The sequence below is a fragment of the Nasonia vitripennis genome, assembly GCF_009193385.2.
Source record: "Nasonia vitripennis strain AsymCx chromosome 1 unlocalized genomic scaffold, Nvit_psr_1.1 chr1_random0013, whole genome shotgun sequence".
Lineage (NCBI taxonomy): Eukaryota > Metazoa > Arthropoda > Insecta > Hymenoptera > Pteromalidae > Nasonia > Nasonia vitripennis.
The window spans coordinates 966337-1038425 of NW_022279601.1; the positions used below are offsets into that span (position 1 = coordinate 966337).

A 72089-nucleotide genomic window follows, 5' to 3' on the forward strand; every position below is an offset into this window, starting at 1 on the left:
TCAGGAACCGTTTTAATAAGGTTGAGAAACTCTTCAATGCAAGTTAACGTGCAGAACCTTTTGATAGATCCAAGTTCGCATTATGGTCTGACAGCTTCGACTCAGTTATAAACCTATTGTTATTCCTAAGATTCTACAAAAAAAGGAGTTACAGATTCACAAGAATCATATATCATTTATTCCACCTATTGATAGCCATATGAAAAGGTCTTAAAAAAGATGATATCGCTAGGAAACTTGCTAACCCTCCTATATATTCTGAATTAATGTAGAAATCTTTTGGCATTTCTTTTAGAGGAGACTTCTTTTGGTATTCATGAAACTGATGATAAGCCAGAGTTTAGACTGAGTTATAAATCTATTACTATTAGTCAGTGTCTTTAAAGAAAAAAAAGTAATAGATATATAAGCATAAAGTACGTTTTAATAAGTATTATTTTTCCTCTCCATATTAATAGTATTAAAATTTAAAATAGGCAAAAGTGGGAGAATAACCGTGGTTGTGAATAAACTTCTCTCAAACAACAATTATATAAAAATAACCGACAACGTTTCGTCCCTGGTGGGGACCTCCTCAAGCCTTTATTAACAGAAAAGAACCCTCTAACTTCTTTGCAAAAAAACGTATATAGTATTTTAGATGATTTGAATGATAATGAGTGCTTAGAATTTAAATACAATAAGTTCCAATTAACTCAAACTAATACTGTACTCGCTAGAGCTTATGGATTACCTAAGATTCATAAAAAAGATGTACCGTTAAGACCAATTATTTCAACTGTAAACAGTCCTACACACTTTTTAGCCAATGTAATTGATAAAAATCTTAGACGTTGTTTCAAAAATCCAGCTTCACATATTGACAATAGTTTCGCTTTAAAAGAAAATGTGACTGATATATATATCCCACATAGTTATATTTTGGTCTCGTTAGATGTGATTTCCCTATTTTCGAACATACCGCTGGATTTGGTTTTGTTGAGTTTGCATAGACCTTTTTAAAATATTCAAATACATTCTAAAATTCCGTTTGATGACATTATATCTATAGTTAAATTTCTTTTTAATAGTACGTATTTTTTATTCAACAATATAACATATAAACAAATCTTTGGTACACCCGTGGGCTCTCCTATCTCTCCGTTGTTTGCGGATATCGTCATGGAAGACCTAGAAACTACAGTCCTCGGCGAATTAAAAAATAAACATAATGTATCACGTCTGTTTTATTTTAGATATGTCGACGACACAATTTTATGTGTGAGAGAGGATGAATTAGACATAGTTTTAAACAAATTTAATAGTTACAATAAATACTTACAATTCACACATGAAATACAGAACAATAACAAGATTTCATTCCTAGATGTTATATTAACTATAGATAACAATAGTATCATTACCAATTGGTACCAAAAACCCACTAATACTAATAGAGTTCTAAATTATAATTCTAACCATACTATACAACTAAAACGCAATATTATTTACAACTTAGTAGATAGAGCTCTCCTTCTCTCAAACAAAAAATTCCATAATGAAAATTTGCTCATAGTAAAAAAAATACTCAGCGAGAATGATTACCCTGATAAATTTATTGATAGTTGCATCCGTTATCGCGTTAGATATCACACCCTCGGCAAGTCAAAAATTAAAAATAATAGGTCTACTGCAGTCAAAAATGTAATTTCTACTCCTTTTCGTGAATAATTATTTTTTACATGTAAATCTTCTTTTAAAAAATACGGCTTTATTTTTATTCCCCATATGTCAAACAAATTAAACAGTATTATCAAATTAGGTAAAGATAGACTGGATAAATGGTGCGAAACCAATGTTGTATATGAGATAGCATGTAATGATTGTAATGCCACTTATGTGGGTCAAACCAAGAGAAGTTTAAAAAGGAGAATTGACGAACATAAAAAAACTCCGTTAGACAAAATATTACCAATCCCGACTCATATAAATGATTTTTCTCATAGTTTTGATTTTGATAATGTTAAAATTTTAGACAAAGAATGCAATAATTTCAAAAGATTAATTTCCGAAAATTTATTTATTAATATCAATAAAAATAACATCAATAAACAAGATGACTTTAACACTATTAGTAGACAATACAATAAATTAAATAAATATTTTACAAAATCGGAACCGTTTACTGTTTGAATATTCTCTTTTGTATACTCTCTATGTTTGTGTATAGTTCCTATAGATATGCGTACATGCATGCGTGAATAAGTGAGCTCGGGTAACATCGGGCTTCTCCGCCGCGCAGACTCTGTACATACTTGTGTTTCTTATGCGACAGCCGGCTGATAACATGTATGACGAGTGAGACTTATTCGTCTTCTGTACAATATTTTTGTTTATTTATTTAATATGGCATGACTAGATTTTTATTGTTTTGTTAAGCAACTGACATCCAAGTGTATTTTATATTATATTATGACTGATGTACATTATTTTATTTTCTGTTAATAAAGGCTTGAGGAGGTCCCTACCAGGGACGAAACGTTGCCGGTTATTTTTATATAATTGTTGTTTGAGAGAAGTTTATTCACAACCAGGGTTATCCTCCCACCTTTGCCTATTTTAAATTTTAATACTAAAGTACGTTTTATTACAGTATCAGAAACCTTTTTAATAATGGTGACCCAGAGGTTTTACTAGGTTCTAAACCTATTACTATAAGTCAGTTTCTCTTAAAGAAGTGAAGTAATAGATTTATAAGCTTAAAGTACCTTTTATTACAGTATTAGGAATCGATTTATTAACGTTGAAAAACTGTCTTTAATGCTAGTTAACGTGCTAAGCCTTTTATTTCTTTTAACTTTACATTATGTACAAAAAGGTTCGGCTTAGTTCTAACTTTATTGTTATTGTTAAGATTCTACAAAAAAAGGAGTTATAGATAAACAAAAATCAAACATCTTCCATTCCACCTAAAGGGAGCTATATGAAAAGGTTTGAAGAAAGATTCTATCGCTGGGAAACCTGCTGAACCTTCTACATATTCTAAGTTAATGTAGTGATTTTTAAGCTCTAAGAGAAGACTTCTTTGTGGAGGAACCGAGCTACCAATAAGTAGAGGCCGCGATTAAAAAACTAAAAAACAACAAAGCCGCGGGAAATGACTCTATACCAGCTGAGTTACTCAAATATGGAGGCGTCGAGCTCACTTTCAAAATCTATAAACTAGTATGTGCCATCTGGAAAAATGAAACAATACCCGAAAATTGGAAGGAATCTATCATTATACCGATTTTTAAAAAGGGGGATAAGACAGACTGCAATAACTATAGGGGTATTTCACTTTTAGCAACGTGCTACAAAGTTCTGTCAAACGTAATACAAGCTAGACTCACTCCATTCGCGGAAGATATAGTAGGAGATTATCAGTGCGGATTTCGGCGCAACAGATCGACGAGCGATCAAATGTTTACCATAAGACAGTTGTTAGAGAAAAAGTGGGAATTTTGCGAAACCATACACCAACTATTTATAGATTTTAAAAAAGCGTACGACTCTATTAAGCGAAGCAAAATGTATCAAATTCTAGTACTTCTCGGTGTACCGAAAAAACTCGTGAGATTAATTCAAATATGTTTGAACGGAAGCACGGGAAAGGTCCGAGTAGGCGGTAATGTATCAGAACCCTTCATGATACGCGATGGTTTAAAACAAGGGGATGGGCTCTCTACGGTGCTGTTCAACTTAACGTTAGAGTATGCCGTTAGAAAAATGCAGGTTAGCCAGCTGGGCGCAACGCAGATACTAGGCTACGCAGATGATTTGGATATACTGGGGGATTGTAGGGAAACGGTAGCAAGAAACGCGGAAATCCTCATAAAAGCGGTGGAGTATACAGGGTTAGAAGTGAGTGAATCAAAAACAAAGTACATGATTGTGGATAAGCTAGGCATCTGCAGAGGGGAGGAAGATCTCAGAGTTGGGAATTTTACTTTTGAAAAGGTTAGCGAATTCAGGTATCTGGGTACGACCATAAATGATAGAAACGAGATTAATGTCGAAATAAATAAGAGACTCCATTCGGGTAATGCTTGCTTCTACGCCGTGAGTAATTTACTTAAGTCGAGGCTGTTGTCTAAAAACGTTAAAATAAGAATATACAGGACAATAATACTGCCGGTGGTTCTGTACGGGTGCGAAACGTGGGCTCTCACTAAGCAGGGGGACAACCGTTTTAGGGTATTTAGACTACACAATGATGAATTACACAATCTGTACGCGTCACCAAATATTAACAGAATAATAAAATCGCGCAGATTGGGATGGGCAGGGCACGTAGCGAGAATGGGAGACGACCGTACGGCAGCGCGTGTCATGAAGGGCAGGCCGATGGTAACGCGACCTCTAGGTAGACCTAGACGTAGATGGGAGGACAACGTAAAAGCGGATCTAGTAGAAATAGGACGGGTGGGTGTCGATCGGAGAGGTGCATCTTGGGTGGGGTTGACATAAGATAAGGCAGCGTGGAAGGCTTACGTAGATGAGGCGATGAACTTTCGAGTTCCAAATGCCATGTAAAAAAAAAAAAAAGAGAAGACTTCTTTTGGTATTTATGAAAATGGTGATAACCCGGAGTATCTGCTAGCTTCTAAACCTATTATTATTAGTCAGTTTCTCTTAAAGAAGAGAAGTAATAGATTTATAAGCATAAAGTACCTTTTATAAAAGTATTAGGATCCGTTTTAATAACGTTGAAAAACTGTCTTTAATGCTAGTTAACGTGCTAAGCCGTTTATTTATTTTACGAAACGTGCTAAGCCTTCTATATATTCTAAATAAATGTAATAATTTTTTGGCTCTAAAAGAAACCTTCATTTTGTATTAATGATACTAATGGTAACCCAGTGGTTTTGCTAGGTTTTAAACCTATTACTATAAGTCAGTTTCTCTTAAAGAAGAGAAGTAATAGATTTATGAGCATGAAGTACCTTTTATTAAAGTATCAGGAACCGTTTTAATCATCAATTATATTCAATTTTCTCTCTTTCTTCACCTGTTGTCAGAATTACGACACAGGGCAGTAAATGTTCATAGCTCAGTAATTCACAAAGCAGTTGCTGATACAATGGGGCCTGACAAGTTTTGCCGAAAGGTTTGAAAGTAAGTGCATACTTATACTAAATAAAACTTTATAAAAAACCGGGTAATATAGTGATACGAGCATTCATTGCTTTTCAATTTGTTAAATATTCAAGTAATTCTTCGTCGGCTGTATAATTACATAATAATATATATATATAATTCTAAGTGTAATTTTTTTTATAATACTAAGTAGACGTTATAACCCTCAAATATACAATCATCAGGTTTTACAGAATAATTATACACAGAAAATCAGTGTGATGATTGATAATTAATTTTCAAAGTTAGTTTAAAAGCAGTCTGCAGAGTTTTGAATCAAAAATGTCTATTGAAAGACTTCTGACAGAGCGGAAGAATCATAAGAATCATCTCGGAAAAATTAAAAACATTTTTAACAAAGATAAAACTGTATTTCTACTTTTTCAGCCATTAAAACCATTACACTTTGTTGATCACTACTATGCATATTGTGTACAAAATATTAGTGCGTGTATTTTGAGGGATGCCAGTACATTATCAGATATGCGTGCATGTTTAAATGTTATTAGAAATAATGAAAACTGTGTTACGACAAAATATATTTACATCATACGATTAATAATCGCAAGTTAAAAATTATTAATCGTTAAAAGTATGATAACATACAGAATTTTCTTTAAAATGACGGACACTAAAGCATAAAATATCAAACAGAACCGAGTTATAGCGGAAGAACTGCGCGCTTAGCACGTATGCGCGCGAAATAGGCTCTTTTTTGCACTAATTTTGCAATAACTTCGGTTCTAATTAATCTTTTTTGAAAATTCAAATTTGTGTTTACGCTCTGTACTGTAGGAAACACTTTTGTTTTTGTCGATAGTCACTTTTGTTAAAAGTCGATAGTTCAATTACTTACAGTATTATGGCCATTTATACAATTAAATTGTTTATAACTTATTCCCTGACCCCTTTCACTATGAAAGTTATCACTACCGCTATGTGCTAATACTTAGGCTACTATTCGTGACACCCGGCCACAAATCCAAGCCTACCGCTGCTGTCCACCAACATCATCAAGATCCTCACGTCCCAGATGATATCGGTTGCTCAATAGCAACAGCAGCAGGTCCTCAAAGACAAGATATGCAAGATAATAAGGCTCTCGAGAAGTCGTAGTAATTCTGAACTTTGATTAAACGCATTAAAGGGGTATAAAATCGGTTTGAAAAACACCTTTTACAAGGTAAATTGTTGGCAACTATAACTTTGGTCTCCACCTGATGCCCCCCGTCTCAACGAAATGTTTCATCGATAAACTATAAGACGACGCACAGTGGGAGAAAATGGACAAAATTCGAGCCACGCGTCATTTTTAATCGTAGAGCCATGATTTTTTTTAACTCTTTAAAAAAGCATCAAGTTTAAGCTACAGGTGCGGAAATTATTGTATCACCTTCCCCTAAACCCATGCGACCCCTAGAAGCCACCCCTACCAAACCACAAGCAGTCTAACTCATCATAAAAGCACATAAAATGGCGGCAAACACCGGAAAATCGTGAAAAATTTCCAGAATTTTTTACTTGAGAATGATAGACTTTAGAAAAAAATTTACTGAAGAAAAAGTTCTTGAAACGTTGAAATTCTATCAGAATTTTTAGAAGATTTCTCGAATTTATTATATTATAGTATAATTTAATATAATTAAATCTATTGATCATACGAGTGTTTGATGGTTAAATGTTTACTTTTTGAATTTATTAGACTATAGTATAATACATACAAATGTTTATTTTATCATATTGAAAAAAAAAATTTATGTTTATTTTTTGTTAATTAATACAGCTGCGACTAAAGAATCAATCAACTTTTATTTCATATTTTCTGTTTCTACATTAATAAACAGATGGACTTCAATTTTAATTGAGGATGTAAAATTACTTAACTTTTTTCTTATATTTCATATCAGCAGTAGTGATTTTTAAGATTTATTTAGAAATGAAATAATGGATACAGACATCATATTGATTTTCTTAATAAAATAAATACTTAGGTGAAAACAAAATGGTATTTACTTTGTCAATGATAATTTTCTGAAGGGATATAAAATTTATTAAATAACTACAACGTAGAATTATTTAAGAGCTAAAATAATGTTACTCAATATAGAACACTCATATTTATCTGAATTAATATGGAATCATCCTAATGAGCAAAATTGTATTCTCGACATAGTTGTAAATGATGTAAAAATAAAGTATGCACTTTCTGAAAGACATACACAGCATCTAAGAAACCAACTAACCAAATCATTTTTCCAAAATATAAACTAAAATGGCAAGATGTTTCTCGAAAGAAAGATGTTTTTAAATCGAAACACAAAGAATTTTTTGAAAATTCTTTTGTGATTCAATTACTTGACGAAGCTTCAACGTTAAATATAAATACTTCAACATCAAATATGAATACTTCAATATCAATCGTGAATAATGAAGCTTTAACATTATTTACTAGTAATACTTCACGTACTTTTGAAAAAAATTTCTAATGTTCGTAATATAGGTCGACCTCATATAAGTTATGACAAGGGATGTTCAAAAACAAAAAATAGACGAGCTCGTGAAATCTCTGTAAAGCATTCTAAAGAGGAGCTATCGTTGGCGCTAAAATTAAAAGAACAAACATCTTCAGCAGATAATACTACAGATACTATAGAAAATGTATTTAGTACCGAATATACAAATAAAGTATTAGCGATGTTTATGGACTTAGATTTAACAAAACGAACATATGAGAAATTAAGGAACCACACTTACAATAAGCATGGAAATAAATTACATCCATCTTATTCTGCAATCGTAGAAGCTAAGAAAGCTTGTTACCCTGAGCATATCACTTGTTCTAATAGTGGAGCGAAAGTTCATTTTATATCTTTGCTAGAACATACTATAAAACGGATTCTAATGACTTTAGATAAAGAAGTATTAATAAATGCAACGAAAAGTTTAATATTTGTGGGCAAGTGGGGAATGGATGGAGCTTCAGGACAACAGACGACAAGACAAAAATGGAACTTTGGTGATGTCGACTCCACCGATCTTGAATCAAGCGATGATAATTCTGTTTATCAAACTACAGCCACTGACGCATCTGTATTTATTTGTAATCTTGTACCTCTGCAGCTAAGGACTACAAAAAACGAAATTTTATGGGTTAACAAAAGACCTTCATCCGTGTTTTATTGTCGTCCAATAAATTTCAAATTTCTTAAAGAAAGCGATAACCGAGAAACATTACGAAAATATTTCAGCATTGCTACAGAAAATAAAAAATTATAACTTTGAATGTATGGAGATGGCATTTGACATAGCATTTGACATAAAATGTACCATGATAGATGGCAAAGTATGCAATGTTTTAACTAAACAAAAGGCTTCTTCTCGCTGCAACATTTGTGGAGTTAGTCCTAAAGATATTAATGATATGAATTTTGTCTTAAAACTTCAGGGCAATACAGAGTTTTACCAATGGGGATTTCCTATCTTACACACCTGGATTCGATCCATGGAATATATTTTACATATTTCTTACAATCTAGATTTTAAGAAAGGATCTGCAAGAGCTTCTAATAAAGATTTGAAAAAAGAGAGAAAATCGTTAGTTCAGCAGTCTTTAAAGAGCAAACTTGGTTTAACGGTAGATGTAGTCAAGCAAGGTTCTGGAACAACTAACACAGGAAATGTGGCACGTTCTTTTTTTGCCAAATCTAAAGCAGTATCTCAAATTATCGGTGTAGACGAAGAGTTATTAATTAGAATGCATGTAATTCTACAAATTATATCTTGCACAAAAGAAGTTAATTTAAACGCATTTAAAAAATATTGCTTGGAAACTGCTAAAAAATGCACAGAAATTTACCCGTGGTATAAGATGCCACTTTCTGTGCATAAAGTGCTAATACGTGGATGTAACATTATGAGGACATTTGATGGAACTATTGGGTATTTTTTAGAAGAAGCCCAGCAATCCAACAACAAAATATTTCGCCATGCTCGAGTTCGACATAGCAGAATGTATGAAAGAAGAAAGACGAATGAAGATATAATTCATTATTGCTTAGTTTTATCAGATCCAGTCATAAGCAGCTTGCGAGATGTTGAAGAAAAAAAAACTAAAGAATTAACTTCACAAGCTCAAACATTTCTAATGAAATAATAATTCAGCAATTCTAATCCTTAATAAATGTCTCAACTTTACTATGTAAAAATTATAAAACATTACAGATATAAAAACTAAAAAAAATTAAAAACAAAACAACAAAAAAACCTCTTTGAAGACTGCAACCTTGACGTAGTAAAGGGGCTTAAATCTGTTTCAACGCAGATGACTAATAGCAGTTCATTCAACAATTACAGCTAACAAATAATGTGACTAATTTACTTGTAATAATCTGTTGAATTACGTGGTTATACGATTCTGCGTATTTCCGGTCTGGCCTGTGGAGTGGGTTTTTATTATTTTTAGAAAAAATAAAGCGATTTAACTTTCTGTTCCCAGGATTATGTTAGTTAGCCTGCTTGTGGTTTGGTAGGGGTGGTTTCTAGAGGTTAGGGGTAAGTATTTAGGTGATTTGTTGGCTTCTGGTGTGTGGCTTAATTATTTTGAGAAAAAATAAAGCGATTTAACTCGCTGTTCCCAGGGTTAGTTTAGTTAGCCTGCTTGTGGTTTCGTAGGGGTGGCTTGTAGGGATCGCATGGGTTTAGGGGAAGGTGATACAATAATTTCCGCACCTGTAGCTTAAACTTGATGCTTTTTTAAAGAGTTAAAAAAAAATTATGGCTCTACGATTAATAATGACACGTGGCTCGAATTTTGTCCATTTTCTCCCACTGTGCGACGGGACGACAAGTGTGCATTAAAATAAAATTTTCATAACAGCGTGCGCGGAGCTCGACTTTAGAGTGATATGTTTTGTCATTTGCTAAAGTCATCGACTTAGGCACGCTCTCTCACAGCGTGCGCGGGAATATTTGAAGTGTGCGTGGGGAAACCTATCCTGTCGCTGTCATTTGTTTTACATATGTATGATTGCGAAATTGTGTATCATTAGTGCAAGACGTCTTGTTTATAACCTATTGGTACCTAACCGAAAAGTAAACACAGATTTGATTCAGAAGGTCGAGATGATGATAATGAACCACACGCTGAGGATGAATTTTATCGATTAACCGAAACACAGCAAGCTACATGTGGTTCACGGTTGAAAAAACGTAGACAAAACAGTGATGAAAAAAGCGAACAATCATTTACTATTGAAAGCATCGACAAAAATATTTCTTTTCATTTTAATAATTGTAATGTTACAATTAATGTACATAATCATCATAATTAACTACAATGTACGATGCACTATATTTGTGTTTTAGTTTAATATTTTTTGATAAAATATGTAATAATTTTCTATTAAAAATAATTCATTTTTAAATTTGCAAAAATATTTTAGTTTAGTATAATTATCACTCATATATAGCGACAATGTGTGATTTAACGAACTTTTTGTATAAATAAGCTTTCACAGGAGCGTGGCCTATTTCGCATTATGAAATAAATTTAATTTATATAATATACTAATTTAGTATAATGTCGAGCTCCGCGACACTTGTTATGAAAAATAGTATACGCAACTTGTGCGAGGGAAACACGACTTATGCACTCCTGGTAGTTCAGCGCGAACTACCACGGGTGCGTAAATCGTGTTCCCCTCGCACTAGTTGCGTAATGTACTATTTTGAAAATTGTAACCTTTTTTTAATAACCACTAGTCGGCTAATGTTATCACCTTCTAAACTAATGCTTGATGCTTGACATATATAAAATTGATTTCACTACATTCATTAGCGTATATTTATGCCCTAGTAGAAATGCTTACCAACGGTAAACTATTGGCCAACCATAATCAACTGTTGGGTTATTTTCTGCCAGGGTGGAGACCAAACTTATAGAGTTACTAACATTTTACCTTGTTAAAGGTGTTTTAAAAACCGATTACTTAGTCGAGAAAAATGTACAAGCACCAGCCAACTGGCCAACATTTTCAATGGTAGTGTTGGGACGAGCAAGTAAGAGTATCTTAATCATTTTGATCAAATTCTAATACTAATTTATCTAATTGTAATACTTTTATTTACAGCAACCTACGACAAAACTCTTATCAAGTTGAAAAGGTTGGAGAGGGAGGAGAGTTTTCTGACAGCAGATTCTGATGAAAGTTTTTCTGATTAGCACAAAATTCAATCTATAGTCAAAAAATGAGATTAAATGAACAAACTGAATCTTTGAAAAATAGTACTGTAAACCGCACAAGATCAAAAAGTCCGCTTAGCTCTTGGTACATACCATAGTTTTTGTGATGCAGTATGAATTTTCACGTTTTATATGGCTATAAAACTGGGGTAAATTGGCTGTTTTTTACACAGCCACCACACACGAATATTTAGAAATAATAGTATTATTGTTTATTAACATTTTCATTATTTGACACAAGTATTTATATTTATTAAAATGCTTGAAATTTTCAAACCTTTCGCAAACTCGATACAAGCGTGGCTATTGATGATGACCCGCTTGATCCATCCTGCTCAAGGCAGGGAAAGGGGGTCATGCGCATGAGATTATGCTCGGGGTTGGTATACGCCGCTGTACAGGAAGCTGTATCGTCGCGACACACACTGGCTTGTTTTGGCGTGTGCTTGTTCCCTGTGGGTGAGGTGGGCCTGCTTCTAGACAGGCAAAGCGGACGGGTGAGTCAGGCAGGCGGCAAAGGACTGCGGCTTCCTCGTTGCTTAGAAAGCGGACACTGCTCGGACTTTTCGAAGTTAACTCTCGGAGCGAGTCTGGACGAGAGAGGGCCGCCCAACCCAGTGAAGGCTACACCACCCAGTTATGCCGAAGGGCGCAGGGGGGGGGAGACTCGAAAGGATAAAGCAGAAGGTATTCCTTGTGAAACGGAGATCGCTCGGTGTAGAGCGAGGAGAGAGCGATCCATCGCTCTCCTCACAGGCGACGGTATTGAATCCGGAGAGACTGCAAGAGATGGTGATGGTGTGTCTGCTGCTCCGGAGAGAGACGTTGTGTTTATCGGTGGATCATCCTGGCGGTTGCTCACTGCAGAGAAGTCGTCGTAACGACGTTGGCTGGCCGATGTTCTTTAGCAGCTCGTCGTCCCTGTTGATTGCTCGGTGAGTAACTACAGCGCTCAGAAGCCCTGTTTAAAGGGACTGGGAAGTGCTTGTCGTAAAAGGGGGGGGGTGAGAAATCATCGCACGAGATAATTATGTCTCGAACAAAAATCAGCTTTATTGCGTCTCGAAAGCCTTGGCTCCGTTCTCCTACTCAGACACAAACTGATGCTGGCCTGAATCCGGCTCACCTATATATGCCCTCAAAAGCGTTGCTTAGCTTTGGGGAGATCGCGCTAGTAGCGTAGCAGCCTAGCGGCCGCGCGCGTTACTAGCTGTGTGGCGGGCGCGCTGCGGCGCGTGCTGTGTTGTCAGGTTGGTTGCGGGTTGCCAGGGACTTGTGCGAGAGAGCCAGCGGGTGGGTTACAACAAAATTACAATTTGCAGTTCACAGCAAAATTTCGTCAGCGGGAAAAAAAGTGAGCTGCGAGCAAAAATAGTATATTGTGTTCTAAGGGCGTAAAGTGGGCTTTTTAGGCTGAGTGTGGAGTTTGCAGTACGAGCCGCAGACGAGTATACTGCAACCACACAAGGCCAAAAAGCCTGCTCAGCCCTTGGTGCACACCATATTTTTTTGTAACACATGTACTGATGCCCGCGTTTATGTGTGTGTACATGATCATATCCAAACACCCACATACATATACGTATAGTTGATGTGAGTTACACGGAAAGAATTTTACAATAAAAATTACATAGAAATTAAGGATTAAAATTACCGTGCTAGTACAGTAACGTAGGGACATTTCGCCATCTAGAGCACTTTTACTGCATCGGCACAGTAAAATTTTCGGTACTTTTTTATTTTTCTCCATAGCCTCTATATTATATTTTTTTGTATACATGTTCGTGACGCATTCTTAACGTCGTATTATTGATATATAAAGGATTATTTGTATATGACGCACATGGCCGCGCATGAATTTCCTTTGCATCACGGTAATTTTCGACATCAAAAAATGTGCAGTGCCGGTTCAGTAAAATTTACGGGGAGCAAGATAAATAACATCTTGGGTCAAATAACAACTTTCGGAAAGACACGGTGGCCCACGATTACCGTGATATTCCAGTAATTTTTACTGAAGAATTTTTTCCGTGGTACTGACCATTTTCTTTAAAATATTTTAGCGGGCGTTTTTAATTTTTTGTTTGCCCGCATAGACAAAAAAATGCAAAACGCCTGCTGCTCGAGTATTACAAATTTTTCGGAAAATTATACACACACACATATTAAGACTGATATTGCCGCATAAAAATAAATACATATTTTTTTATGTATCTTTAGTACGTATTAAAAACATGTAATTTGCCTGGTAATACGTATTAAAAATATGTACTGATTTGGGACTGACTATTTTAAATATATTAAATATAAATATAAGTATTTGATGTGGCCATAATTGGAATTACCATAAGGATAATAACACCATTTATGGCCACATCATATTTATATTTAATATATTTAAAATAGTCAGTCCCAAATCAGTACATATTTTTAATAAGTATTACCAGGCAAATTACATGTTTTTAGTACGTACTAAAGATACATACAAAAAATATGTATTTATTTTTAACAGGCATTCTGGGTGTTTTGAAGGACGCTGATCACGATCTGATATCAGATTTGCAAAATAACACTATTGTTCGTGAAATCCTCAATTTTGCAATAATTATCATAAACAGCATTGTTTAAACAAATAATTTTGCAAATCTGTTATTAGATTCGTGTTCAGCGACCTCAAAGACGGTATATATTTGACCTTTTTCATGAATCATATTAAAAGAAGGTGAATTTTGCCATAATTTATTTAAAAACAATTGTTTAAACAAATCATTTTGTAAATATAGTAACAGATTCGTGATCAGCGACCTTAACACCCCTAGAATAACACAAGTGTTTGTTAAATCCTCGATTTTACAATAATTTGCATAAACAGCATTGTTAAATAAATAATTTTGCAAATCTGATATCAGATTCGTGTTCAGCGACTCTAAAAACCATAGGAATGATGTACTTTGTCGTTTATTTCTGCGTATTTTCTCATTAATAAAAATACGACAAGAAACAAATTTTCAGAGACATATAATACAAAAACGCATGCAGTGGTCGGCTATTTCATATCGGTCATTTTGAATTTCTATTGTCAAATTTTGGTTTAGCGATGGCAAAAATACAACAAGAAACAAATTTTCATAGCCATATAGTACAAAAACGCATGCCGTGGTCGGTCATTTTGGATCGGCTATTTTCAATTTTTGTCCTTAAATTGTTATTCGTATAGATTATAAATTTTAACAATTAATGCTTTTACTTATGCATTATCAATATTTATCCTGTTAAATCTGCAATTCACGTTTAATATTAGTTTCGATTAAAATGGAATCAAGGTTGATATCAAGGTTGAAATCAAAGTTCAATCAAGGTAGTATCTATATTATTTTTCGTTTACCTGATATTATCAAGTCATAATATATTATTCGCTGGTATTATACGACAAAAAAAATACGTAACATACGAGACATCACAAAACCTAGAAAAATATGGATTACTAAGGCCATAATAGAATCGTGCAATAAAAAAGAGTTATTGTATAAGACTTGGCAATTGGAACCAGGTAATAATAGGCTGAAGAAAGAGTATAAGGACTATACAAAAATTCTAAATAAAGTTATCAATGAGGCAAAATTTAAATATGATAGTGAACAAGTAGGAAAAAATCTAAGAAATCCTAGACGTTTATGGGAAATAGTGAAAACTAAACTAGGGAAAACAAATAAGAAAGACGACACTATAAAACAAATTTTAAATAAAGATATGCAGAATATCGATGAACCCATTGGCATAGCCAATGAGTTCAACTCTTATTTCTGCAATATTGGTAAAAAACTAAGTGATAAAATTAAACAACCAACTAGTGCTAAGGCACATCAACCAATAAAGTATCCAAAATCTATTTTCTTGACCCCAACTAATAACAGTGAGATAAGTAAAATCATAAAGAATATGGAATTGAAAAGCGGTGGAGTAGATAAGATAAATGTAAAAACAATAAAGCTGCTATCGGATTATATAATAAATCCATTAGTGCATATTATTAACTTATGTATTGAAAAGGGTATTTGGCCAGAAGCGTTAAAAAGTGCTGAGGTGATACCAATATATAAAGCGAAAAGTAAGAAACAAGTATCAAACTACAGACCTATCTCTTTAATCTCAAACTTAGCTAAGATATTGGAAAGAGTTATATATTGCAGAATTACTGAATTTATAAACAAAAGTAAGATCATAGCGGAAAATCAGTATGGTTTTGTAAAAAATAAAGGCACAAAGGAAGCATTATATCATATAACAAACATTATTTATAATAAATTAGATAAAAGTAAGCCAATAGCTATAAGTTTTTTGGATCTCTCAAAAGCATTTGATACTGTAAATCACAAAATTTTGTTGGATAAACTTTATAATTATGGTATTAGGGGAATAGCATATAAATTAATTAGGAGTTACTTAACTAATAGGTGCCAAAGAGTTAAACTGAAAGATGTCGTAAGCAGTTATGAGGCTGTTGATACAGGGGTGCCACAAGGAACTATATTAGGACCACTATTTTTTATTTTATACGTCAATGATCTCTTGATAAATATGACAAAAGAAACAATCATATCCTATGCTGATGACACAGCTGTAATATCAACTGATGATAACTGGAGTAATGTTGAAATCAAGATGAACGACTACTTAAGTAACATATCGGTCTGGCTTGCACAAAATAAATTATCCTTAAACATTGACAAAACGGTATATATGACTTTTGGTAATTATATTGATAGTGTCCCAAGAAACTTTACATGTCAAATAGAGGGACAGCCCAGCTTTAGTTTTATTACTCCGACAACTTAACTAATTAAGCAAAGATTTTTCGGAAAATTCCTCTTCCTTTTTCTCTTATTTAAGATAATGCTCTGTAGGTTTTTTATTCCTTTGTACTACCACACACACATTGTTACGTAGATTAGCACCATTGGCGGATTTGTCAGAGCTTACCACTTTTTTTTATTTAACGCTTATAACTAGCTATCACCCATAATGTATAAGTACGAGATGCCCCCCAGAGGGCCATGTAACTTAATTTATTACCGATAAGCACCAGGTTTTTGTTGATGCTTCATTTGCACCTGTAAATTTGTATTTTACTGTATAATCTAAGCAAATAAAAGTCTTTACAAAAAAAAATGTTCGATTCCCGTCGCCGCAAAAAAATGTCTATCTTTCATTTCTTTCTTTCACTATACAATATTAAATAAAATAGTAATAATAATAAAATAATAATATCCGATAAGCGTGTAAAATGGATAAACCAAGAAAAAAATTAAATTTTTTAAAATTTCATCTCAGTATAAAAATTACTATTCAATATAGTAATTTTTATAACAGTGCAAGTATGTCCCGCTATTACTTAAGATAATAGCATTTTTTACTCTAGTTATTTTAATTTTTATTATAGCATTTTTCTTAGTGTAATAAAAATACAACAAGAAACAAATTTTCCATGCAATATGGTACAAAAACGCATGCCGTGGTCGGCCATATTGGATCGGCTATTTTTAATTTTTGTTCTTAAATTGTTGTTCGTATAGATTATAAATTTTAACAATCGATGCCTTCACTTATGCATTATCAACATTTATTCTGTTGAATTCACGTTTGATATTCGTTTCGATTAAGGTGGAATGAAGGTTGAAATCAAGGTAGTATCAACCTTGATATTTTTGACAGGGTAGTTGCGATTTCTATCAGGGATGGTAATTAGTTAAAGTATCTACATTATAGCATGTTTACGAGGAAAATTGTTTATACATACCCGATATTAAAAAATAACCATGGCGTGTTGTTTTTTAATTACGAATTTGGCCGGTTCGCCTACTTATGCTGAGTGCTTCTACCAGGGATACGCGAAATAAATTGGCAGCTATTTTTAAATTCTTTCTTTATGAAGATACAACGAGACTTGATTCAGTGTTTAAAAAAACTCAACGATTTTAGTACTATAATTGTGATATGAATTATTTAAAAGTTTGCAATCGTCTAGAATTATAGGAATATGATTTACTTTATTGCTTGCTGATAGAAAAAGCATTTAGATATTAAACAAAATTTACATTTTCTTAGATTATTTTATTTTTTTATTTCAAAAATTCCACTCAATCCAGTTACTGATAATTAACCCACATATTTTCTTTCGCAACAATTATTGAAAAATTTTTCTATAATGTATATTACAGAAATAAAACAAAACATTTACGCCATATTTTAACATCTTTATCTTAAATTTATTTTATTGTACAAAAGTAGTGTCATCCTACTCTTCTATAATAAGAACCTTCTCCTATCTATATGTTAGCGGTAAACATTTACAGTGAATTCGTTACTTCTAGTATATTAGTTTTATTTTTTTATTATTACAGTTGGACGGAAGTAAGACAAGTCCTTAAAATTTTAACATTGATTCGCCTTTGTGTTTGTTTGAGACACCAAAATACTTTATCAAACGATTAGAGTATTTACATTATCCAGAACGAGAAAAATTGCAATATTATATCATAAATAATTGATACTCTATAAAAATATGTTTGTAAACATTTGTTTGTCTTTTTTTTTTAGAAGTTAGGTATCATAGATTATTCTTGTTACTTTGTACAATATTATTTTACACGTTCTTTATTCGTTCACGAAGAAAGCCATAATCCATCTGATGCTCAGTAATCGCGATTAGACGTTCCAGTTTAAACAGATTTGCGAATATAAAAATATTCTTTTGCATATGATCGGCCTAATATATTGTAAATTTAAACAAGGATGAGTAGTCATAAAAACTAGATTATGGCTTATTCTTATGGTATAAAATACATAAAGGCATCACGGCTATTATAACAAAAACTATAAATTCATTCGTTTTGCATGAATTTTTTGACAATTTTTTGTGACTAACTTCACTCTACGACAAGTATATATTCCATTCTATGCTCCGTATGTTTTACTTCTATAATTCACGCTTTCAGTTGAGCGGATAAATTCGACAAGTTAGCATTCGTTTCACATCTTGCTGAGCTTGACAATGTTTTATTATTCATTGTATTTTATCTTGGACAGCTGCTGAACATTCTAGATGTGTTTTTTTGCGGAAAATGACATCGTGATAAATACTTGCAGGTCATAAAATTAAAATCATCAATCCAAGGAATAAAATCCGATCACACGAAATAATAAAATCAGTGCTCAGTGATGCAAATTTTCGGACAATCGCTTGCAACAATAATGCACACGTCTTTGCATGCTCACCTCTTAGAATTCTCTTTCGCGCGTAGTTCATTGAGTAACTTGCCCGCCTTGCTTTTATGGGCTTACGTTCGAATTGCCGATCCTCTGCACAGCAGTAGAAGCAACGGAGAGTCTCACGATGTGTGTTACGCGCTGGCGCAATTTCCGGCATCTCTCTCTCTCTCTCTCTCTCTCTCTCTCTCTCTCTCTCTCTCTCTCTCTCTCTCTCTCTCTCTCTCTCTCTCTTGCACACACACACACACACAAACAGCATATTGCCCGTGACACGTTGTAACCGCGCGCTCCCGTTGTTGTTGTTTTATTTTAATCTCGTATTTTTCCAGGAATATACGCAGAATTAAAAAAAAAAAGATTTTTTGCCCGCTGAGAAATCTGTTTTGGCATATTATTCTATTAAAAGATCAAATGTCTTACGATAAATCATTGCACATTATCGGAGTTACAAATAGTCGATGAGAAATTGCTTACGCTGTCATTTTCTTCGAGACACTGTTTGTTGTGTGACAATTTCATACAATCAAATGTATACCAGTATCTTACTCTTTATAACAACAAAACATTTATACTTCTTAGTTAGAATACTCAAAATCGAAAAACACAGAAATATTGAATAGTCTCAATAAATACTACAAAACATAGATCGCTTGCAAATTCTTTTTTCATTTTAGTGTAAAAAAGTAGTACCAAACGTGGCAATCGCAATGTTAATCATTTCACTGGATTGTTTTGATGTTTGTAAAAAAAACTTGGTGGACGTTTGATCTTATGAGTTTGTTCATTATGTCATTTTTTTATTCGAAACGTTGATGTACAGTTGAGTTTGAGTCTTCCCTGAATACGCTAAGTTGCAAATTTTGTTCAAGCGTGTCCGTACATCGACTCAGCAGGTGGGTCATAAAAAGACTTTAAAAATCGTCGAACAAATATTTCTCCCGCCACTGAGTTAAAAATTGAACAATTGCTGACAGTAGCGTGTCGACACATTTCTGGGTATAATCAATCGTGACACGAATTTCGATCCATTGCTCCTTGGCGAAGCTTTAGACGCGTTTGCAGTTACGAAATTGTTTTTAAATTTATTTTAAAATCAATGGCACTCACCGAATGAGTTTAACCTTAACATTTCATATAAACGCATCATATCTGTTTTTTACACTTTTACAATGTTTTCTAGATTACATATTTCGAACAATAAGCTTCGAGGGTGTGTAACTCTGTATTTAGATTCAGATCTTTCGCATGTCCATGCAGAATTGTATTAAGATAAAAATTAATAAAATTTACATCGTACTACAAACTAGTTCACATCGTTTATCGTATACTTGGCAAACAAGAATTCGAATTTTCGTCAAATACAATACGCTAGCTTAAGAATTATTTAAGTATGATTTATTCCAGAGAGTTAAAAGATGATACACAAGCAATTTATGTCATCAATTTTTGCGCGTTTACAGAATGAGATTTTTTTTTTGTTTATGAAAATCTCGCATACACGCTCGCATGTATCGCGATTTTCGTAGCACTTCTCACCGCACATTGTACATCCGAAATTTAAAAACAAGATTGTGTCATTGGTCCAGTAGCGAATTGACTCTGTGGTATAAATCAATGCACAATAATCGATGATACACTGCTATATCGATCGAATAAAATAAGCTTGTCGAATTTTCAACAAAAAGCTCGCCAGCGCAACCTCTTTTCCTCTTCTCTTGCGACGCAATAGAGATACAAAATAAAAATAAAATAATAATGCGGTAATAGTAAATAATAATAATAATAATAATAATAATAATAATAATAATAATAATAATATAACGCAGCACCTACAACCTATCCATCCTTAAGTACATTAGAAAAATATTCAATAACTTGTCAAATAAACAATAAAAAATAGTTTCACGAGCTCGCGCTAATACATAGTAATTCATTCACTAGCGAAAGAAGCTATGCGTATGTATCGAAGAGAGAACAGTGGAATAGTAGCTCGAAACTAGTAATAAACAAACGGAGAGGAAAATTTGCAGCGAGTAGGGTTCGAATGTAAGATAAAATTTTCTTTCTTTTTCAAATGATCATACAGATAGGAGAAAAAAACAACGTAAAGACTCACGTGTGGATCATATAAAAATCGATCGGAGAGAGCAGCTTGATCGTAAGCGGCATTACCGACGGATAACGCGTAACACAATACACCGATAGATCGCTTGCGCGCGAGACGAGGGCGCGGATCTTGCGGCAGGTATACATAGCTATAATACATCCGCCTCTATATGTATGTGTACGATGTGCACGAAGGAATTCGCCTCGCATCATGCGATTCGCGTCGTCGTTGTCGAGAATGTAAAAGAGGGGACAATCATAATAAATATCACGTCACAAGACTATACATGTACATACGCACGCACACAGGCTTCTCGCAGGCCTCGACGGGAATCGGTAGCAGTCGCGGTGCGCAGGACGCGAGGGAGGGAGAGGAGCGGGAAAAGCTAAGACAGGTCCGGTTCGACCGGTCGCTCCTCTCTCTCTCTCTCTCTCTCTCTCTCTCTCTCTCTCTCTCTCTCTCTCTCTCACACACACACACACACACACACATACACTCTCGCCCGCACGCGGACGCGAGAGCTTCTCGATGGAAAACGGAGAAAAAATCGGCCGCGGATGTGTGCTGTAGTTTTCTCGGACGATCGTCGAGCCGACGCCGATCGGCCCTCGTCGGCCTAGAGGAAGAATTGCAGCCGGTTCTCCTGGCGGTGAAGAGGTAGAATCGGCTATTTGCCGCCCCCGATCGACTTGGCGGTGGGGTTCTGGAAGGTCGGCGAGAGCCCGCTGCCCTTGGTGGAGTTGGCCGGCAGAGGGTTGCTTAGGTGGAGCTTCTCCTGACGATTGGCAGCGCGCGCCAGGCACATCAGCGCGCCGACCAGCACGACGAGGCCGATCGCGCCCAGGGCTCCGCAAACGGCTGCCCTCGCGACCGGAGGCAGGTCCACTGCCATCTTCAGCAGACTCGTCACTTCCTCCGGCAGCTGGTCGATTCCCTGTGGAAGAGGAGAGGAAAATTTAGTTGAATCACAGTGTGCATGAGTCAGGAGCGTGACGCACGCGTACATACGCGATATCGGTAGCGCCTAGTGCTATTAATCGGCCACAGCGAGGCGTCGCGAGTAAGTAGATAAAGGCCGCGTTTAGCAAGACGCGGCTCGGCGTTATTTTTCTCAGCTCCCACAGTGCACGATCCGCGAGGCGAAGCAAAACTACCGTGTGCATCTGGTGTACGGATAAGGAAAGAGAAGAAATCGAGTGAGAAATCAAGCCGAAGTTTTAACAAGCGAGGCTTTGTGACGCAAGAGTATGCCGGCGGCGCTGCGTTAGAGGATCGGGAGCGATATGAGTACGAGTTTTAGCATCGGTTTGAAAAGAGTTACTTTTCACGCGAGTCGGTCCATCTCGGAAGAATGAGGCTCTTAAGCGCGATTCCGAGAACTCCGCGCAGACGCAGACGCACACAATATGCGATAAAGGTGCATTAAAACTTGGCATACGCGATGCATTCCCGAGATGCCGCTTTTTATCGCGTATCAAACTCGAGAGATTACGAAAAATGACTGGATAAAAATCCTCCTCTGGCGCGTGCGAGTTTAACAAACAACTTTTTTGCCGCTCGGTTTTTTCTTTAACACCGGCGTGTGTCTCTCTCTCTCTCTCTCTCTCTCTCTCTCTCCCTCTCATTTTCGCATCGCGAAAACATATAACATAATTTAAAACCACGAGCGGGCAAAAACTCGAAGCGGCGGCGCGCAAAAACGCGCGCGGATCGACGGAGAGCATTAATTTTTCTAAATTAGCGCTACGAAACTCGTCGCTCGTTTTTCTCCGCCGTCATCCGGTCTCGATTGATATTCCAAATCGATTAAAAACCGTCCGATAAGCCGTACCTTTCTTGAAGAGAGAAAATAAATAAAATTCAATGCGGGTAGTATAGGTACGCATTATTGCGCCGCGGTTGCTCAACGAGTTGGGGGAAAACTTTTTCCCCCTGCGCTCAAAGCCATGTGAGAAAATTCGGAAAGGCCCAGAAATAATTCGCTCTATAAAATCAACCGCTGTAAATCTTCGCGTGCGTCAGTACGTTACATTGTTTAACACCGAATAAATAAATTTAGTTTGGATCTTTGTAGCCGCGGCTTCTCTTGAAAACCGGAATGAACCTATTTCGAAACCATCGAGGTAGATTTTCTCAAAACTGTAGTATGGGATGCGGTGTATTAATGTATTTATATCGTGTGGCAGTTGCGAATTTCAATTAGACTCTTTTTTACGTAATAGAAACGCATTTTAAAGATCGTTAATAGCGCAGCAGCAGCAGCAGCATGTGTAGTAGTGCGTGTGCCGGCACAGCCGTACCTATATACCTATACATCCAATAGGTGTATTACATCACGCGGCTATCTATCCATGAATCAAAGTGAGCTGCCGTCAAACTATCACGAATCCTATCCAATCACAGAATAATACCATGAAATATCGATTTATAACACGACCAAGACGCTTTATAATCAATACTATCACTCGCGCGCGAGAGTAGATTTGGCTGATAATAGCAGAGACACACACGAGCTGTCGGCGCTATAAGAAGCGTAGATCGATTGAAAAAAAGAAGCGAACTTACATCCTCGAACCACATGATGGGGAAAACGATGTCGGGGAAGGAGGCGACCTGCTTGATGTCTCTAACTTGGCTGACGGCGAGGTTGATCTGGATCCTGGCTCTCGCTCTCAGAGCTGTTCCCATGGTCGGCTGCACGTCGATGAAGAGCTGGTGCTTCTCCGCTTCCGGTGGCGAGATACCCGTCACGGCTTCCCTGAGCGCTGGGTCGGCTGAAAAAAGACGAGGGCTTTGTTAATTTTGCCAACTTCCCAAATATCGCGTAAATCATCATCCGCAACTGCGCACGATAAATAATGCTGCATATTATTAGTGTTGACGTCTCGAGGGAGAGAGACTCTCTTGCATAATATACGACGACGACGACGGCGGAAAAAAATGATAAATTGTAGAGACGGGCGAGCGTAACGATCTCACAGTTTGATGAATATTCTATGCAGTGCATATCGGCGAAAAAAAGAGAGGCAACATCAACGTCTTCTCTCCGCACCAAGTATCCGAACTCGTTTTGCGAGGAAGGATTAGTCGCGGAAAAAAGTCGAGCGCGCGATCTGCGCTAATGGAAAACATTTTTATGGCATTCTTTGCAGTATTGACACGCGTCTGAAATTTGCATCGACTTCAGGAAACAATTAGCGCGACTCGTAATTTCGCACGCGTGTAAAAAGACAAGAATTATATCGTCCGTGTGTTTATAAAAAGCGGATAGGATTAGCGAATATTCGTATACGTGAAAAAGAGGAGCCGCATAATCCATACTGGTATACATGCGCGTATACGAGATTTTAGAAAGTTTCGGTATATATCATCTTTATTATTCCTCTTTTTGTTTTACCGCATTGTCGTGCGCACCGCGTATATGGAGTCTATGCGAGCATATAGCACATTACACGTGTGTACCAAGCGTTCCACTTTTCGCTCAACGTTCTACAGTCGACTGCTTTACGCTCGAGACGCACCGTAATGCGTGTTATAAACACATTTTCCATACGGGGACTCTCGGAAGCGTAATTGCTGCTTCTCTTTTCTAATTTTCGAAGGGTTATTATTGTTTTTTTTTATGCCTGATTGACGGCTATTAAGTAAAAAGCGCGCGCAGGCGCGTATGGCTTTTAACGAGATTGCCGGGAATTGCATTGCGATCGAAGACTTTACAATTAATTGTCTTTCTTTTTAGAAAGTTCGAAACGTCCGTAGCTGTCGGATAATTAGGCGGTGCATTGAAAATGAATAGCGTGATTCGTAAAGATTCGACTACTGCCGAGTTCTACGTTGACCCAGTATTTTATAAGAGGACAAATATAGTAATACTAATTTTTTTCTTATGTAAACATTGATTTCAAAATTCAAAATTCCAATAAGACTGATTTCAAAAAATTTCAAATTTCATTGCTATGAAAAATCCGTGTATGTTGCGATCTCGAGCCCGCGCGGGTTTTAACGCTCACGAGAATATACCTGCATAAAGAAATAGGCGCGCCGGTGCAACATCTCTCGCGATTGCGAGGAAACGACTCTCGACCCGGCGAGAGTCAAGCCCACCCACCCGAAAGAAAGTAAGAGCAAGAGTCATCCTCTATACTCGCTGGCTGCAAAAGTTCTCACAAGGAGGTGCACATCACGAGCGACGCCGCAACAATATCATCTGTGGGAAATTTTAATGGGCGCCTCTCACGCGACAGACATTGTCTCGCCAGCGACGCGGCTGTGGAAAAAAGACTCGAAAGGCGGATTACGCCGAGGAAAATAAGAGTCGCCGCAGCCGTAAGTATCGCTTTGAGAGGAAAAGCGAATTTTCGTTTCAGAGAAATGTCATGATTGTAACGTTCCTCGTGCCCTCGATGTGACATGGTTTGTACTGGAGACTTTTCTAAAAGCGAGAATTTCGCTGGAATCGGTACTGCCGATTTTAATATCGCGTCTCGTTTACGTAAGCCAGCCCTTTTTCGCGAGTAGGCGAAGTGTTCACTTTTGGATTACGTGTGAACCGAAAGCAGTCGTAATAAGCTTTAACTCAGCGAAAATGGTATATGGTCTTTGAACATTAAATGGGAGGGTGAGAACGAAACAGACAATAACTCAGACAAAGCGATGCCTATAACCGGTGAAAGACAAAAGCGTGTAATTATAGTCCCCCGGAAGTATAATCACACAGAGCACACTTCTTATTATCAGGAAATACGCCCGGCAGAGGTTCGCTGTACACACGAGAGCCATTTAGAGAAATGACTGCCACTATCGGCATGGAAATACACATTCTGTGTAATTATCGTTTTAGTCAATGGGGGAAATTCGTTACCGAACTACCCGATAGGCTTAATATTCATAGATCTATTTTTGTACGAATCGTGGAGTGATAACTTCGTGAAAAAGTTTTCGGGTTACGTCCTGAATCCTTAAGCCCATATTGCTATGCAAACGATTCAAACAATTAGACGCGTGCGCGTACGCGAATGTAATTTAATGCTGTAAGAGGAAACGTAGCGCGACATCTCATAAAGATGTGCACACAAGCAATACAACGCTAATTAATTCTAACTTTAATAATAATTGTAAAGCCCGTGTGTCCGAGAGTATCAATTGCAAGCGCGCCTATTGATCCCGGTTAGTGTATCAAGGAGAACCTGTTTCCTCTTTACGATGCCAAAGGTCAGGCGGAGATAACAATTTATGTTTGCCTTCGATACTTTTTGCTACTTCGCGCTGACGATCCGTCTTGAAACGCCTACGGCAAAAAGCATATCGCAATAATAAATCGATATTATAATATAAGCGAGGAACGCTTCGTTGTGACTTGTGCTTTGAAGGGTTCGCTTATTCAATCGCGATTTCTTGCGCGGAAATTTCAAGCGAAAACGCTCGATCAAAATCGATAAAAATTCCTTATAGTCCGAAAAAAAACCAATCGATCGAATCCCGCGACTCATTTTCCGACTGATTTGAATATGAGATTGCAACTGGGCGCAAAAAGCAGACGTCGAGGAAAAAATTTGCTTGGAAAACTCACCCAAGTAGAAGTGGGGGAAGCTGAGCAGTACCGGCGAGTCGTACTGACACAGGGAGGCGTTGAAGGTGCCCTCGGGTGCGCAGGGTGGTCCTGAGGGGCAGTAGCACTGCTGGGAAGGAACTCGGTCTGGAGACGAGAACACGTCAGCTGGCGGCACAAACCTCATTCCGGGAACTCCTCCGGCGGTTACTACGTCTTGCTGAAATTATAGATGAAGATTATTGCATTTCGTTTAAAAAGAATATCGCGTTTCAGTGCGAACGATAAGTCGCTTGGTATCAGCGAGGACGAAATCGCAAACGTGCGATCAGCTCGAGCCGATAGTCGTGCGAACGTGTCGGAAGAAAAAAATACGAAAGCCCGCAGATCCTTACCTTATAAACGAGCGGCAGAGCCCTGCAGAGATCCTTGTCGAAGACCTTGAGCACGGTGTGCTTGGTGATGTGTGGCGGGAAGATGCTGCCGTCGCTGCCCATGACGCTGTCGCAGTGCGGCGTCGTCCAGTGTCCAAGACCGGCTTTGCCGTTCCACTTGTCGAGCAGTCCGTACTTGGTGATGTCGGAGGATCCGGTGAAGATGGTGTAGTTGTCCTTGGCGGTGCCGTTCTTACCGTACATCAGACCGAACTGTTCGTAGGGCAGTTTCTGATCGGTAGGAACGACGTCCTTGGCGAGCTTCAGCAGCGGGTCTTCGTAGCCCCAGAGTAGCTGGCCCACGGAGACCTCAACGAAAGGCTTGATCTTCAGGATGTCCATGATCGAGGCCATGGCCAGTCGCAGGAAGCGAGCCGCGTGCTTGGACTGACTCGTCGCCGAGAGCATGGGCACGTTCGGGACTACCACGAGGTCTTCCTCAGAACCGACTGACAGCTCCTGAAAATTATCGATTTGGGATTTTAGTTCATCTGCATCGTATGAATTTCTTATTTTATATTATAGAAGACGCTTCGACATGCCGGCATTAATTTATATCGTAATAAAATACAAGCACGAAAAACAGAAGGTCATTAACCTTGATGAATCAAGTACATAAACGATTTCACCTTGCAGTCCGCGTCGCGTCGTTCAAAAGTTACTCTTAATGGCATCGATCGAATCATGCACCATAATCGAAAGCAAAGTTTTGAGCCGAAGGAAAACAAATTCGCGCACAGTCGTCCAATTTCGTCGCTCATCTACGCGCTGTGCTTTTTGCTCGCGTAATATCATACATCACCGCGAGCGAGCCTATAGTCGCAAACCCGGCGAGCTTTGCATAATGCTCAATAAATATTGATATCCGACGCCAACGACAGGATCAAAAAACTCGTAAAGCTGAAATTCTCGCTCAAGAGTACAAACATCGAGATCGGGAGTCTCATATAGGCGGATATAACATAAGGAAAGAAAAAACAAGAAGCCGCATATAGACACGCGATGACTTTCGGCGGGTGTTCCGTAAACACCTGCTGTGCCGAGAAGATTCATAGGCGCGCGTGTATGTGTGTGTGTGTGCGTGTGTGTGTGTGTATCAACAGCAGCGCGCATTTTCCCTTCCAAAGCTATGATACATACCACACGAGGGAATGACGCGAATCGTTTCCTTGATCGGCTCTCGAGGCTTACGTCACAGCCGACACTATGCTGTTTAAATATGCTTTCGCGCGACGACGCACTCTCGGTCTTTTGTTACCGTTCGCTTGCTTGGCGCATCTTTCGCGTGAGTGTGAATATAGCACATCTTCCGCGTACGGCGATTTAGCGAAATTTGTTCGCGTCGATGAGCTTAATTTCGGGGATAAAGTGGGGGCGCGCGTGCGTTACTTTTTTATGGACATTTCACGTCTCGGTGACGCTCGCTTGATGGCAGCCACTAAATTTGAATTTTCGCACGGAGCTGGAATAATAATCCTGCTTTATGTGTTCCTTTTTTCGACTTAATCGGCGTGAAATTCCTTACTATCAAAAGTATTATTATACGTGGATATCCTTGTGCATTACGTAAAGCAGCGTGTGCGACAGACGGAATTTGAGGATTAAATTTTTAATTCGATGATAATATCAGTCTGAAAGCTTCGGTGTGCGGTTTGAGAAAAAATAAAATCAAAAAACTGCGGTTATCGATATTAGTTTAAAATACTAAACGAACGTTTAGAGGGAGAGATTTGATCGACTTAATGATTTTGATTGCAAATGCAACGATGGTTTGGAATTTAAAAAAAAAACGAAGCTAAAAAAAGTTCGAATTAACATAGTCATATATACTACTATGGCTTTTAAGGAGACAAGCTTTTTAAATATTTTAACTACCGCATAATTCTTGTCAACTGTGTATAATCAAGAGATTTACGCCACGTAGGATTTGCACGTTCCGTTTGATTTAATGTGATTTTTTAAGAGATTTAAAGATCAAACAGCAGTTTCATGCTTGATACGCATGCATTATTTTTTAATTACAGATATTTGTTAATCAACGAAAGTTACGCAAATAATTTGTCGAACATTTTGTAGAAAGTTTCAAAAGTTCGTTTAAAAAGTCGAAAAAAATCAGTAGAAAAACGGAATGTAACTAGCAGAAGAATCATCAACGACACTGCACAGGCGCGCGTCACTCAATCAATGTTCCCACGTGTCGACACCCTATTCCTCATTCTGTGAAAAGAAAGTCGATACTTTCGAGCGAGCAGTTCCCGATGACTTCATAATCCGCGTTATTTCCCGTCTACCTGGCAATGTTGCTTTTACAGGTATATAGCATACACGCACACATATAGCCTTCCGCGGATAATTACCTCCGCGAAATTAATACCACAGCAACAGAGCGCAACAATTCACAAGTTAACAAGCGTACGAATCGAAGTCAACAAGTCGCTCCTCGCTGCTGTTCTCCGATGCGTCGTTACATCTAATTCGCATACATTTAGCGCATAATGGCAGATCGCATAGAGAAGTAGGTGAAGAACTCGTCGACGACGCGTCAGAGGTCTTAACCTCGGGCTCGAGAAATTCAGAAACGACTCCTTCAATTAAGCTGCGAGCGCGCACATCCAGCGTCGCTATGAATTTCGCGAGGCTTATAATTTCAGCATATTATATCTATACCGTGTACAGCGACGCGATCCATCGTTACAGATTATGTAAAAAGACCGGTATACGCTCGCATATAATACGCTGTTGTCAAAACGAACGCGAACTCGTTTGCTCGATTCCGCGGAATCCTTCGCATAATAACAAAGTCGATTCTCGGTAGATTTCCGGCGACGGGATTTAAAAAAGCCGCGTAAACAGGGGCAACGCTCGCCGGCGGAAAAAATGTCAATTTCCCGCGTGCACTGCATATACCGATAAATCTGTATAAATCTTCGGAATATCGCCTCGCGATATTGTGCGCGAGAGGCTCCTTTTTCTCGTGCATAATACACCGGCGCCGTAATAGCAACGTCTACACGCGCCAGGAGTTACGGTATTCCGACCTCGTTAGTACACGCTGCCACAGACACACGACGACGAGGCTCCGTTCGGATGATACCTACTCGTCGTCAATCTGTCGTACGCGATGCGCATGTGTTATATATCCGCGATGCGACGGATTTGTTTACGTAATTTTCGCGAAGAAAAGAAAAATAGCGAAATGTACACGCGTACGTAGGATTTTTGCGTAGGATATTTTACGCCACAAATCCAGCCTGGAAAATTCCAGGATAGTTATGAAATATGGGCCGCGCACGCGCGCGTGTGTGTTAAAATCATAGGTGTGATTCGTTGTTTCGGAAGCGAGTTAAAAAAGAAAGTCGACACGCTGAATATTCTCAAGTCGAGCGGCAGCCTACTTCGGAGAACTAGTTCGACGTTCGCGCGGCGTGTGTATGTGTGATGTATGTACTGGCGAACGTTGTATCGATACACTGCAACGATCGGGTCCAGATTCTTTGGCCAAATTTTTACAACCGCAATTATGCAATTTGCAATGGCATTGCTCGCATTACACTGTCTCGCAGTCAGATTCAGCAGTTTGTTTTCATCGTTGAAGATATACGCGCCGGCCCATTAGAATTTTTTCTCTAATATATAATAGTCCGAAATGCTCGTGCGCGAGAGCAGAACTTGAATGTAATGGCGATCTAACGCTTGAAAATTCCACAAAAATTCCGAGCAGTGTCGCGCGCGCAGCTGACTCGAATCCACAAGAGGCTGGTTTTGCGAGCAGTTATAATTTTTCGGGGCCTGACAGGAGGACATTACACGCGCGCGTATCGCGAGAACGAGAAAAAAAAATACACGATCATCCTCGATTCGTCCTCTCTTTTTTTCGAGCTGCAAGTTCAATGGCACTTTTGAGGGAATATGCGCGAGTCGAGTGAGAAAGGCACGTGCTACTTTTGAATATATAGGCTACGTGCGAATCGGGTTGCGCAATCGGTTAAATGTAGTGCGAAGAGTCGCTGGATGCGCAAGTAATTGTACGTTTTACGTTTTAAAAATTGTACGTGAAAACCTGATTTCTGATGACTGTGGGGAGAATTTAATGATGGGCTCATTTTGGGCTCGTTAATAAATTGGAATTTCATAGGAAAAATAACGTCGATATAACGTTGAAAATTATTTCTTTGTATAACGTACAAACAATGACTGTCGCAAATTACGCTTATTAAAAATTTGTTCCTACTCCCAATAGCCTTACTCATATTCTGTTGCACAAAAAATCTACTATGAATGTAAATGCATCGGTACATATTTACACAATGCTCAACGTTTCAGGAACTTTTTTAAAAAGTTTACTTTTTTAAATAGGATGTAAAACAAGAGATGATCAATTTTCAAAAAAAAAAAAAAAAACGTACGAAATCCGCGTAATGAAAACAAACATTCATACTGGTGCATAATTAGCACATTATAATGCAATTCATGAAAATCAAGTTTTGAATAATATATCTCAATGCAAATACACATGGTTACCGTGATGCATCATCGCGCATTAAAACACGAGCTATACACGCAGCCCGAGTGGTATACTTTAGTTTCCACGCAGCAGACGCAGAGAGCCGAGCGTCATTAAGTTAAGCGTCGAATTCTCTCTACGGGAGCAAACATTTACCACGTTTCCGTAATTTAAATTTCCCGCTCTCGCGAAGAGAGCTTTCTCTTGCCCTGAAGCAAAAATAAATCACATACCTCTGAGAAGATGAACTGCTTCCTGACGTTGTACGTAACGGTGCCGTTGTCATTGAACTTAACGTTGACCTTGTCCCAGGTCTCCAGATAGACGTAGGGTCCAAGTTCTTGCAACGCGGGCTTCTCGCCGTTGTTGAGAAACTCGTCGGCGTTGGTCACGTTGTAGATGTAGACGTGCATCTGTGGCGTCACCGGCGGTGCCTTCCACCAGCCGTAGGTGCGGCCGCCCTCGGCCAGGGTGATCTCCTTGTTCACGATCACATTTATGAGCTGGGGAAAGACGGCCGCCAGGACAGCCGCGATTATCACCATCAGAGCACCCACCGCCACTGCGGCCCCTGAAAATCGAAGAAAGATCGTCTATTAGTTATGGGGAATCGGCGTACGTTTATTTTTCGCGGACAATTATTTTTACAAAAAATTTCGACCGGCGCTCGAACGCGCGGAGAATCGCCTGATTATTCGCAAGTTTTACTACTTGCGCCAAAGCTGTGAAGAAAAAACAGCACCGCAGAACAGAAAAACTTACGGATATTCTTAGGAATGCTAGAAGCGGAGCGCAGATGCATCTTGACGACGCCGACGAACGACTGCACACGCAAATTTATGAATACACGGAATGGCGCACCGAGTGACAACTGCACAAACGTGTCCGTTCGTGCCGAGAGTCTAGCAGAAACTGATCGTCAGGACAGAGCCAAACTGAACATTTGCAAGCGTCTTTGGGCCCCCACTACCGAGCCCGAGCGTTCAGGTATATCGGTACCGATCCCCCACCCCCGCCCTTCCTGGGAAATACCTATAACCTTTCGGGGGTGAGTATACCGAGTGAATTTCCCGGCAATTAGGCTATAGCCTGAAGTGACACCCAGAGCCTGCATAATCTACTCTCGGATTGTCACGTAGGCCATGGCCGAAGCGTCGTTTTCGCATCTGCACAGCGCGTTATCCCAAAGAAAAGCATTAAACATTCCAACCGGTTCGCGGGCTTTTCCCTCCGTCGAAAACTTCTCCGCGATATGATAACGTCTTCTTTTTTGCGCGCCTGCCCGTCGCTCGTCGAAGAAATTCGGAATTCATGTCGTCGGCTACCAGCGAAACTCATCTTCAAAAACAAACAGCTGCGAATCGGTATTCCCCGCAGTAACGCAGATTTTTCCTTCTGATTCCATTGCTCGCGCACTTGCAGGCCGAGGAAAAAATCTCGAGCAAACGTCGACGTAAAAATAAACCCGTCCGTCGGCTCTGCACTGTGCGTATCCTTAAAACACATCCTTGAGTAGGCTAGGAAGCGGAAAAGTCGGCCGAAACAGGCGTTACATGGCCGATTACGCGGCGCTGATTCTGCAGAATCGGCTCGAGTGTCAGGATCGGCAATACTCGAATTAAGCGGGGACGCGATGCGCGCACGGTGACACTTGACGGACGGCCGAATTGCACTTATTATAGAGCCCATGTATTGCGCGCGCGGATGTGTCTAAAAACAAATTGCCGGCGCGCAAGCTTCTGTGTGTACTCTGCGAGTGTTATGTGTGTCGGAGACGTGAGTCGACGCGATCGAGGTATCGGATTTCGAGAGACAGAGAGGGAAGAGAGGATTACAAAACGGTGTTTGAATAATATTCGCGGTCAGCTGGTGTCGTGACGTTGACTTTTTTTTGCCGCGTCGGTAGGAAAAAATTCGTTTTGAACGAGAGCGCTGCTGAGTGCGGCAAAACGACGCTGTAATTGTTGGAAGACGACTTTTTCGGCCGTAGACGCACGGTGCGTGTTGAACTGACATTATTCGACTGCGTTTAATTCTTGTTTAATGGGACCGTGTATTTTCAATCATCGTTTCCTCGTCGCGAAGAAATTAATTTATTTTGTGAGTGACAGCTTTATGCACTTGGCTTGAAGTCATTTTTCAACAGTGAGAAGCGAAAATTTATTTACTCTTATGCTACTACGCAGGAGTGTTTTTTATGTAGATATACCTCTGATCGATAATTGTTTTATGAAACTAAAAAATCGTCGGTTTAAAAATTAGACGCTTCTTGAAATCTACTAAACGTTGCTTGGCGTTCTGACGCCTGCACACACACACACACACACACACAAATATTTATATTTATGTGTGTGCGTGCATGCACGTGTGTGTGTGTACGTGTAGATGAGAATAGTGCATTCGACAGAGGTATGCTTTGGCTGACGTAGATTCTGTACACGAAGGCAATCATTCCTATGCAACAAAACTGTTAAGCTATGCACGACTATCAAATTCATGCAAAAATTGCGGTCAGTTTCAAGAAATATATTTGCAAAATATAAATGCAAACATTCTAAAACTTTTTTTAACGTAAATGTTGATACTTATAAAAGTAGGTTTTATGCATTGCCGTACAAGCGTTAAGTTCATATTTCGCATTAAAAAATTTTCAAATCACTGGTTAATTCAATATTTGAAAATTTGATGCGAACGCTTCATATTCCACAAAAGTTTCAAGCAAACGAAGCTGCCTACCTAGCATAGAAGACGCCAACGCCCCCGCCATAGCTATATGCCTATATGACGCGACGCCCTCAGGCGCATCAAAGCTGCCAACCTACTGTAGCTGACACACCTATACTAATACAACGCCACTATCTCCGTCAACCGCTCCTATTCCTTTTTTCCACTCCGCTATACACTCGCCGTTTTTTTTTTAATTTATCTTCTCGACTCGTGCAGCAGTCCCCCTACTCGCAGGCATTCGCATTTTTCATCGATCGCATCAGAGAGAAGGATTAAAACACATACGGACTGCGTCGTCGTCCGGACTCACAATACGACGAGTCGTCGACAAAAGTAAAAGTGTCGGCCGCCGGCCGTTACTCAAAACGATGAGCCGTGAAGAGAGAAACGTACAATCTCTCGAATCTATCGTCCTTCGCCCGATAAAAAAAGGATAACACCTCGCACGCGCTCGAAATTAAAAGAGAGTCGCAAATAAAAAAAGCGAAACAGTCAATTCATTCGCCAGGGCCACCAGAGAAAGGGTATACGTGGAAAATTTGACGATCCGTGACCTTTATCCGAAGGACCGGTCGCTGACCACTAGCAGATGCGCAAGTATCGAGGCACTTTTCAAAGTCAAGGCCATTAACGCCCGCCACGCGAGAGCCTCGTTATTTGCATATCTCTCGCGCTCAACTCGGCTTTGATAAATCTCGAGACGATGTGCGAGAGCGAGTTGTCGCAGCTTTGGCGTCAAGGTCCGGAAAGCAATACGAGTTTTTTCTTTCTCTTTTTACTTATTGCCTTCCAAATAAGAGTAGAGGGGTATCTTATTATGATTTCGAGTTATGACGGGCATATATTTACAAACACGAGCGTTAGTCTTGATTTATAGAGTGGATTCGAGTGAATACTTTATGAACGCGCGACTCTATTTTAATTTTTGAACATCAGTGCTTTATGATGGCGATGATGATACGCGGCTATATGCGTGGAGTTAGGTGGAAAAAAACGAAGTATAGTACTATACTACGCTATAAAAAATTGAATAATATATTAAACTGCTGACGCTCATACTCGTCGACTTAATTTTTTCTCTCGCACACTTTGATTGAAATATACTACGAGTCATTACCGATTATACACAAGCGCACAATCATCGAATTTAAAAACACTCGCACTATCAGTCGACGGATGAAATTTCATTATTGTTGCATAAAATCCTCTCGAGTTTTTCATCTCAATCAATCTACTCGCGCGCGTCGTGAAATTCAATTACAATTTAGCGCTTGCGCAACGCGACGAGTGTCGCTTCTTGCAGCCCACCGCACGGCGGAGCCCTATAAGTAACCTCAAGAATTTCTCAAAAAACTATTACCCAATCCGGCCGACCGCAGCCTCATTAAGATATCGGCGCATGCCTATATCTACATCCGAATGCGCGCATCGGCGCCCGCATGTACAATACTTTCCGAGCTATGCGATCGCGGAAGTACGTGTACCTAGCTTCAGGATCTATATATCCGCTTTTCTTTTCCTTCGGCGCGGCACGGGCCTTTATTTCACGCCCGGTCGCTCGGATTTTCCGACGAGGAAGCGCGCACCTGAGCGTGGGAGTTGCTAAATATAGATTCGTATATTATATGCGTGCGATTCGCTCCGTGAAAGGAGTGGCTTTTGTAGATATGGCGAATCGGTGCTGATTTGGATTTGATTAATTAGTAGAGTGGAATTATAAGTGCGTTTCGTAATGCGTCTGGAGTCGAGGCGTTATGATGATCATGAGCATTTATATAGTTTAATTTTGAGGATTGGGTTTTTTCAGAATTATACACATAGCGTATATTTAATACTGTACGTGTACGATGGCAGTTGCGCAGTTTAATTTGAGATATTAATTGACGCCACTATGTATCCAAGAGGTACATATGAGATGAGAGGATTTTTACGACTTTAATATCTTTTAACATTTAGATATGCTTATCCATGTGATTTTTATACATTGGTCACCTGTATTCAGCTCTGATGTAGAGAGAATTATTAAATTTTCTACGAAACTAAATTTGTATGTAATGATAAAAAGTTGATAAATTTTCACACAGAATAAATCATGCTTGGAATTTCGTACCAACAAGAAAAAGAAAGTTGGCATATGAAAAAATCGATACTTTTCGTATTCGAGAAAGTTAGAAAAAGTCGATAAAATTGGTAGCGGTGAAAATATAAACGTCTCGAGCTGCTCGTATTTGAACTTATTCGTGCATTTTCAATCGCGGAAATAATCAAAACTTTATTTCTGCTGCCGTTCTTCCTACTTCTGCTGTGAACTATAAAATAAACACTTTTTTCTCGTGACTAAATATTGTTACATAATTTCAGCTCTAAATATTCATACTTAATATAAGAGAATAAAATGATTGATCGATCACATTTACAAAATATTACTTGTATTATCGTTATTTTAACTTAAATATCATTTCTGAAAAGTAATGTAAACGTATACGAATTCACGCGTTGTAATATAAAGCTACGAAGAAAACTAATGAAACGTGTAAGAGCAGTATATGAGTATAGGGATCCTTGGCTTACTGCGGAAATATTAAAACACATTCAAATGTGATATCATACTTGTAACAGGAAAAACATCTCGCTCCGGCAATTATTCAAGTTTCTAGTTTATTTTGTAACTTGAAATCCGCGTCGCGGCTTCTCGCGACTGTTCGTTCCTACAGTTACAACAGCCAGCACACGAGTTCCACACGCCTGGCATATTCAAGCAAATTTTATGAAACATATTTTAACGACCGCTTAATCCCTCGAAGTGCAACGTCGATGTGTGCGTTTAGTCATAATTCATTCGCGTGAAGTATAATTCCTTTTTTTAACAGAACGTTTCAGCCGTAACTGTTCGTCACCCGTATATTTGTGAAAATTGCGAGTCCATTTTCGCCGGTACGGCACATTCGTCCGCGCATCTAATCTACTTTTTTCGCAGCTTACATAACTCAACGACGCCTAATACACTCGTTGCGCGAAACGACGTCTTTTTGTCGGAATCTCTATGTTCTCTCTATTTTCTCCAGCTGATGTCTCTCGACAAACTAACTGAACGACACGTGGCGCAAGAGACACATGCTGCAGCGAGGAGTTTTGCGAAAGCGCGTATGTACATGCAGGCGGCTACCATACTTATACACACGGTGTATATAAGATTGAATCGAGCGTAATTGTGATGTGCACGTCACACGTGACCTTATACGCGCCGCCGCTGGTTAAAATGTCTAATAGTGTCAAAGCAGCACTGCTGCCGTTGTGTGTGCAGTTTGTACAATTTTCGCGGGGATGACGTAATTAGCGTTGCGTTATAAGTATTATTTGAATATAATCGCCATTGTGCGGTTTTGTCAATATGCAAATTTTCATTATAATATTGCTATATCGGATTTTCCAACGACATTCTATGTTATTATGCAAAATCGCGTTGCAAAAGCAGCTGTCGATCGATGTATAGACAAATATTTTGTGCGGCCCGAAAATTATTCGAGGAAAATCCCGCAGAAATAAAAATGAAAGCTCGAGAGCAAAATATCTTTGCTCCTTGGGCCGGATCTGCAATATGTAGCGCAATTACGTAATTTGTTCTCTCTCTCTCTCTCTCTCTCTCTCTCTCTCTCTCTCACACACACACACACACACACACTCTTGCGTGCGCGCGCACGCGAAAACAATGATCCCGATTCCCTCACCTCGTCGCCACACTGATGCCTTCTCGCACCTACTGTGCAGTCGCCTTTATATATAGGTACTACAGTTTTTGCTCTCATCGCCGCGAACTTCACCCATGTCAAAGACCCGCAGCGAGTATTATACACGTCTGCAGCACATACGTCGGTATATAATATATAATACACAAGCAAGCACCGAGCGCGCGAAGAAATTCTCGGCATCGAAGAGAAGTGAAAGTGGCGTATCGCGTAACAGCAGCAAACGGTACACCTCGCGGCGTTGACTGCCACGCGATGACAGGGAGTCGATCTTTGGAGAGAAAAGGTCGAATCAGCCTCCGATGTCACTGCGCCGCAGCGTGGCGGAACCTTGCCGTGACGTTTTTTTCATCTGAATAATACGCGGACTCACCGTGAGATGTGACGCTCGCACGTGATCACGAGAGGACGTGCGCGTCTCGAAAGTCGAGCTCGACTCGACGGATTTTTACCTGATGCTTTTTCTCTAGCTATATTTGAGTAGGATTTTTTTGAGGAATGTAGATGTGCCGCAACGAGTTAACTAGCGTAGAAAGTTTGGGAGCGATTTTCGCAGGCCGTCTTCGAAATGCGGAACAATGCGTTTAAGGATACGCACACTTAAATGCCAAGCTTTGCTCAAAGTGCCCCGAGTTCACCTCCGAAGTGGCTAATTTTCTGCTACTGAGTGAATTAATAATGCGAGAAATTTTCTCAGTGTGTTTTTTACGTAAGAGCGGGACAAGCGAAAGTGAAACGACTCTACTTTGCGTGTGATAAGTTCAAAGTCCATTGGATATCCCAAAGTTTGCATAAAGAAAAGAAAAAACCAACGTAGGAATTAAAAATTAATTTACTGTATATATACGCGGCTGATAATCAAACAACGAATACATTTTATCACGTACACGCTGCGCAGAGCCATTATTACTTTTTTCTCTGTCTATCATCAAAGCGCTAACGTAAATATACTCTTTATATCGGTTACGCGTTGCTGGCACATACTTTTGTTTACAACTCCACGACACTGTCTGCATGCAGCGCGAAAACAAACAATATGCGATTAGAGTATACATCGTTAAAAATAAATTAATGATCGGAATAAAGGCCGAGAATGAATGCACGACTCGCCGCATTTCGTAATAATTTTTTCCTCGAATCCAGATTAACGATAATAGTCACACACAGAAAACCGGCAAGCTAAAAACACACACGTGTCGGCAAATTACTGAGGAGCTGCGGCGTTACGCAAAAAAATTGGCATCTCTGCTTACGATTAACCGGAAAACGGTGCCAAATCCAAAAAAGTAGCGTCACATCTGCTCCTCAGCGCGCGGTAGCAAAACGCCAATTTGCGGTTTCCCTAGAGTCATGCGCCGCGTAACCGATTTTTTCTCTCCTCTCGGCTTCGCGTCATCATCATCGTGGCGTTACAATATTCAGTTTATTTCAGTGCATTATTCGATTTTCCAGAGTACATGGCAATCGAGCGAAAAGAAACCAGGTGCCTGTACGCGTAACACCGGTTTTTCTTTCACTTCTCCGTCGCGCGCCGCAACACATCAGAAACAACAATATAATAATAAGAATTTTATGGGAGTACAGTGTACCATATAGAAGCAACGAACGCGCAACGATTTATTTTTCAAATTAACATTGCCTCATCTGAGTTCTTCGCACGAGTCATCACACGCGAGTGCCGTCAAAACAAATCGTCCTTAAACTCGCGTATGTAGCATCTCCGCGCGGCGCATATCAGTCAATCATCCGTCACCGAAATGGAAAAAGGCATCCAGTTGCGACAAAACTATATACAACGCGCATACGGAGTGTATGCCGGTGAACAGGACAATAGCCGATCAATAATCGAGCCCCGCTCTCGGAGGTCGCTGCGAAGCGCCCAAAGGAATTCGTCGTAAGGCCAGCGCGTGTGTCTCGCATAATTAATTCACCATTACGCCATTGCCGCGACGAGCAGAGCCTGGCGTCGTTACTGCTTCCATCGAGACTGCTGAACTTGGCGGCATTGAGAAATTCAACCTTCCAGGATGGCTCTCCCACATGTGCGCGATGCATTCGATCGCTGCTCCGGATTACGATAATCGGTTCTTTGCTTTCAGCTAGCGTATGCTCAGCTTGGCCTATAGGTATTCCCTTTCTATCGAGGAGAGAAGCCACAGTTCTCACGATGTTTGTTTGGGATTTTCATTCACGTCTCGAAAATTCGACTTTTCGCGTGAGTGTACTTACTAGAGCGGAGGTTGGCGTAATGCGCGCGTGTGCCGCAATGCCACGCGTGAATACAAACTTGAAAGGACGGCCAGATAGTGTGTGCGTGAGTACGCGGCGATGCGTCAGCCGACGAAAATCTCCGGAAATTTTTGCGTTCGAAGTAAGTAAGTGTGCTGCCTTTTAACCGAGAGTCTGCTCTGTGTGTGTATAAAGTTTTTAAAGGTAAAACGGTTTTTAGAAAATCGCGGCTATAAAACCAAGTATCGATTCCAGTCAATAATTAGCAATTCAGTCGGGCTGCGAAGTGTGACACCGCCGACGACTCACTGGTTTATCCGTTATTTTATGTTTATTTGTTTTTATGTAATGGAGAATCGCGTAAACACGAAGGATAAGCGTGAAAACGCGTGAAAACGATGCTGATCTACTGCACGTCGACCCATTAATTTATCAGAGAAACTTAACGTTAATGCGCTTTCGCGTTAGTGAGAATTAATTAGGGCGGTAAAATCGATACGACCCTTCGTAAATTCTTTTGTCACTCAGATCTGTATCACAGTTGGGAACATGTCAATCGAGAATTTAAATGGTATGTATTTCCCAACACTGTACATTTAAAATTATAATGATATTGCGAAAGTCGAGGGTGATCCGAAGCAGTTATAATACATTGATTCAGGATTCACAGATGAATGAAAAAAATTTTCGACTTTATAGTCCATACGAATTAGTATAATCTCAAGACCAGACAAGTATGATATCAGCGCATATATAGGCACCTGCTTAGCGAACTCGAGACATCGAGCGACGTCGACGAAACGCCAGAGTTGCGCAATTTTCGATTTTAGCAGGATCGGACAGATCGTTATTAATCGCAGCCGGCATGGGAGAAGATGGAAATATTTAAACATCGACGAACACGATTCGAAAATTTTTACATTTACAAGCGTCCTTTGTTTACGAGGTCAGCATGTTCCGAGCGAGGCAAACTTGCTGAGTCTCTTTCTCTTATTTCCTCCGCTATATGAGCGTGTGTCTTCTGCATTTCCATCGCGTCCTCGAGGAAAAATTTTATTCGCCTGTTTATCGGCCCGATCCTGCGTGACTGCGAAATTTTTAGATAATCCTCTATTTTTAGACAGCTGTTTAAGTATCGGGGGACATAAATTTTTTGAGAAATAGGTCACCGATGAACCGCGAATACGTTTCAACTCGACAGGTTACAGGTAATTTAACAGCAAATTGTGACTTTTGAAACCACATATTTTTCAAGACGCTTGGCAACATGTCTATATATGAGCCTATATAATTTTCTCCTGTCCCACGCGGAGACTGCAATTTTTCTGTATCATGAGTCAGGCTGTTACGCGAGAGCCGCATTATTCGATGATGGATTCTTAATGAACAATCCATTTCACCTAATGAACTATTTATTCCAACAATGTGAAGAAATTCATGTAGCACCTATTTTTTCAAACAACATCGATGACATACTTGTCGGATGACTATAATCCGAAGAAATGTCTTCGATGAAATTATCTATAAAAATCAACGCACTGATTGATTTCTGCACGTCCACGAGCCCACAGGTGATATCCCGGAGAACGTCTCGACGTAATTACAAAAAAAAATGCGAGACACGCGCGTTATATTCTCACGCCATTTACGAGCAACTTCTTCAACACGTTTTGCATCCGATTATACTTTTTCTCGTCACACTTTACGTATACGACGACGCTGAAAAAAAAGCGAATTTCCTTCAACATACGCGCTTGGCAGTGGCGATGCTTTTAACATAAATGAATGCATTAGGCACTCGGCTTTCCGCAATGCGTTGAATTTTGAATGACAGCTATAATGGCATTTATATGCAAAGCGTATCGAGTGACACTATTATTCACCGGCTCTGGTAACAGCGGTCAGACCGCATTTTCCGAGGAAAACGTACGAGCGTTTGGCTAAAAAATTTTACAACCTCGAGAGGCCTTCGGTGCTATGCTAACGACTTCCTGCACCGTGTCCCTTCGATGCAGCCATCATGAATTCGTAAAGCTCGAAAATGAGTATAACACGCAACGCGAGCTCGCCGCACCAGCGCGTGTATTTTCGTCCGACATATCGACGTCCATAAGCCGAGCTAATGCTCTTAATTATCGTCTAACGAACTGCGATTAAGTTGAACTTTTAATAATATACATCCTTGAGATGCAGTGCAAATGACAAAGCCAACAAGGAGAAAAACGCGTGTATCTTCTTATTTTTCTTCACATTAGTGATAAACGATCGCCGCGCGGACGCTTTTGTCTTGACTATATTTTCTTTATCGTTAGATATGACACGCGAGTCGGTATAATCATGTTTATTTTTTTATTTATTTATTTTTTTTTTTTTTTTTTAATAGATGCAAATTCAACCTGAAACAGATCTCTCACGACGAAACTCTCCTTGAATAAATTCATCCTAGAATGTTTCCTCGTTGCTCTTAGAATAATAGAGCTCTTAACGCGCCGATCGTTTGCACAATCAAATCGTCGCCAAAGCGCCAATTAATAAAAGATCGTACGAAAATGAATCGATCGGCGACGATCAAGAGAGAGAAAAAAAACTAGGCTTAATTTCACATCGTTGCATTTATAGATATAGTAAAACGAACATTAAATTTAAATTAAGGAAGGAATTTGACCTCCACCGAAATCGGCCGCTCATCAGAATGCATACGGAGTGAGTTTGTCTTGCCAAAGAGACCAAACGAACTATTATATATAGTACCCTATTCAAAGTCCAGAAAAGCGCAACGACGAAACTTAACGATCCTTTCATATTTCACTGTACAGTCGCGCGCGGTGAAGGGTCAATTTTTCTCTCCGGCTCAATAATTCATAATAATAACTCTCGAGTTTCGGCCTTGGCAGCCAAAACTCTTTCTCGTCCCGCATGGCCATATCGTAAACTTCGAAATAATAAAACTTCGTATACGCGCGCTCAGCCGTGAACTTTTCCGGCTTCATCCGTACCTATGTACATTAAACACACTCACACACACACATACACACACACACTCGTGGTCAAGAATGTGAAAGTGCAACAATCGTTTTAGGCAGTCAAGACGCATGCAAATAGCCCGATCGCGCAGGTGCAGCAGTGTGTACAGTACAGTGCGCAGCGTTAATTGCACGCGCGGGTATTTAAAATCTCGGGGACGTATTTTGCGCGCGAATTCCTCGCGAATTGCATTGCGAAAGCGCAACAGCGGCGGCGAACGTAATTCGAGTCGCGAAAGAGCTCGATATTACAAGGCTCGTGTACGTATACTGTATACAGAGCTGTACGCGCGATGCAGCTGCTTGTTGTCGTTGGGAGCGAAAAGTGCCGAGCTTCGATTTCTCGTTACATCGATTATGAAAAGTGCGCGCGGCGTTAAGTAATGCGCGTAAACAATTTTACCTTCTGACGTTTGTGACTGACGGCAAAAGCCGGGTTTCCGGAGTATCGCCACGAAATTTATTTCTATACTTTCTTTCGTGTACTTTATGTGCAGGAAGTGTGTCGTGTCTAGGCTGGACAGAGATTTTTTTCGCAACTTTGTTTATTTGCTCGTACGTAATTCGAGTGACGCGAATAAATATAGATCGGGTCAAACGATTATGTCGTTTAATAATAATTCGACAAAACAGTGCATGTGTAGAAAATTTATATTTTTTCCCTCCGACTTCCGAACGTGGACTATCACGTTGAACAATTATAGCTCTTTCAATCCATAATACACTCGATCGGCACAAGAGAATCGCGTGAGAAAATGCGCACAGCCGAGCAGACTGAATTTATTTAAAATACTCAAACGAACTAATAAGTGTAGCTTCCTTTGCGTCAGAAGAGATTCTTTTTTCTCCTCTTTTTGGTATAGCACGCGCGCTGACGAAGTTCGAGGAATCATCTCTCTCGACTCTACTCGATGAATAACTAATTAAACTTTGTAATTCACAAGGCTCGCAAAATCTTCGGCTGCATTGCGCAAATATTCGTGATTCATTCGATTGCTTTTCGATTATCTCCGTGTTTGCCGAAGATTTATTCTTTTAAACTATTTTTCACCGTTACACAGTCTGGCCGACCGCAAAGTGGCTTCGCATCACGTGCGCGGATTCCTCTAAAACTTATTTGCGAGAAAATAAAAGAACTGCTAGGTTGAGTTATCCTCAGAAAAAAGTATCACATAATAATTTAATTACGAGAGAGCAGCCGAGCAGGAAACGAGCCAGTGGAAAGCAAGAGGAGCAAGAAGAAGAAGAGAGAAGAAGTTCTATATATTAATCAAAAATTCAAGAGTCGTAGCAAGTGAATTCCAAGTTTCCCACATACTCGCGATAAGATCGGGCACGACGACGATGCTTATGAGAAAAAGTTATTTCATAAAGCCAGACGAGCAAAAGTGCCCAAGAGGCGAAGACCTTTTCCGTTATCGCTCTCAGGGAAAGACTTTCTAAACCGCCTAAAATTCTGGCGTAACAAGCTGTGCTCGCCTTTCAAGACCGCAGCGCCAGCTTTGTAAGTGTGTAATTCGTCATTGTTGAAATATGGACTCTTTGCCTGTATTATACGTGTGTGTGCCTAACTCTCGAAATCGCATTGTGGTTGTGCGAGCTCTTGGGAATCAATTGCCGAGATCGGCTTACGTGCTGCGCTGACTTTTTTCTCTCTTCGATTAATTTATCCAAGGCACGTTCGCTGTACGGGGTTAATCTAGTTCGTGTTTTCTTTATGCAACGAGATTCGATAATTGTTGCGCGATGACGCTTCGTGAGTTTTTGCAAGATCTGGACCGTCCAGAATTGTTGCAAGATGAGACGAAAGTGCGAGAATGCTCTCATAGAGCGAAGGTCAGAAATTTCACTTTTACCCAGTCGTGTTGGTTTAGGCACTGCGAAGGAGAAAGAATGAGGATTCTGTCTGAAATTCTAAATTATACACACCGCGACGACGTCTGTACAAGAAGTCGCAAACTTTCGTCAAATATTACGAGTAAACAATCGGTAGCAGAACTTTATACTAGCGTTACGCGGTAATCTACTTTCCTCTTAGTCAAATGAGCCTCTGGTACAACTCCTAGGTATACGTTTGCTTTGTTTCCACTTAACGATTTTTCTTTTGAAAGAATCGGTCAAACCAACAAAAGGCTAAAGTCCACAGCGTTACATAAAGTTTACCCATTCATCACGCGGTCTTCTGTAAATTTCTAAGCTATGTGCGTGTGTTAAACTGCGCAAACGAAACAAGTTACGGAAATTGTTTTCCTTAAAAAAAATCTCCCGATACATTCGATTTTCCCTCGTTTACAATCGACTAAAGCGCAGCTTAATGTCACGGGACATATCGGTATGCGGAAACACCGATTTCCGCTCTTCACGGTGTAATTTCGAACAAAACAAAAGTCGGCGACACACACAGTTTGCGTGTCCGCCTATCTTTCCCATAATAATACAAGCCCATCCCGGCGAATAATGACCGTTCATTAATTCCCCTGTCGCGCGTAGGTGTCGAGAGCCGTTCGCGTGTCGATCTACTTAGTCCTCTGCAATTTTCCGAATAAAAGCCCGCACTTGCGCATTACGCGTTATGCGCGCACGCGGTGGTCGTCGCACGCGCGAAAACAATAATAATGAATATAATTGCGAAAAGAAGCCGCGCGCATAATATGTATACGAAGGAACGCGCTGACCTTCGAGTAGCTCGTCGCGTACAAGTGGTATGTGTGTGTACGAAATGTGCGTGTTGCACAATGATTTTATGTGTACGTATGTACTACACTGCAGCCATATTTCGACTTGATATTTTCGTTCGACTACACGATCGTTTCGCAAATCCGGCGCGAGGAGATTCGTCTCGTACACACGAGGTCCAGCATACGAGTGTATTTTGCATTAGAAAACGGGGAAATTCCGCAATATCGGCGTACTTATATCACTCGCTCTCGTATTATATGTATATAGTGTTGTAAGAATAACATACGGACTTATGGGCGAAATGCGAGAGTCGCGCGCTTATATTGGCGGCTCTCTCGGGTAGGGAAAGAAAGCGCGATTTATAAATTGAACGAAACTATGCCGGGGCAGGGTTATTAAAATGCTTGTCATTTGGCGTTATCGCAAGCCAGACTCGCCGACTTTTACTACACACGCGTGCGCGCGCTAACTCACTGATTCATTCATGCGACCGATTTCTTTTCTTCCAAACGATTGTTCGTTGAGAGCCAAGCTCGGCTGAATTTTCAGAGCTCCAGCGACCCACCTCCAAAAATAGAGAATCCACGGACACGGTGTATTTACCGTGCGACGAGCAAAAAAGCGACGACATTGCCGAAGGCTGTTATATGCAACGGCGCGGGAAGGAGGGAGACGCAGGCCAGCGACTTTTCCCATTTCGCGCGCAATATCGAGCGAGCTCGAGCTGTGTCCAGCCGTGTCTTTCACTTTCGTTTAGCAACCCGCCGATCTACAATCGATTCCGGCGAACACAGGCAGCAGGAGCAGCGGCTTACGCTCGTTTTCCGGCGCTCGGCTGACCGATCGACCGACACGACCGAGGTAATTGTGCCCGGCGAAATGTGTAGAAAGTGGAAAATTTCAAAATAGACTCGCGCGCGTCCGTGCCCTTCCGCGGCTTTATCGCCGGTGACTCACTCTCACTATTGACTCGGGATGCGATGATGATGGTCATTCGTGACGGGACGGTTCGTATTATCGGCGAAGTGACTTTTTAATTTTTAAATTCGCGCGTCGTGGAATAACGGACGTTTTAGAAAGACAATGGAATCGCCGGCCGTTAAGAGCATACGGAATCGCCTGTTTTTTGAGCGCAGAGCCTATAAATATTGTTGGCATTGTTGTGGCGTGAATGACATTATTGTCCCAACACGCATTAAACGAGATTATACAGCCCGCGTCGAAATCGTCTTTTAACGAGCTTTCGTGAACAAACTCCAAAAATAAAACCGATACAGCCAAACGATCGACGGCGAGTTCGAAGAAAATTTTTTTCATAATTTCGCACTTGCCTCCTATAGAGGTCAGAATTCATTAGTATTTCCAGCGCGCAGAGTCTTTCGCGACCGCGTGTGCGCGTACTCCTTTCATCTCTCTGTCTCGTATACGTCGCGCGCTTATGCGCAAAGTGTATACACGTACATAAGTACGAAATTTTCGCGACGACGTGACTGTTAAATTTCGACCTCTGACACCGTTCTCGCGTGCGGCGCGTTCTTGACTGCGATATAATTACGACTTGTTTGCGTAGTCTTATTTTTTCTCTCTCTCCGGCGATTATCGTTGCCCGCGCGGTTGACAGGAGAGGATGCGTGTACTATCGTGATGTACGGCGCTCTTGAAAAATTATTAATACATCGCGCGCCACATACGAAATTCTTTTATTGAAAAAATCTTTTCCCTCGACGACGACGACGCCGACGACGATTGCGAAGCAGCAGCGCGTACTTACATACATACATACGTACACGTCTCTTTAACCGCGGCCTGACCTCAATGAACTCACCGCGAGGACATCTGCGCTTCTGCCGCAGCGAACGAAAATCTTTTTGAGCGCGTAATTGGGATGTACGGCGAAGCGCGCGCGATTCAAAACTACACACCGCTACTGATTCCTCGGATAACCTCGTTTCGTGCAGTATATCTTGTAATACACAACAACGAGAAAATGATTTGTGACGCGAGACAACTTTGAAATTTCCAGAGGAAGGCGTGTGCGCAGTGTGCACAGACTCTCTACAATCTGCGCGCAAAAAAGTCGTCGCGTATACGCGCCGGTGCGCACAATCAGGTCAGGCGCAGGAATGCAGCCGCTGGATACGCGCCAGGACGTCGACTGTCAATTTGAAGCGATACTCGCGTGTTTTCTTTGCGCAAACTGCTGCTTCCTCGCGCTCTATAGCATTTCAGATATAGGAGGTGCCGTTATAGCGAGAACTATGTCTCTCCTCTGAACACCGTGTTTATCGAGATACGCGCGCGACCAATGGAATTAAATTGGGAGATAAGCCATTTGTTTTTTCTTCTTCTCTCAACGATCGCGCAATCTGTTTTTCGGAGAAATGACGGGACAGAGGATAAAAAGCTCTCGAGGTGCGAATCGAGCGAACCGGTCGAGGAAATGTTTCGAGAGAAAAAACGTTATAACAATCGCCCAAGGCCCGCTGAGTTTTTTGCACCCGCTGCATCGATTATAAATTCAAGGTACCGGAAAAAGAAAAATTTAATTTATGTAGATCCGACGTTCCTTTTTTATTTCGGAATGCGTATAAGACCCCTCGATGCTAAAATTAGAGTGCAATCAGTCATTCCCCGTGCTGCATATACGTATAGGATAATATAGCTACAAGGAAATGCCCCTCAGCCTTCTTATACGTAGCCAGATTCGTCCGCGAAACGTCCTTTGAAGCGAGCCTCGATTACTTACACTCGCGCGTTTCCTTGAGCGTTGCGTAATGCGCAAGGGACTGCACCAATTCTGCGTACAATTGAAAGATCATTTCGCGCACGAAGCCGAAATTTCTCCCGCCCTTACATAATCACGCTTCATCACGAAATTTCCGGGTTTACCCAGGGAAAAGCCTTCGCCTCCACGCGTGTCCGTGTTTATCTTATAATACATACGAGCGAGCGCAGTGCGTCTGTGAGCAACTGTATACGCACGTCTGGAAGAATCCGTGAATGCGTGCGTTCGACTCTCGAGAGGCCTTTCACCGTAACTCGCGCGCTCGCGCGGGACCGAAAGATAAAAGACGAGCTGCGCGTATACGCACACACGAGCATTTCTTGCCCGTTTCCTTGCTGGGTGGATTCTCCTTGCGCGCGCGCGGGTCAACGATCAGCTTGCGACTGCAGCCTTTCGCAGGAGGTTTTCGCGCATCGGCTTTCGCGTCGCGCGATAATTGAATTAAGAGCTTTCGAGCCGAGAGATTCGGAATGACGCTGTGTTTTCAAGTTTAGTGCGCTTGGAAACGCCGTCCCATCGTAAAACAGAGTTCCACGAGCTGACAGCTCGTACAGCGTACACACTCGGCGCGGCGTAATGACAGCTCTCGCCAAGGAATTGCAATCCTCAACAAGGCGAAAGACAACTATTCTCGACGCATACGCGAAAATTGCGCGAGCGGTCAAGTCAGAAGTTGAAGGCAGCGAAAGTGCGCGAATTTGGCCGTAGAATCGAGCGCGTATTGATTAAAAGCCCGGTGGATCTCGGCTGTAAAAGAGGCAGAGCTTGTTGACCCACATCCTCTTTCGAACCGCGCGCGGCCGCATAGTTTCATAAGATGAGTTCTCTCTCGCTCTATCCGTAACGAGCCTGCAGAGCAGATTATACAGTCTCTCTTTCTCGCGCGCGCGAGCGAGCGGTTTTTGCTCTCCGCGCGTACATCTCAGGAAACTGAAATTTTTGCGCGCTCGTGACACGTCGCGCGTGTTCGCTGTCATTAAGTCCGTTTCGCAAGGAAACTGCCGAGGGCAAGGGCGTTCGTGCGAAACTTGGATCGGGGGATTTTTATCCTGCCCAGTTCGGCCCTTTAATCGAGAAAGTTGAAAGTCGTCGTTACACACCGGAGTTCGCGCAGAAACGGGAAAACTTCGCCGAGACGCCTTCATTGCAGTATAATTTCACGTTGGGCATCGAATTACAGTATAGGAAAATTCTTGACGAAACCATCGCCGGGAATTATTTGTACACGCGCGCGTGTTTCAAAATTGAAGTAACGATTTTTCGCATGGCAAACAGCGAACCTACATACATACGAATAAACTTTCGAGAGTGTGTTCTATAACGCCTTATTAATCCACACGCTCCTGAATCATTTCATTAAGAGTGGCTTTAAGGCACGCTTTCGTTCGACTAAATAGAATGAAGAAAGTATATGTTTATTTTACGCGCTGTTTACCGATCTCTCGGTAGAAAATATTCGTCTCTAACAGTGGAGGCAACAATCGGCATAAAAAGACCCGTCGGCTCTCGGCGCGAAAAATCTTATTACACGATCCCGCACGAGCTGGCAATTTCGGTCTTTGCTCGAAAGCACAGATTACTCGAGCAGTGCCGCCGCCGCCGTAGCTTTCCCCAAGGAGTCGTGGATAACCGCAACAAACACACACGTATTTCTACGGTGTATACGGACAGTTAGCCGCTCCGTCCGTCTGTATAAGTGTGTTACGGCGTACACACACACACACACACACATGAGCGAGTCGGGAGGAAAACACAGGCAGCGACTCTCAGCTGTGATTTTCGAGAGTATTTACATTCGGAGCACGTGCGCGTCCGAGAATCGATGTATTATCCGCGCGTATGCGTGTGTGTGTGTATATAACGTTATTAGCCGGCTCGAAAATCAGCGATTACAACGATTTTGCAAGCGAAAGTTACAGACTGCGCCGTGCGCGCGGCTGTCGCGTAAAGTTGCTACAGAGCCCGGTGTAGAAAGGTGCCTCACAAATGCGCTTATATAAAGCGCGTGCGGGAATTTTTCTCGCGGTGTGTGCGCGAGATCGCTCTTTTCCATGCCTTTGCTCAATCGTGCATGAGACAAGGGGAAAAAACGAAGCGATTTTTCGAAACGAAAGCAAAAAAATCAATGAGCGCATAGAGCATATTCAAGAGACTTACACCACCGCCTGAGGAATCCTCCCTGGAGCTTGGCACAGATCCCACGGTGCACCCTCATGTCGACGCTGCTTCTTGCCTCGGCTGCTACTCGAGTCCTCGATGCTGCGGGCGATCTTTCTCGATCGCGAGAGAGGCTCTATGAGCGCGAGTCTACTATCTACCGGAATCCACCGAAAAGCGCGGCTCTCCGCGGAACCGGTCGAGCAGCGGCGCTGCCGATTTTCACTCGGCTCTGAGCGTATCTGCAGCAGCGGCGACGGCGACGGCTAGAGATTTTTCGGAGAAAGTCGAGAGAGCGTGCGATGTGCTTGTGGCGGGTATTATACGTGTATATACTTTTTCTCCGAGCTGCAAAGTCGCGGGCGCGCGCGTCGACCTGCTGCTCTGCTCGGCTCGCGTGCCTGACTGAACTGAGCTAGCGAGCGCGATCGGTACGACGTCGACCGAGACACTATGGCAGCGAGCAGCCGATCGAGCGACCTGTCCGACGAGCGAGCAAGAGAGAGAGGTGCTTTGCTTCTCTCCTTCTGCGGCCAGCGCTCAGGTGAACGATTTATTATTCCCCCACCGAGTCGCCGCTCATTAGCGCTCTCTCTCTCTCTCTCTCTCTCTCTCTCTCTCTCTCTCTCTCTCTCTCTCTCTCTCTCTCTCTCTCTCTCTCTCTCTCTCTCTCTTCTTACTCCCCTCTCGCGCGACGATCCCTCCCTTGCGCGTTACATGGACACTTCGTAAGTCCTCGAGACTGCTGCTGCCGTTGTTGGGCTTTTCCGCGTCTGGTAAAATCGTTCTGGTTATCCCTTTGAATGAACGAAGCGATCCGATGCGGGGACCATTCACGGATCGCGTAACTGTACGCGCGAGTGATGTGCGTCTCGAGAGTATCAGCAGTGCAGGCTCTATCGCGTACCGAATGTGCAGTCAAACTGCTGTGTACTTATCGGCGTTAGTGATTTTGATAATTTAAAATAGAACTCCTGCGAGCACTGATGAGAGTTTAAGAGGACGTTTGACCGTGTAATGGTATCACGCTGTTGCGTGTTTTAATGAGATTTTAAGAATAGCGTTTTTTAATAGTTGATTTTTTAGTTGTTTGTGATGATTCTTCGAAAGTGGAAGAATAACTTGTGAGTGTTGAACATAAAAATAATTCATTTTTCAAATCAAATCTAATACCGATACCTGAATAATCATTTAGACATTATGTATGGCAGACCTGCATTTTCATGATACATGCACGAAAAAGGCCACTTTACATGCATGTATGGAAAATCGAGTTTTTCTTAGCAGCGGGAAAAAACTACTCCCTTGGGAGGAAAAAACTTTTTCCACCCAAGGGAGTAGTTTTTTCCAGCCTATCCAATGGGTGTGTGTGTCTATATAAGTATTTTCAAATTTTCAAAAATTTTCAAAATTGTCAATATTTCAAAAATTTTCGAAATTTTGAAAATTTTCGAAATTTTGAAAATTTTCGAAATTTACAAAATTTTCGTAATTTTCAAAATTTTAGAAAATTTCAATATACTATTTTACTTTGAAAAATCCTCGAATTTCCTATTCTTTTCATATGCATGATAAGTGGCCTATTCGTGCACTTATCATAAAAAGTACGGTGTGCAACAACCGTGTTTTCTCTCCTAGTTCAACAATATACTATTATTTTTAGTTGTTCAGTTGTCTATGTCGATAATTGTTATGCATCTTAACGATCGTAAAATGGCGATTTTTCATTATTATAAACACTTGATTTGAAAAGAGAAACAAAGTAAAGGGTTTATCGTACCTACAAAAATTATATTCCTATCCGCGAAGAAAATTAATTCAGAATCTTCTTTTATTCCACACGCGACCGAAAAATCCACCTTTTGCCCCTGATAAGCGGTGTGAAAGTGACATATTTTTCTCAAAAACTAGTTTTGCAGGATAAAAGTAAAATTTAACGGGACAAAAGTAAATTTTCTCCCAAAATTTACAAAATCTTCAAAAATTGTATAATATATTCAAAATTTTCAAAATTTTGATATTTTCCTGCTTGTTTCTTTTTTTTATATTCGTTTCGGTCCCTCTTTTTAAGCTCAAATAGTGGTTTTTCAACCGTAAGTGGAATAAAATACTACATGCCCTTGCGAGAATATTTTTTCCCGGGTGATTACTGCCCTCGCGAAAAATCTATTCGCTTGGGCAGTAAACCTACCTGCAGGAAAAATCTGCTATTTTCGCCCCTTGTCGCTTAATGTACTATACATTCCGAAGAATCGGCGTTTATGCTGAACTGCGATCTGGTATTTAGTTTCTTTCAAAACTTTTACATCATTTTTAGAAAATTTCGATTTCTTCATCTATATATATATATATAATTGATATTTTTACGGTAGACATGTTGGAGTTTGTGTAAAAAGATGTAGGGATCGTATTTTGAAGCATTATTGGTCGAAAAATAGTGTTTTTAGAAAATGTTCGTACGGATGCGTGTGTGTAATCGTATACAGCTGTATCTCAGCTTCTACTCAGTGTAATTTAATCCACTATATGTCTCGTTTATATTGTTTTTATTATAGTATAATGGGAAAACAGCCCGTTTGTACATATATATTGCAGTAAACGCGTAGTTTTTACAGCAATTTTTTAGTTTTGAGAATGCAGTTTTTTCTATAACTGAAAAAAATCATTATTCTATGGCACGCCATAACTGGAGTAAAAAAGCATTAAACAATTTCAAATTTTAGATTTAGTTAGCATTTTATAGTATTTTGATCCTTTTTTTTTTTAGGCTGTTTATGAAACTAGTTAGTTTGAAAGATATTAATATAGAACTGACACCGTGTTTACAAATATATAGGTTGGTAAATAGGGTAAAAAAGGGAGGGTGATGTCTCTTAGAGCTTAGTTTAACAATTATAGCTATTCGAGATAAAGAGAGAAAGAGAGAGAATTATAATTTATTATGTATATGTAATTGATTACACGGAGAAAAATTTGATAATATAAACTACTTTTTGGGATAGTAATTTTTACTATTTTTAATAGTTATTTGGTTACAGACTTTTAAGGTAGTTACCAGTAGGTCCTAGTAAAAACAAAGTCCACTTTTTATTTCTTGATTATTTGTGGGATATATTTAATAATAGAGATCACTTAAGTCAAGATACAACAAATAATGATTACACATTCAAATTAAGCGATTCTATTTATCATAATTACGAATAAAAGTTTCAGACAGAAGCTGATTTGACTAAATTCTTTGAGGTTAAGTGTACATTTTTGAACTTTTATTTATTTATTACTACGCTCGCAGGCTCCAAACCATTTTTTACAAGCACTTAAATTATTCGTTAGTTGTTTGACTAACATTATGTAAATTGAGTGAAATCTGAACCAACAGTTATACAATTAAGAGTTAAAGCAAAATGTACGGATTTGTGGAACTTTAAATGTTTATAATTTTCGTCTCAGGCTCCAAAGCTTCACCAAACTTATCATTCTCTGAACCGTCAATCTTTTACCGGTAGAACCTCCTTAAGATACTAGAGTTTACCATCCAAAGGTTGTAATTTTTGATGAGATCAAATTTAAAAAAATTTAATTTCGATTTCGCTTATTTTTATATTTTACACATATTTAGTGTACTTCGCTGTTATTATTTATTATTATTATTTATTATTATAATGCTATTTGAAAGAAAGAAAGAAATTTTTACGGCGACCAGAATCGAACCTGCACCTCCGGCATGACAGTCGAGTGTTCTGACCACCTAAACAGATCTGTTGTGTACGAAATTTCAGATGTACAACGAAAAAAATATATAGTAATCATTGTCACAAATTTACTATAAACTCTAGCAGGCACCAAAATATTTTATAGTAATTATTACTGATAAATTTATAGTAACAATTAGGGCAAAACTTGATGGTTTAATTTATAAATTGATCTATTTTAAAAATTTTACTAAAAAAGTATAAATTATAAAAATATTGTTACATTTACCATAAATATTATAATTAGTAACAATTACAAATTACTATGGCGTATAGTAATCCCTACTTTATTGATTTTTCTCAGTAGCTGTGTAGCTGATATATTATCAGTGTAGCTGATATATTAATTGACGTATGAACTTAAGGGACTGTCGGAGGAGCAGCCGAACGGTGCCGCCGCAACGTCCAAGTGGCGCTGCGGTCAGGTGGCAAAATTCCGATTAAACAATAAATACAACAGAACCGCGTACTTTAGATAAAAAATCGCTCTTTGCCGTCCTTCCTTTTATCCTAAAGTAATAGTAACTCGTGCAAAACATCTTATTAAGTACATCTTTTCGACGTAGTATTAGAATTACGTTACTGCAACAGAGCAGCCGAACAAGCGGCAATCTTGAATTGATATACATACAGTCACTGTGCCTTGGTAGGTCTTATCGTAATTCTAATACTACATCGAAAATATGCACTTAATACCACGTTTTGCACGAGTTACTATTATTACTTTAGGGTAAAAGGAAGGGCGGTAAATAGCGATTTTTTTTCTTAAATACGCGGTTCTGATGTATTTATTGTGCAGTCGGGATTTTGCCACCTGACCGCAGCGCCACTTGGACGTTGCGGCGGCACTATTCCGCTGCTCCTCGCTGCTCCTCCGACAGGTGACAGCCCCTTAAGTTTATAAAAATTAACAACAATTAATGAATAATAGAGTCAAATTAATAGACACAAAAACTCATTAAAATTAAATAGACGTAAAATATCAACTAAAATACTGATTACTGCAGAAAAAAAACCTACCAATTCTTTGGTACGTAGCTTCCTTCAACTGAATTTATAGTTTCAAAACATAAAATGTTGTTCAAATATACAGTATTGTCTTGTCTTAAAACTGTGGGAATATGTTCCGGAAGTGTTCCAAGGATCTCATGAATTAATTTAGAATTTTTTCATAAATATTCTTCGAGTTACAGAGGGTCAAGTCGTAGGTGATCTAAGCATTTTTTGCATTTTTAAAAGGTAAAAGGGAAATGTGAACTAAAACCAAACGGCTTTGGTCAAAATGTCTTAACATTTTTACAAGAAATAGATATTATCTATTTTCTATTATCATAATTTTTTTAAAAGTCTTGACTATTTAGTTTATAAAAACCGCTGCCAATTCATTGGCACGTAGCTTCCTCCAACTAAGTTTATAGGTCTAATGAATAAAATATTGTTTTAATATATCTATATATCTGCTTGCTAATGTATGAGGCAGTTTTTGATACATAATTTAATATAAGTTTTGGATGGTTCATTGTCCAAAAGTTTGCAGACCACTCTGTTTTTTTATTATAGAATATGAACACTGTCGTCAATTTTTTTTCATAGAAATTGACATTTTTACATTTTAGCTCTTTAGTAGAAAACCGCTCGACGAAATCGTTTAAAATTTTAGCAGCAGATAGCTTTTTTATGGTGAATCACCAAATGAAATTTTGAAGCATTTGACTGCATTGTTTTAGAGATATAGAGAATTAAAAAATTTTCAAAAAAAAATTGTAACCTTGATATTTTACGAATCATATAGGTTTGAAAGCTGTGTAATGAACTTAGCCAAAACAAAATATCTACTTTTTCCCAAAATCTCAAGTGCAATAAGGCCTTTTTACGTCCGTAATCGAGGCACAAAAAAACTCATTTTTTTCAGTTTTCGATTTATTACTGAAAAAATAAGTAGTCAATTTACTTGAAATTTTAATGGGATATAGTTTGACACGTGACCCATCGACATAATTTTTTTTGCGAGGTTATTTAGTTTCAGAGATATGAATTAAAAAAAATCACCTTTTTCATTTTATCTGTCGCACAAAGCGGTCGATCCGAGCACCAAACGTGGAAAAGTAGGTAATTTTATTCTCTTTCAAATGCATTATAGCTGAATTGTTTATAACAATGGGATGTAAAAACAGCCATAATTGATGGGCATATATATAACTGATTGAACAATTAAAACGTTGATCTAAATTTTGAAAACGAAAGTAGAAGAAAAGAGCTTTAAAAATTGGAAAAAACGCTGACTTTTCGTAAAAAATCTAAGTTTTCATGATTTTTCGCTATTTTCAAGCCTAGATAACGTTTTACCTAGGCAACCATTTATAACTCACCAGCTCTAAAATTCAAGCTTCCTTCGGATTTGATCGTGTTAATACACATTTTTGGAATGTGCCTCCAGACATTGAGTACCTACAATTTGGCAATGGCTAGCTTTCGTTAATCTTTCCCATGTTTGATTTTCCATAAGAGAACTTAAGCTGCCCGGCAAAAGAATAGGTATTTCGAAATCGCAGGAACCCAAGGTTTATCGTGTTCTGGGTAGCATAAGAAACCCAAAAAAGTTGGTCTGGTAGGTGTGTCCTCAAATTTCAATTTTGTTCACTCAGACCCCCTAAAGTGTCCGGTTTCCTGTAGATTTGCACATATGTGTGTCTAATTTTATTACAATCGGTCACGTGGTTCCAGAATCATGATGGTACACGTACATACACACACACACACACACACACACAAAGCTATCTGCACAGACATTTTCTACCTCATAAAACCATAAATGTTCTCAAAACATTGTAAACTTTAGATAACAAGTTAAAAAAATTAACAAAAATAATTATGTTCAGGCATACAGGGTATATAAGGTGAGAGACAAAAAATTTGAATCTTTATATCTTATAAACTAGACGGTTTTATAAGCTGCAAAAAGAACCTAGTCGAGGTGATCAAAGGATCAATATTTTCCCGAATTTTCAACTTAATTAAAGACTTTTTACTTCCGTAATCGTACGACATACCCATTTTTTTTTGTTTTCGATTTTCAGCTTGAAAACTAGTCCAATAGATAACTAGGCAAATAGATATTATCGTTTTTTATTGTCATACATTTTTTCAAAACGTTTGACTTTTAGTTTTGAAGATATGAATTTTTAAATGAAAAACACTTTTTTTATTATAAAAATTTAACAGAACGGTCAATCTGGAAAATCTTGCAGGAAAAAGTAGGCAATTTTATGCTCGTTTAGATACACTATTGTTAGATACATTGTATAAATTATTTTATGAAATAAAAAGCAATATTTTTTTTTAAATCGAAAAATGTCTATAATATGGCCAAAAAATGGTCAGAATTATAAAAAAAAAATTTTTCATCATGTGCACGAAAAAGGCCACTTTCCATGCATGTAAAATAAATGGAAAATCAAGTTTTTCTTAGAAGCGGGAAAAAAGTACTCCTTTGGGAGGAAAAAACTTTTTCTTCTCAAGGGAGTAAATTTTTCTGGAAAAAGTCTTTTTTTCCTAAGGGAGTAGATTTTTCCTTACTCTGCAGCCTATCCGATAGATGTGTGTGTCTATATAAAGTATTTTCAAAATTTTCGAAATTTTTAAAATTTTTTAAATTTTCGAAATTTTTAAAATTTTTTAAATTTTCGAAATTTTTAAAATTTTTTAAATTTTCAAAATTTTCAATATACTATTTACTATACTATTTATTATTACTATTGCTTTACTTTGAAAAGTCCTCGAATTTCCCATTCCTTTCATATGCATGATAAGTGGCCTATTCGTGCACTTATCAGCCTCAATATAGAGAAAAATAAAACGTTGCGCTTACTCAAAATTTAAGTAAATGTAACCTAAATTTTTCAGTAACGGCTATTAAGTAAATCTAACTAAAGTCGCTCGCGTAATTTCAACTGAATGAACAGTTCGGTAACTAACTTCAGTACTAAATAAAATTTGTAAATAATAATTGCATGATAGATATTATTACTATGTTCGACATATAGCCATAGTCATAGTTGGTTTGTAAAACCAACAAAATTCGGCCATATAATAATGTAAGAAGGCCATGCTCGACTGTGCCGCGAAGACACCTCAGACAGAAGTTATAAGCACAGGGTAGGGTGATTGGCGCAGATCCGACGTTCTTTGTGTCTCGTCTCAGATGAGACACATATATATTTATATATCTCTTTCTTTCTCTCTCAGTCTCTCATGTCTCACGCTACACCATACTAGTATACTTTTTTTAGGTTAGGTGCGCCGTCCCTCTTCGCTGTCGCACGCAGTTAAGTAGATTTTACTGAAGTCTGTGCAGTAGCATCTACTGAACTGCTTTACTTAATTAGGTTTAGTAAACGCTACTGTTTTTTTTCTCCGTGTAGTATACGCACCAAGGGAGATAAATTGGACAGTCCATGTCTCGAGTAAATGATAAATTATAATTATAAAACATTTTAAAAACTTTGAAAACCTTGTAAAATTTTGTAATGCCCTTATTGAAAAAGCACGGTAAGAAACAAGGGGGGATCGGATTTTTCAGACTCGGATGATGTTTTGAGCACTCGTGCTCAAACATCATATTCACTTGAAATAATCCAATTTTCCCTCCTAGTTGCACAATGTACTATTAAAAGTATTTAGTAGTAAGTATTTAGAACTAAATATTTGTGTAATTAAAAAAATATACTAAAATTTTTTTTTTTTATCATAAAATTACGTGATGAAACGTTCGAAATCAATAGATAACAAACTGACGTCACAAATCACATATTAAAATTACATGGAAGAAGTACGTAATTTCAATACATCACAAAATCACGTTAATATTTTCACCAGAGTGTTGGCTGAATTACGTTATAGCCTAATTTAATTGTATAACCTCTTACGCAAGAGATAATAAAAGGGTCATTCGTAATTTTTCGCCAAGATTCTTCAAAGAACCTTATTCAACCGCCAATTTTACTTACAGGTGCATCGACTTCCTCTTGAAGTTCCTGTTCTGTCCTTGACTGCTGGATCGTCGTTTCTGCCCCCTAGCTGGGCGTGTGTACGTCGTGTTTGTCGGTGAAGGGGGCCTCTGTAGTTTAAATCGCTCCTTGAACTTGCTTGGTTTTTGTAGGAGCTTCGTCAGCCAAAAAATCAGATTTTTTCGCAAAATGATCTTGTTTCGATAGGTTACTTCCGACTTTTTCAACTACCTTGGCAACTTTTAGTTTTTCTGAGAATTTCTTTAACGTATTTCTGCGTTGTATTTCTACGTTCTGAAACTAACAGCAGGCAAGCTCCAAGCTCAGCTGAACAGATTTCCCCTGAAAAGTGCAGATAACCTCAAATGTGCCTGCAAGATTTTGTAACACGCTTTATTAGTATAATATTAATTATTAATTTATAACTTGGAAATTTCGCATAGAAAAGCTAGTGCATCGACAAAATAAGTGGTTGTAAAATAGATTTTGAATTGACTGATCTAAATACAAATAAGTGTTATATTAGTAGTTTAAATGAAAAAGAACTGAATAGAGCTCTTGAAGGTAAGAAAAATACTCATTAATATTGCATTCACTCAGATTACATTAGCTTTTACGTCGATCTTCGTACCACGGACTCTTACCTCTACAGAAGGGGACAACGTCTAGGTCTAGGAACAAGTATGCCTGGCGTGGCAGAGGTGTCGAAATAAAGCTTATTACACAATGTTTATTCTGAATAACAATAATCGTATATTCTGCAACCCCCAGTATGGATCAAACTTAGTCGGATTACAAGTTACCGGTAATAATTAAGCTTTGAACTCGGCGCGTGATGTTATTCGATAATAAACGAACTCACAAAATAAACATGATAATACCCGGTTACTGGTTTGACGAACGAATAACATAATTTGATCATCAACAATAAACTTTAAAATTCGTATGAATGTATTGTTTCGTAATTGCGCAAATGAATTGTTAGATCTTCTTTTGAGTTTCAGAGAAGATTCATATAGACATCCATCTTTTACCATTGTAAAAAATACTTTTGCAGAATTTTGTGACAGCTGTACTGTATTCAGTACATCATTACTGACGCAATCACCTATACCGAAGTAAGTAATTTCTGTTAATTTGCAGAAATTTATTACTTTTACACCAAGAATATCATCACAGGACATTTGAACTAATTCATTCGCATCCGGATATACTCGCTCCTGTACGATAGAAATCATATGATTTATATTAATGTACCTTAGAATTTGTAATGTGACACCTTTAGAACATTTAATTGCTTTTAGTAAAGTCTGATTTGCCGACTCGAATAAAAATATTGACTGACGCCACAATGGCCCCCAATTTAATACGCATTCTTGAAGATCATCTTTACTCATTGACTGTAAATGATAATTCGTAAACTGGTTAGCGACGCCTTCTAGACAACAATGAAGATAATCAATAGTAAAACCAGATACATTATTAAATTTCGACAGATTTATAAGAGGTGATGGATATTTAATACCGTCAATAGGATTATCATATGTTGCAATCATCATAACTTCAACAGTTTTCGTATGGGTTCGAGGAACAATAGGAGACGTTAATAAAGGGTATCTCATACTACCTTCAGCCCATTCTCCTGGGTGAAGACACCAACTACAAGCACATCTACCATTAAACTGCTTTATACCCTGCACAGGGCCTCTGGCCACGGAATCAACACAGCACGTTAGTACATAGAGTTTCAATTTTTTATTTTCATTTTTGATAGTGCACGGAATCCCTTCAGTTAACTTATTAATAACATCAACAAAGGGATTTAAAAGTATACTCATATCAGGTTTTGTTTTATTAAAACACAATCCAAACTATATTAATTTATTCATTCGTTGTTGTTTAGGCAATTCATTTAACAACAGATACAGAGGCCAAATCGAATATTGCGAGCACTGAAATTTTGGGGCCCCGTCTGTATTAAATACAGCACTAATATAGCTATGTCTCTCTTCTACCGGTAGGGAATTTACAAATTCACGATATTTTTTGCCATCATGCACATCTTCTATGCGGTCATGATACGGAACTCTTTCTCTAACAACGTAGTCATAATGATCTTCATAAAAACTTATTACATCTTGAATTTGTATAGATGGATCAATTATGATGAAAAAGCTAGTGTTGCTTGCATTATCTAAATCTAATTCAGCTTCACATAACTGACAAACTTTTATAGAGGATATTTCCCCAAATTTTCCTATATAGGTACTACAATTGTGGCAAACAGCATGAAACTCTGCTTGACTTTTCGAGTTTAGTGATTTATTAAGAGAATACCTAGATTCCGGCCTGATTGGAGCTTCAAATATAACGTTAACCAACTTAAATAAATTTGTCATAGCCGATACGGGTAACATATTTGTAATACAAAATTTTTAAATTATAATAAATAACTCTCCTTTTTTATATTAACAGGCACGTTAATAGGCTGCATAAAATCAACATTATTCATCATTTTCGTTAAATTTTTTGGGCATTTGTAAGATTGATCATGGTTCTCTTCATCATCTAATAGGATGCTACGTAAATAGCTGCTTAAGTCCTCATGTTCTGATTGAACCGTGGTAGAAGTCTGAAATGAATTAAAATTGCTTTATTTTTTCAATTCGAAAATGACATAAGAAGAGCGGGAAGGAAGAGGCGCGTCCTTAGGTTGCGGATAGAGGAACAGCCCCTGAGAAAGAGGTTAGCCGCGAATAAATTGAATAAGCAGCCGCGGACAGCCGATAGGAACAGGCGTGGGTGTGATGAGCCCACACTATCGAACGCATTCATCTAGAAACACTACGCAAGCACCACAACAACAAAAACACTTCACATTATCTCTTATCTCTCAATCTATCTTCATCACACATTACAAAAATGGGCAAAAATCCTGCTGCCGAGGAGGATGCGGGAGCGATGACAACTACCCCGAAAGGGGATGTGTAGAATGATTCGTCACCTGGTCTTACGCGGCAACGATGCCAGCGAAGGCGCGCTGCCTTGCAGGGGGGCGTTAGGATGCGAGAATGAAACCGTAGTGTGTCTGACGACGAGTTGACACTGTCCTCGTCAAACTCGGAAAGCTCTCATACTTAGTTCTAGAGAGGTATGGGGGTTATCACCTTTAGAACGGTGGACTCACCTGCGATCGGAACAGGATCCGAAGCGCGCGGGTTTAACATAACATCATGGCTCAAAAAGATCAAATCCGAACCAAAAGGGACTTAAGGGTCGGAACTTGGAATATTCGCAGTCTATACAGAGCAGGTGCGTTTAAAGAACTCGTAAAGGAAGCTGATAGGTACAATCTAGATTTGGTAGCAATACAGGAATCGTGGTGGCCAGATGGCGGAGTACTAGCATCGGGTAACTTCACGTACCTGTATGGGGCCGGGAGTGGGGGATCTCTAGGCACCGGATTTCTCGTAAGCAAAAGCATCATACATTCGGTTAAAAGTTTCAAATCCGTCAATGATAGGCTCTCATCATTATCGAAGGTGAATGGTATAGATATGTATTTATTAATGTACACTGTCCTACGGAGGACAAAGAAGAAGAAGCTAAGGATCTCTATTACGAAACTTTAGAGCAGGTAATCGACCAGTTCGCGTCTTACAACACAAGAATAGTATTAGGCGATTTCAATGCTAAAATAGGTAGGGAGGAAATGTTTAGGCCTACTATAGGGAAGGAAAGCCTGCACGAAGCCAGCAATGATAACGGCATTAGGGTCATAAATTTCGCGGCGGCAAAAGATCTTATAATCAAAACTACGTGTTTTAAGCACAAGAACATACACAAGGCAACGTGGACATCGCCGGACGGGGCCACACAGAACCAAATTGATCATTTCCTCATTGAAAAAAGACGTCATACTAATGTTCTTGACGTAAGGGCTTACAGAGGGGCAGATAGCGACTCGGACCACTTTCTAGTAGTAGCCAAATTAAGAGCTAGACTAGTAGCGAATCAAAATAGTAAGCGAGCAAACAAGGTAGAAAGCTTCGATATTGAGAAACTACGAGATAGAACAGAGCGAATTAGGTACCAGATAGAAATTAATAACAGGTTTCAGGCACTTGAAGAAGCAAACACATCGCCGGAGGGGAATGACGAACGAACCGAATAGCTTATGGGGGGACATCGAAAAAACGGTAAAAGAGGCCGCGAACAAAGTACTAGGTAGAAGAAGAAGCCAAAGAGCAAACCATGGTTTGACGAAGAGTGCGAACTCTGGTTTGAAAGGCGCAAAAAGGCTAAATTAGATAGCTTACAAAATAGAAGCGATAGGACCGTAAAAGAGTATTCTAACGTAAGGAAACAGACGAGCGCGATCTACAGAAATAAGAAGCGGGAGTATCAAAAGAATCTTATTAGGAGAATAGAAACTAACAGTAAGGAAAATAACCCCCGCGAAATGTACAGAGGGATTAACGCCATCAGAAAGGGTTTTAGGAGTAGAGCGCAATTGATGAAGGACGAAAACGGGGACCTCGTAACAAATGACAACGAATTACTGTCGCTGTGGAAAAATTATTTCGATAAATTATTAAACGTGCACGAAAATAGCGAAGAATTAGGGGACGAAATTCACACTGCTGAACCCCACGTGGAGGAACCGAGCTACCAAGAAGTAGAGGCCGCGATTATAAAACTAAAAAACAACAAAGCACGGGAAATGACTCTATACCAGCTGAGTTACTCAAATATGGGGTGTCGAGCTCACTTTCAAAATTTATAAACTAGTATGTGCCATCTGGAAAAATGAAACAATACCCGAAAATTGGAAGGAATCTATCATTATACCGATTTTTAAAAAGGGGGATAAGACAGACTGCAATAACTATAGGGGTATCTCACTTTTAGCAACGTGCTACAAAGTTCTGTCAAACGTAATACAAGCTAGACTCACTCCATTCGCGGAAGATATAGTAGGAGATTATCAGTGCGGATTTCGGCGCAACAGATCGACGATCGATCAAATATTTACCATAAGACAGTTGTTAGAGAAAAGTGGGAATTTTGCGAAACCATACACCAACTATTTATAGATTTTAAAAAAGCGTACGACTCTATTAAGCGAAGCAAAATGTATCAAATTCTAGTACTTCTCGGTGTACCGAAAAAACTCGTGAGATTAATTCAAATATGTCTGAACGGAAGCACGGGAAAGGTCCGAGTAGGCGGTAATGTATCAGAACCCTTCATGATACGCGATGGTTTAAAACAAGGGGATGGGCTCTCTACGGTGCTGTTCAACTTAACGTTAGAGTATGCCGTTAGAAAAATGCAGGTTAGCCAGCTGGGCGCAACGCTTAATGGAACAACGCAGATACTAGGCTACGCAGATGATTTGGATATACTGGGGGATTGTAGGGAAACGGTAGCAAGAAACGCGGAAATCCTCATAAAAGCGGTGGAATATACAGGATTAGAAGTGAGTGAATCAAAAACAAAGTACATGATTGTGGATAAGCTAGGCATCTGCAGAGGGGAGGAAGATCTCAGAGTTGGGAATTTTACTTTTGAAAAGGTTAGCGAATTCAGGTATCTGGGTACGACCATAAATGATAGAAACGAGATTAATGTCGAAATAAATAAGAGACTCCATTCGGGTAATGCTTGCTTCTACGCCGTGAGTAATTTACTTAAGTCGAGGCTGTTGTCTAAAAACGTTAAAATAAGAATATACAGGACAATAATACTGCCGGTGGTTCTGTACAGGTGCGAAACGTGGGCTCTCACTAAGCAGGCGGACAACCGTTTTAGGGTATTTGAAAATAAAGTCTTGCGAAAAGTATACGGGCCGAAGAAAGATGAGGAAACCGGGGAATGGAGGAGACTACACAATGATGAGTTACACAATCTGTACGCGTTACCAAATATTAACAGAATAATAAAATCGCACATATTGGGATGGGCAGGGCACGTAGCGAGAATGGGAGACGACCGTACGGCAGCGCGTGTCATGAAGGGCAGGCCGATGGTAACGCGACCTCTAGGTAGACCTAGACGTAGATGGGAGGACAACGTAAAAGCGGATCTAGTAGAAATATGACGGGTGGGTGTCGATCGGAGAGGCGCATCTTGAGTGGGGTTGACACAAGATAGGGCAGCGTGGAAGACTTGCGTAGATGAGGCGATGAACTTTCGAGTTCCAAATGCCACGTAAAAAAAAAAGAAAAATTGAATCAAATTTAATTGTTTACTAATTGAATCAACAAAAACTTGGTGTTCTCCGGTAACCTACACAATAACAAACAATTATCCTTTTGATTTTTAATGATACAAAGCATATTTCAAGCAAACAATATTTCTCGTGGTGGTGGTCTGAATTGATCACGTTGGCTTTGACATTCCCTTAAATGTAATAAATTATGTCACATGCGCATGTGAAACTGTTCTATACCTTTTGTTCAACGAATGCATAATTAAATTGCAACATATGTTGTAATTATATATTCTGTGATTGTATTTTAACTTCTTCTTAGTAAAAATATCAAAGTCATGTGTGTGTGTGTGGTTAAGACGTGTTTCCGGGACTCACTTTTTCCAGGATCCCGCAAACATTTGTTACTTCTCTTTCCGAGATCCCGGAATAAGTATAATTTTTTTCCGGGGTAGCAGAAAAATTGGAGCTGATTTCTGGGCTCCCGGAAAGAAGATAGCACTTTTTTTCCGGGATCCTCAAAAAGGATGAGCTTCTTTTCCGGGATCCTCAAAAAGGTTGAGCTTCTTTTCCGAATTCCCGAATCAAACAGATTATTTAATTGAGCACAATTTAGTCGAAATTTCTAAAGAAATTTATCCCAGATACGGTGGAGAAAAACAGTACTGCGACAGCTTGTATAATTTCATATGCAGTTATACGCAACAAATAATGCAAGATTACTTGTGTAAGTATTTTTTCTATTTTATAACCGCCAAAAATCTTTTCTTAGTGTTTAAATATTGAAAATATTCATCTAATTTTATAATTATTTATAATTCATATAACAGTATTCGAAAAAAAAGAAGTTATAGCACCTAAATTAAAAGATTGGATAGTCTATAAAAGTACTTTAATAAGGGTGTTGATGCGCAAAGATATTTTGCAAGATTCAAAACAATGGATGAAGTTAACAGATTTTAAGTTTTCTATCCAAGTAAAGAGAATATTTTGATGGATTTGTACAAACTTTCTGGACAAGATGTAGAAAGAACAAATGTAGCTGGTAGCAAAAGAAGAAAAATAAAAGTATACAAAGAATGGATGCTAAAAAAATTGGACAATACTCTTCGCAATAATAGAGTTGAAATTATCAACGATATAAACCAATATGTCGAATCTCATGATATTGGTAAGGATAATAATAATTTGTTCTCTTATCTAGTATTTATAATATTTATTTATTATCTTCACAAATAAGTTTAATTTCTATTCAAAGTAACTTGATTTTATAGTCATTTTTGACTCGGACACATAAAATATAAAAAATTTTATTGTTTTTATATTGTGTATTAAAGTGTATTAAATTTAAAGGATTCTATCACTTCTGGCAACAATTATGTTAAAATTATCTCCAGTGATCTATGAATATTAGTATCCCTGTCGAAAAAAAAAAAAATATTTTTTGTATGTATCTTTTGTACGTACTAAAAACATGTAATTTGTCTGGCAATACGTATTAAAAATATGTACTGATTTGGGACTAACTATTTTAAATATATTAAATATCAATATAAGTATTTGATGTGGCCATAAATGGTGTTATTATCCTTATGGTACTTCCATTTATGGCCACATCAAATACTTATATTGATATTTAATATATTTAAAATAGTTAGTCCCAAATCAGTACATATTTTTAATACGTATTACCAGGCAAATAACATGTTTTTAGTACGTACTTAAGATACGTACAAAAAATATGTATTTATTTTCAACAGGGATAAATTTTAATCAGAGACGCTAGCTTCACTGCCTTATTATAGGAATTTATGATTTCCAATACAGCAAGACATCTTATATAAAAAAAATATGTAAGATTATAATTAATTAATTAAGATTATAATTTTGTCGAGTAAGGCTACTTTTAGTGTCCCATTTTGCCTTTCTCACATCGTTTTTCGTGTTCGATTATTAGTTTATTGTTCCGGCTGAGCTCGATTCTCGTCGTAAAGAGCACAGAAAAATAGCGTTATTGTTATCAATACAATTATACTATTTTTGTGTACTTTTGGTCGCGAGTTTTGAAGTTGCAGGAGTTCGGTTTTTCGTGTTTCGTGTTCGCGTTGTTTGTGTGCTCAGTGTATCCGATTGTTCATACTACGTTTTCTTTCTCATCCTAAAGTGCATAAACACAATAGTAATATTGTTAGTTTGACAATTATATTATTGCTTTTTGTACTTTTCGACATGAGTCAAGAAAACAGTATGAGTAAAGATACACGTCTTCGACGTGGTAGCAGTACTACTCAGAAGAAACGGTATGTGCTTAGTGGTAAAAGATGTAGCCGTAAAAGAAGTGCTATAGCTCGGTAAGAAATGTATTATTGCACTAAAAAGTAAGGTTAACAGTGCGTGTGTCAGTGTATATGTGTGTGTATATGCGTGTGTGTGCGCCATTGTTTTCGTTCGTTCACGTCTGTGTTCTCGGCCTACGCGATCAGCAAAATCCGTGTATGATTTTGATTTTTTTATTACGAATTTTCGATAATGTTCACTCTTTTTAGGCACGACCACGACACGGAAGTGCCTTATAGTTTTGTCATCGAAAAATGTGCGAGATGCGATATCTCACGCAATTTTCGATCGATCGAGCTGAAATTTTGGGAGGAGTCTCTACTTGCACAAACCTAAAAACAAATTTTTTTATCCCAATCGTCTACGTTTTTTTAAAATGCGGGCACAATTTGTTCAAGTTTATCAATCGGGCTAAAAATTTGTGTGCGAACTCCCCTCATAACAGTAAGGTGACAAATTCATTTTTGGCTTGATCCTGCATGTATACGCAGAATGTCCTTTGAATTTGAATAAATATTTTTGCTTCGTTATGATGATATGATTTATAAAATATATTGAACGGTTGTGTATATGAGATTGACCGTTCCGTTAAATTTTCACGATAAAATAGGTGATTTTATAAAGAAATTTAATAATTTTCAACTATATTGTCAAACGTTTTGAAACAAATTTTGACCAAAAACGATAATATCTATTTGCTGTTTAAATTTTAAACCATTTTGATGACTAGTTTTCGAGCAAAAAATCGAAAACTAAAAAATATGAGTTTTCTATGTCGTATGATTACGAGAATAACAAGGCTTTATTCAAGTTGAAATTTTGGGAAAATATTGATTTTTTAATCACCTCGGATAGGTTCTTTTTGCAGCTTATGAAACCATCATTTATTTTAAAAGGTATTAGGATTCAAGTTTTTTGTCTCTCACCCTGTATACCCTGTATAACTGAAAATTACTTTTTTGTTAAACCTTCCAACTCGCTAATTAAAGTTCAGAACGTTTTCAGACAATAATTTTATGAGGTTATGAGGGCCCTATGGTATTTAAAACATTGAGGTTTACATTTTTTTCATAAAAATTATAAGATTTGATATTGTGACGGGTGCTCCTTCAGTAAAATAATTAGGATTGCAAGTTTTTTAAAATCATTAATATATTGTATATTTGAACAGTATTATATCTATTGGAATTATAAATTTTGTTGGAGGCTACGTACCAAACAATTGTCAGCGGTTTCAATTTTGTTTTAATACTGGTTTTAATTTGTTTAATAATCAATCTTTCCGAATAAAATGAATCTGAGTTGTGATAGTCATCGCGGCAGATCTGAATATCTTCGCTGGAAAATATGGATAGTGCTACTCTTCCTAGGAAGCACCAGTATAGAGTTTCGTTTGCTCTTCGTCCTTTTTTTTTTTATACGCCCGCATATTTTGTTTAAACGTTACCAGTTGTTAATGCAAGTTAGGCATATGAATATAAAATGGTTATATATAAATGATAATCAGGTGATAATCAGGTGATAATCAGCTGACGTTTTGGCATGATTATCAGGTGATTATCAGGTGATTATCACCTGAGCTTTTTCAGTAGGGATATTCATAACTATCAGCTTTAATAAAAATATTAAGCTGATATCATCTGATAATCAGCTGACGTTTTGGCATGATTACCAGTAGATTATCAGCTACTCATCTAATAATCAGCTGATTGTCATATGCCTTTTATTAGTAGGGCTTAAATTGTAAGATTATATAGAATTTTTGTTAAAGCCTTTAAGATTTAATAGTTAGCCATGCCTAATCAGTAATATTACGTTTAGTTGACTTTTCATGGGTTTTTATTTTTATTTCTTTTATTGTTTTATCATGTTCCTATTTGACAAACTTCTCAAAATGCCTAGTAGACATATGGCACTTTGTGGGGCTCCTGAAATCAAATAAGCGACTTCGTCCTTTTACTTTTGAAGGAGCGCCTCAAAGTTTCAAAAAAATTACTAAATCACACCCATACATATATATATACAACACTATGAAAATATGAATTAATATTAATTAAATCGGTTTTCTTTAAATCAAAAGGCAACATTCCTTTTTGTTATCAAAACATATTTTTGCTTTATATACTAAAGACTAGATTGGGTAAAATTACTCTTTGCTTATAGCGACAATTATCCAGTTCTTGTACAGTCGTGCAAGCTTCTGGCATTATAGGTCAAAAGCGGTTGAATATGCTTTCCAGGAGTTTAGTTCGAAGAAACCGGATGCGCCGTTTCAAGGTTCACTACGCCCTAAACCAATGGATTATGAATTTGTGATGCTTTTCACAATAGTCCATACTTGTAGCGATCAATTCCTAGTAATGCAACTGAGTTATCACCCAAAGATCTTAGCAGTATTTGATAGTACACGGTCATTTGTTAAAATCTACTACAACATTAATGTGAGAACCACCCTAAATCAATGGGCAATGTAATAGGAGCCTACTGCATAAGCGTCCATGTATTTAGCTTCTACTTACTTAATATACTGTCGTTGGTAGTAACGCTTGTTAACAATATTTACGAGTAATGGTTAAATATGCATTGAGTAACTAAAGACTAGATTGGGTAAAATTACTCTTTGCTTAAAGCGACAATTATCCAGTTCTTGTAAAGTAATGCCAGCTTGTGTCATTATAGCTCAAAAGCGGTTGAATATGCTTTCCACGAGTTTAGTTCGAAGAAACCGGATGCGCCGCTTCAAGGTTCACTACGCCCTAAACCAATGGATTATGAATTTGTGGTGCTTTTCACAATGGTCCATACTTTTAGCGACCAATTCCTAGTAATGCAACTGAGTTATCACCCAAAGATCGTAGCCCTATTTGATAGTACACGGTCATTTGTTAAAATCTACTACGACATTAATGTGAAAAACACCCTAAATCAATGGGCAATGTAATAGGAGCCTGCTGCATAAACGTCCATGTATTTAGCTACTACTCACATAATATAATGTCGTTGGTAGTTACACTTGTTAACAACATTTACGATTAATGGTTAAATGTGGATTGAGCAACTAAAGACTAGATTGGGTAAAATTACTCTTTGCTTAAAGCGACAATTATCCAGATCTTGTAGAGTCATGCAAGCTTCTGGCATTATAGGTCAAAAGCGGTTGAATATGCTTTCCATGATTTTAGTTCGAAGAAACCGGATGCGCAGTTTCAAGGTTCACTACGCCCTAAACCAATGGATTATGAATTTGTGGTGCTTTTCACAATGATCCATACTTTTAGCGACCAATACCTAGTAATGCAACTGAGTTATCACCCAAAGATCTTAGCAGTATTTGATAGTAAATGGTCATTTGTTAAAATCTACTACAACATTTATGTGAGAACCACCCTAAATCAATGGGCAATGTAATAGGAGCCTGCTGCATAAACGTCCATGTATTTAGCTACTACTCACATAATATAATGTCGTTGGTAGTTACACTTGTTAACAACATTTACGATTAATGGTTAAATGTGGATTGAGCAACTAAAGACTAGATTGGGTAAAATTACTCTTTGCTTAAAGCGACAATTATCCAGATCTTGTAGAGTCATGCCAGCTTGTGTCATTATAGGTCAAAAGCGGTTGAATATGCTTTCCACGATTTTAGTTCGAAGAAACCGGATGCGCAGTTTCAAGGTTCACTACGACCTAAACCAATGGATTATGAATTTGTGGTGCTTTTCACAATGGTCCATACTTTTAGCGACCAATACCTAGTAATGCAACTGAGTTATCACCCAAAGATCGTAGCCCTATTTGATAGTACACGGTCATTTGTTAAAATCTACTACAACATTAATGTGAGAACCACCCTAAATCAATGGGCAATGTAATAGGAGCCTACTGCATAAACGTCCATGTATTTAGCTTCTACTCACATAATATAATGTCGTTGGTAGTTACACTTGTTAACAACATTTACGATTAATGGTTAAATGTGGATTGAGCAACTAAAGACTAGATTGGGTAAAATTACTCTTTGCTTAAAGCGACAATTATCCGGATCTTGTAGAGTCATGCCAGCTTGTGTCATTATAGGTCAAAAGCGGTTGAATATGCTTTCCACGAGTTTAGTTCGAAGAAACCGGATGCGCCGTTTCAAGGTTCACTACGCCCTAAACCAATGGATTAT

At 38.8% G+C, this 72089-nt stretch overlaps 1 protein-coding gene across 2 annotated transcripts; it reads right to left on the reverse strand.

Annotated features, from left to right (window-relative positions):
- Window positions 1–17642: 17642 nt before the first annotated feature.
- On the reverse strand, window positions 17643–51135 carry LOC100116244 (epithelial membrane protein). 2 transcript variants are annotated; one of them, XM_001600728.6, is made up of 6 exons: window positions 50607–51135; window positions 31494–31831; window positions 26718–27215; window positions 26344–26542; window positions 23340–23548; window positions 17643–21708 (listed from the first exon to the last, which is right to left on the reverse strand). In XM_001600728.6, exons 1-6 carry the CDS (start codon window positions 50662–50664, stop codon window positions 21442–21444), a joined length of 1569 nt encoding a protein of 522 aa, XP_001600778.2. In that variant the 5' UTR covers window positions 50665–51135; the 3' UTR covers window positions 17643–21441. The 2 variants fall into 2 exon arrangements, with proteins under 2 accessions (XP_001600778.2, XP_003426273.1); XM_003426225.4 differs by lacking the exon at window positions 50607–51135 and adding an exon at window positions 32023–32179.
- Window positions 51136–72089: the final 20954 nt, after the last annotated feature.

Bases quoted from the DNA above. Each gene is read 5' to 3' on its own strand.
- LOC100116244 (XM_001600728.6), bottom strand. From the start codon at position 50,664: ATGAGGGTGCACCGTGGGATCTGTGCCAAGCTCCAGGGAGGATTCCTC. The intron at 26,543-26,717 runs GTAAGGATCTGC...CTATAATTTCAG, and splicing joins CTCTGCCGCTCGTTTATAAG to CAAGACGTAGTAACCGCCGG. The intron at 21,709-23,339 runs GTAAGTTCGCTT...CCTCTTCCACAG, and splicing joins CCATCATGTGGTTCGAGGAT to GGAATCGACCAGCTGCCGGA.